Source organism: Nuphar pumila, chromosome 8 (assembly GCF_984573655.1).
Source record: "Nuphar pumila chromosome 8, dmNupPumi1.hap1.1, whole genome shotgun sequence".
NCBI lineage: Eukaryota > Viridiplantae > Streptophyta > Magnoliopsida > Nymphaeales > Nymphaeaceae > Nuphar > Nuphar pumila.
Genome location: NC_143256.1, coordinates 70,601,465 through 70,673,553, shown reverse-complemented (window position 1 = coordinate 70,673,553; position 72,089 = coordinate 70,601,465).

Below are 72,089 nucleotides of genomic sequence, written 5' to 3'. Positions count from 1 at the left end.
GTATAAACCTGAGCCGCATTTGATGAGGTATTCCATTTTCATTTCCCAATCAGGATAAGGGTATAAACCTGAGCCTCCTTTGATGAGGTATTCCATTTTCTGCCCAATTAGGTTAAGGGTATAAACCTGAGCCTCCTTTGATGAGGTATTTCATTTTCTGCCCAATCAGGTTAAGGGTATAAACCTGAGCCTCATTTGATGAGGTATTCTATTTTCTACCCAATCAGGTTAAGGGTATAAACCTGAGCCTCCTTTGATGAGGTATTCCATTTTCTGCCCGATCAGGTTAAGGGTACAAACCTGAGCCTCCTTTGATGAGGTATTCCATTTTCATTTCCCGGACAGGTTAAGGGTTAAACCTGAGCTTCGTTTCTACACGAGGTATTTTCTGTCCCATCCAGGTTAAGGGCAAAACCTGAATCTCACTTCATTTTGAAATAAAATTTTCTTCTTATTCTCCATTTCATATCTATCATCATTACTTGGATTAATTCCTTCATACCCGGTCAGATTTATCTAACTGGGGCATTTTTATGGTTCAAATTTGGTATGTTTTCTTTGCCACTAAGCTCGGCTCACAAGCAGCTTAGTAGCAAAGAGGGGCATCTGTAAACACCCCAAATTTTCACCCTCATCCAGTGTTTGTCCATTTCATAGGTCATCACAGATTATTGCATATCATTGCATGTATTCTGCATTTCATTTCATCACATCTCATTGCATTACATAGCATTGCATGTCATCCCATCTCATTTTCGAGATCCAACACTCCTATTTCAAAACATTCAATCCAGATTTGAATTTTAAAGCTTTATTTCAAAATCAATTTCAAAACCTGGGTTTTTAATCAATACAATGTCATTTTCCAACCCCAGGACTTTATATTTCGAAATATTTTCTCAAGGAAACAATCTGGATTCATTTCAAATTCAAATTTTAATCGATTTCAATTCACAGATGAGACCCATTGAGGTGGTGTCGCTTCTGAATTCCTCTATTCATCAAATTTCTCAAAATTTTGAAAGTTTCAGTCCGATCAGGACTCTGACTCAGAGTCCTGATCCGGTCAGGAGTCTGTTTTACTTCCATTTTCAATCTTTTTCGATTATTTTCAAAATTTAGGTCATTTTACATAGTCCAGTTAGTTCAGGATTCTATTTTAGAGTTCGGTTGAGTTAGGAGTCTAACCCTGACTGTGTTTTCTGACTTATTTCATCATTTCTTGATAAAATCTTTTGAAAATTCTTTCATTTGGCTTTTAAAATCTAAAATCTCAGAGTCCTAAGAGTTCAGGACTCTAACTCGGAGTTCCAGTTCGCTTGAGACCCTATTTTCAAAGATCTTGAATTTCAAATGTCGATTTTAACCCTTTTTCAAAGCCATTTTCAGTGTTTATTTCAAAATTTCTAAAACTCGATGTGGGCCCACTCAGTTGGCACCATATCCAGAGGAATTCTAATTCAGTTAGAACCCTATGCCATTTCAAAAATCCTAATTTTAAGATTATTTTTGAAAATCCTTTTTGAAAACTCCTTCAATTTCAAGTTTTAAAATCATCTTTTTGTAAAAACTCAAGTAGGGCCCACTCGGGGTGGTGCCATATTCGAGTCAGTCAGGGCTAGACTAGGGTTAGTTGATGTCTTGGTTAGTGTTAGAGGTTTAGAAGAGTCAAAACCATTTTGAAAAACTCATTTTTGAAAGTTAGTTTTTAAAACTAGTGTTTTTAAAGGTTTTTAAAGGTGTTTTAAAAAGCCAAATGTAGAAAATGCCAAGTGGCATTACATTTGGGGATTTTTTAGGAGAGTCTAGGGGTTAATTAGGTATTAAATAGGATAATTTAGGCTAGGGGTAGGATGGTAACTACACCCCAAAATTGCCCCCCCTTTAGAGTCCAAAATTTCCATTTTTTTTAAAACCTAAAAATTTTCTATAAAAAGGGGCTATAGGGGGGACAAATTTTCCAGCCACCTCCTATTGGATTCTTGGAGCTTCTCTCTCCTCTCCAGCCTTCCTCCATTGCTGCAACTCCAAGGTAAATAATTTCTTCAATTTTTAATATTTTATTTAGTGTTTTTCATGATTTAAACCTAGATCTAGGTTTGGACACCCCTCCTTATGAAGATCCAACCATGGTTTCACCTCAAGAACCATCAAGAATCAGCAAGAACGATCCAAGAAGGTGATCTAACCTTGTTTTGGATGATTTACAGGGATTTTAATCCATTAGAATTGATTTTAATATGATTCTTTACATTATTAACCAATAAAATATATGATTTACCCTTTTTAATGGGTTAAATCTATGTTTTAAAGGTGATATCAAATTCCAGCCAATGATTCCCTGTTTTTATTTTATTTTCATGGTTTATTCATGTTTGTTTTACGTTCTATAGCATAGAAATAATTTTTATTTACTGTTTTATGGTTTATTTTATTTATTTACATTAGTTAATGCATGGTTTTTCAAGTTTCTTAAATTTCTGTGTGTTTTAGGTTTAGAACAGTAAAGATAATGTTATTTTGGGTTGAAGTTCTCATTTTTTATTACTGATTTTTTTATATGTGATGCATGAATGAGTTATTGAGTTACTGTAGAAAAATCATAGGTTTTGGATCTCGGGAACCCTGTCAAAAAAATCAGACATCAAATCAAGTTTTTAAAGCTTTAAAATCGTGGTTAAAATCAAGAAGGTAACTTGCTGTGATGATATTTCTCTCATCTTATATCCAATTTTAGATCTGTAAAGTGATATGGATTCATATTGAGTAGATCTGTCTGCTGTGAAATTTTCGGATTTTTTGATCACTATTTAGTATTTTTCCCCTTTTAGAGAATCTGTTTTTAAATTTAAAACTCGTTAGGGTTTACCAAAACCCTAATCAGAATTGTGTTAGTCATAAATCCCAAACCACAGATCCGATTCATGATCTGTAAAAAGTGAGTATTGTTATTTTTCTGTCTACTGTTCACCACTAAAATTTAAGAGATTTTTGTTTAGTATTGCTATTTATGTCTGTATTTTCAATCTAGAATAGCTGTTTTAATCCCTGTTAAGAGTGATATATTTTAGCTCAGATTGCCGGAAGCGTTTCTCCCTAACCGGAGATGATTTTTCCGATCTGTAAATTGGGAAATCTTTGTTTTTATTCTTAGTTAGTTTCTGTAAAATTTCATAAATTTCCATGGGGATTTGACCCCTTGTTCAGGTCTTGGATTGAGACTGGTTGGTGAATTAGGTCAAAAATAGCATATTTTTAGGGTTTAATGCAATTTTCGGATTAATTTAATGTCAAAAAATTATTTTTATAATTCCAATTCGAAATTAGGGTTATAACAAGTGCAGGTACCAATTTTTATGGATTTTGAAATCCATTTGATGGTTGAATTAAGCAAATTGCAAAACCGGGTTCCTGAAAGATCCAAAAACACTGCTAAAATCACAGTTTTTGTGATATTATTGGATTTTCGTGCATAAGCATATATTTTTAGGGTTTAATCATGTTAATAATCATATTAGGATGCTTTAGGTTTAATTTTGTGCTCATTTGATTTCATTTAGTGCATAAAACCTAAGTTTTTACCAAAATCTATTTCAGAAAACCCTGATTTCAAGGCCATAGTCCTGCGATCGGGGGCAATTTGGTCATTTGACCTAAATTTCGAAATCCCTAACCCTAATTTCATATTTTTAATCATGTCATAGTATATTTGGTTTGAGTTTATTCCATTCAAATTTCAAAACTTGCATTTTATCAAAATATCTTTCTAAAAACCTTAATTTCAAGGCCATAGTCTTGTTATTAGGGGTATTTTGGTCATTTTGACACCAATTTCGAAATTTCATATCTTATCTTCCTTATTTATTCAATTTTATTTCATATTTTATCATTTTGATTTAAAGGAATCATGGCAAAAAGGCTTATATCTGACAAAATCCAACAATTTCTTGATATTGTTGGATAAATCTAGAAAAGCCAACATATATTCATTAACCAAGTTTTCTAGTTTTGCAGGTACATTGAAGACTTTATTTTTCATGTATTTAAATTTCAATAGTGATGTAAACTAAATTAAACTTTGGAATAAGAATTTACATTTCCTGCTTAGCTTAGGTTGCATTGCATATAGTTTATTTTTATAATTTTGATGTGTGATGGATGATGATTCATGCATATTTTTACAAATTCACCATGGTCTACACGAATGGCACATGCACTAGCTTCTATGAAGTTTATAAACTTGGTGGAATTCGTATTTATGGCCATAGTCAGAATATGAATGATACCCAGATTTATGATCTTCACATTAGCCACATTCAGCCTACACTCTTAGGCTAACTTCAAAATGCACTGCATTTCTCAAAAATACAAAAAGTATTTCTCAATTCCTCAAAATCATATTCATTCATTTCATGCATTTGCCAATTCCAATTCAAAAAAATTCATTTTCTCAAAATATCCCAAGTCTTATAGCAAAATCGATTTTCCCAAAGACATTGAATTTCAAAGTATATTTCAAGTGTTTCTCAAGTTTAAAATTTGAAATTTCAAGTTATATTTTCAAGTTCAAAGTTGGAATTCAGAAAAACCAAGTTTTCTCATAATTGATTTTCATAAAATCTCAAGATTTCCCCAGAAATCGATTTTGGCTTTCCTCAAAAATATTTTTCAAGTCCTAATTCACGATTTTCCATGTGATATCATTTCCAAGATTTACATTTTCTAAATATTTCAATCATTCAAAGCAAACATCATGTTTTCAAATGTGCATTTTCTGAAAATTCATAGCACATGCCTGATTCTTTGTGCATTTAGAAATTAGAATATGATTTAGACAAGCTGAATAGAGTAGAGCATAAGATTGATCCTTGGTTCAATTACCCCTGTTAAAGGTGGCAGGAACGGTTGAACCTCGTACCGACAGGCGAGTCCCATTCTACGGAATTTTCCCGCATTTTAAAAACGGAGGCGAGTTATTTTCAAATATCTTTTTCAAAGGTCAGTTTGATTTGCAAAAGTAAAAATTCTGCGATGATAACATAGGAGCAATAACGCTACCTATGAGGATTCTTTTATAAATACAAGTTTTGTCAATCTTTGTTGATTTTCTAGATTTATATCAATTTTCCTTCATTAAATCTCTTTAAATTCTATTCTTTTTCCCATTCAGGATAAGCGATAATCCTGAAACCCCTCGAAGGAGCAATAACGCTACCTATGAGGATTCTTTTGTAAATACAAGTTTCGTCAACCTTTATTGATTTTCTAAATTTATATCAATTTCTCTTTATTTATTTTTCCTTAAATTCTATTCTTTTTCCCATTCAGGATAAGGGATAATCCTGAGACCTCTCGTAGGGGCAACAATGCTACCTATGAGAATTCTTTTTGCAAATACAAGTTTTATCGATCTTTATTGATTTCTAAATTTATATCAATTTCTCTTCAAATTCTATTCTTTTTCCCATTCAGGATAAGGGATAACCCTGAGATCACTCATAGGGGTAACCATGCTACTTGTGAGAATTCTTTTTACAAAAATAAATCAATTTCCTCAAATGTTCTACATTTTTTTCAAAGTTCTATATCCTTTTGTCTTCTCAAAGTTTATTCTTTCTATATTCCCTGTTCAGAATAAAGGGTTTAAATCCTGAAAATTAGACCGCATACCTGGTCCATCTAAATCATAGATCATAAATTCTAAATCTTGTCATATCCCTTCTAAATTCAAGTCTCAGGTTATCTCTTCATAAAATCTTCTATTTCCCCTTCAGGATAAGGGATAATCCTGAAACCCCGACAATCATTCCTGCTTCAATCTCTAAATATCTTAAGAATGTCAGTCTCCTTCCCGACTCTCAGTTGGAAAAACTCGGTGCTCGCACTGGTTATTTTGCTAAAGTTTTTAAATCTAAAGATCAAGTTCAGTCCTCATACTGGATGTCTTTCAAAAGTTTCGAACTTAAATCAGGTCATTAAATGAAATATCCCAGCTACTTCGTTGGTCGTTAAATGATTAAATGAAATGTCTCAGCTACTTCGCTGGTCGTTAAATGATTAAATGAAATGTCCCAGCTACTTCGCTGGTCGTTAAATGATTAAATGAAATGTCCCAGCTACTTCGTTGGTCGTTAAATGATTAAATGAAATGTCCCAGCTACTTCGCTGGTCGTTAAATGATTAAATGAAATGTCCCAGCTACTTCGCTGGTCGTTAAATGATTAAATGAAATGTCCCAGCTACTTCGTTGGTCGTTAAATGATTAAATGAAATGTCACAGCTACTTCGTTGGTCGTTAAATGATTAAATGAAATGTCCCAGCTACTTCGTTGGTCGTTAAATGATCAAATGAAATGTTCCAACTCCTTCATTAGTCGTTAAATGAAATGTCCCAGCTACTTCGCTGGTCGTTAAATGAAATGCCCCAGCTACTTCATTGGTCGTTAAATGATTAAATGAAATGTTTCAACTCCTTCGTTGGTCGTTAAATGAAATGTCCCAGCTACTTCGCTGGTCGTTAAATGAAATGTCCCAGCTACTTCGCTGGTCATTAAATGATTAAATGAAATGTCCCAGTTACTTCGCTGGTCATTAAATGATTAAATGAAATGTTCCAACTCCTTCGTTGGTCGTTAAATGAAATGTCCCAGCTACTTCGCTGGTCATTAAATGAAATGTTTCAGCTCATTCGCTGGTCGTTAAATAAAAGGTCCTAGTTTTTACTGGTCGTTAAATGAAAGGTTCCAGCTCCTTCGCTGGTCGCTAAATAAAAGGTCCCAGTTTTTACTGGTCGTTAAATGAAAGGTTCCAGCTCCTTCGCTGGTCGCTAAATGAAAGGTCCTAGTTTTACTGGTCAAAATATCCAAAACCATAAATTGCAACTAAAGATCGTATCAAAATCTATATTGAGTGATTATTTACCAAAAAAAAATCATGAAAAATTTGCCAATTTGCTAAAAGTATCTGTTGAGTCCAATATTCTTACTGCACAAAAGAATTACCTCGGATTACCTCTAGTATTTTCTTCATAAAAGGTGAAACTTTTTGCGAAAAATGGGTTAAAATTCAAATCTTTTTCCTGTTGATCAACCAAAAGGATGAGAGAAATATCCTCGGTATGATAGACGAAAGAAATATTCGATGACATTGAAAAGCCAGAAGCGAATTGATATTGATCATGGCTATGATGCATGTTTAAAGATAATTTTCTGGCAATCAGACAGTGGAAATATCCTGAGCTACAAAAAGAATTCACTTAATCCATATCCTCTCATTTTAAAGCTGCAAATCAAATATCTGTAAAAGGGATCTCTCAATTGTCGTCAAGATGAAGGCGAATAGGCGAGCCGACCCCCGGGGCCAAAGAAGATTTGGATCATCTCTGAGATGAAGGAGTTTGTGAAGGATCCTTCTAGAGAAAGTTCAGATCACCGTCGAGATGAAGGCGAGTGTGATGGGACTACCGACAAACCCTAAATGATATTTGATTTCTGCTATCATCTAAAGACCTTTGAGCCAACACCATCATATATAATCCCTGAGAAAAAGAAGGATCAGAACATCTCCGAGATGAAGGAGTTTGTGACGTACCCTTCCCTGAAAAAGAGAGAAAAGTCAAGACACATCCAAAATGAAGGATGATATAAAAGCCCAAAAAGCCCAAAGACTCAAAAGGAGTGTAAAAGATCATCATGGGAAAACACCCAGATATCAAACTGCCTAAATTGCCAGAAGTTATTTTCTCTCATGCAGAATTCTTTTATTAATATCCTTTCACTACTTGCTTTTATGAAATTGAGAATATCCCTTCTCTTCTCATATCAAGGAAATGGATAACTTCTTTGAAGAAAATCATCAGCACTAAAATTTTGAATTTGACTCTTAAAACCGAGGAGTTAACCTCGTTGGAGGAAATACTCTAGGTAAAAGAGGAAATGTCTTTGCACACATGTGCACATTTTCAAGCGTTGAAGTCAACTATAAATTTATCTTATTGGCAAAATTTTCTAGATACTCTAAGAATGAAATAAATATTCAATATCCATTTTTGTTGCAACCTAGCATTGTTTATATCTTCCAGAAGAGTTACCCCATTTAGTTGAAGCATTTCTCCTGTCCCATCACGGTTTCGTGAAATCCGTATGGTTGTTCCCCTTCAGGTCAAGGGCTAAGCCTGAACCTCATGCCTCGAGGTGTTTTCCTTTTCAGGTTTCGGTTAAACCTGAGTCTCGTTTCGACGAGGTGTTTTCCTCCAGTCCTATCATGGTTCTTCCCATCGAGGAATCCATGCTTTGTATATCCATCCAGGACAGGATCCTATTTGAGCTTCATCTCACGAGGTATTTTCTCAAAAATGTCCCATCAAGGTCCTCATATATCCCTTTCCTCATCCAAATTATCTTGATATATCTTCGTCCCATCCAGGTTAAGGGCTAAACCTAAGTCATTCCAAAGGTTGATCTTGTCTCACCCACGAGACTTGATCAAAATACTTATCTTTCATCATGTCGGGATCTTCACCCAAAGTCCCGTCACAATTTTCTCATCTCTATTATTCAGTCATATCATTTTCGAGGATTTCGTCTTCCCCAAGCCATTCAAGGATAAAGTTTTAAACCTGAAAAACCATGTCTTTCAAATAAATTCTTTCACACCCAGTTCAGATTTGCTAACTGGGGCATTTTCAAAATTTGGAGTGTTATCTTTGCCACTAAGCTCGGCTTTCAACCGGCTTAGTAGCAAAGAGGGGCATCTGTGAACACCCCTAATTTTTCAAAATCTTTTAAATATTCCCTTTTTTTGCCCCTGATGTCATTTTCTGAGCAATTGAGCCACTTTTAAATCTAAATTCCAGTTCATTTCTCAAGTTTTATTGAAATTAAATTCATTTTATATGTTTAAATTGATTTCGGATCTGGATCCATTGTCCAGATCCAAATCTGAGTCTCATTGTCCAAATTTTAAAATTAAATTATAGAAAATACCAAAAATAGTTTTTTAAATAGCTCGAACAGTCCCTCTAACATCTGTTTGGATCCATCACGTTGTATTTCTCAATTCAAGTTTCAAAACTCGAAACATTTTCTCAAAACTTGGGTCCAAACCCATTCTTTTGAAGAATTTTTCCAAAAATGGCCTGAAATTCTCGGAAAAACATTTTTTGTAAATATTTCTCAGAAAAAAAATACAAAAATTTTTTTAGTGTTTAAACTTTATTTTTCATAAAATCTTAGTTTTCTATTACAAGAATACAAAAAATGGAAAAGCGATACAAGAATCCAAAAAAAATTGAGGAAAGCAAATAGTTTTAAAACTTGGAAAATTGAATTTTGCCAAAAACCTCATCTTAAACCATTTTTACAAAAATTTCTTAAAAAGAAACCATCCTTTTGAAAATTCAAAAAGTTTCCAACGACTTGTCGTTGCAAGGAATCACAGAGAGAGGCGATGGAGGGCATTGCCTCGATCCTTTTTCTCTCCCGTCCATCTCCAAACCGCCCTCTCGATCCTTCGAGGGCTTATAAAAGAAGGTATCAAGAAGGGAAAGGGGGAGGGATCCCTTCAGAAGGAAAGAGAAACGCCAACAGTGCATCCGTTGATTCCATTGCATCCTACTCGAAGCCCCTTTAGATCCCCCTGGTATCTCCCCTTTAGCAAGAGAAGAAGTCCCGAATCCTTCTCCCAAATCAAGTAAGAATCCCTTCTTCCCCTTTGTAAATTTTGGTTTCCCTTTTGATTTTGCTCTTTCACTTCCTTTTTTTTTATCTGTTTTACCCCATTGACGCACCATCGATGGTGTTGAGTTGCAAATAGCAACCTCAACCCATCTCTGTGCAACAATAATGGAATAGAATAATTCCAACATTTTTTTTTCTTGTTAATTATGCCATCTTCCCTTCTTTTCCATGTTGGACCTTGACAATGTGGTATATTATAATTCTAGTTCATATCCTGTTTTACTTTTGATCCCCTGTCTCATCACAATTCATGTGTTACATCCTATTCCCGATTTCACCTTGATAGTTAGATCTGTAGTATTCTTTATATATATATATAGCATTAGTTCCTTTTTTTTTTTGTTTACCCTTTTTTTTTGTAGCTTATATCATCTGTTTGATTTTCTTTCTGTTTGGATAGCTTTGGATACATCGAGTATGTAGATCGGATGCATTTGATCATCACAAGTCATCTTATATCCATCTTTGTTGATATTGCTATTTAGCATTTTCTGATTTCTGATGCGTGATAAAGTGTTCTTCCTCTTATTGAGCTTGCATCCTCATCCTTCAGTTCCACGATATATACTTGCGTACCACATAATGTAAATTGTATAGTTATTGTCTATTAGTATATTTCCACACCTATTTCATCCTCACAGTTATCTGAAGAAGCCCAGCATTCAAGGTTCCCCTGCATCTCATCTGCACTATCGATGGTGTGTTTTTTATTCTACAAAATTTCATTGATTATCTTTCAGTTTACTGTGGAATTCCACCTTTTATTATGTCTTGATTTTCATTTTCGTTGATTTCTAATCCATTACATTTTTGTTTGCATAATAGGCATCGCCTATCAGTAATGTCTTCTATCTGCTTGAGATCTCTCCTTCCTGTACTTTGGTCCAGATCTCATGTGTATCGATATTCACTTTTGTATTTTTGTTTAGTATGATATCCAATGTAAGGCCCCCTGTGTACTCACCTGTTAGATGTGTGGTCTATCGCCCATGCCATTGAGAATTTAGATCGAAGGTCAAAGGCCCATAGTGAATCATCAAGAAAAATACAAAGAATTCAAGAAGACATTGACGATGACACTAAAAAAAAAGAAGGGAAGATCACTGCATGGTTTGATAGACCATTATGTGGGTTTTTCGTGGTTTTCATGGTAGTTTAACTGAACATATATGATGGGATATTGATGTTCCATCATGTGTTTCAGGCAAATTCATGGATAATAATTACGTTTATCTATGGCAGTAAGATGAGATGCCCGTGATGGTGAGTTCTTTGAACTGGAAAACCTCGACAAAAGTATACAGGAAATACATGGGTGATCATGTTTTTTTTTTCCTGCAAATCTGTAATTATAAATAGTTTCCATCGGTTTTGCTTATTCTATTTCGGGAAGAAAAGCCACTACTGCCGTGACATACCCTGGAGATGCTTGCCTATGGGATCGGAGGAAAAGGGAGGGGATTCCTATAATATTTCAGTTTTACAGGCAATCAAGTGTGCCACGTCAGTTTCTGCTGGTGAAACATGCTTACAGGGAAGGATTCGACAAAGCTTATGGTAGGCTTTACAGTTACTTCAATCTCAAAATGTTTATCTCCCTTTGTGATGGGATTAAATCTGTCGTTGTCTTCAAAGGTAAGTATTGACTGTAGTCCTTTGTGTATTTTAAGAAAATAATATATTCTCAGTATTGATGATAAGTTTTATTATTTCTTTTATAAGTGTCACTATTATAATCTTTGTATTCACAAGAAATTTCTCATTAGTCAGTCTGTCTCAGTTGATATAGTTGATTTTGTCATTAGGTCACCCCAACAATTCTAATCTCTACAAACTGTGGAGTCCTATCACCTGAGCATTCTACAAAATTTGTAGCCTATGCCCATCTCTCTCATTATCACCCTTCTTTATCAGCCCCACTTACTTCATCATTAGTTGTTGCCATTATGTAACACTAATAATCATATTCCATCTGTGGTTCACTGCTTGCCACTACCTTCCCATACCCTGTTGCTCTTGTAGCACTACCCATAGTTGCCCCTATTAACCAATCGCCGTATGTTTACCTCTCCACCTGTGGTAGCTACAACAATAGGTACTCTCACACTCCTTTTTGCCAATATCCACCTGTCACACCTGCTAGACAGCAGTGCAGTGCCTGTATATCTCCAGTGTTGGTCATCTATAGACTTCCATTCATTTTAGTACATCACTTCCTCCTAAGCACTCCATATGTGTGCAGCCAACCCACACCAAACTTCTATGTTTTTCCAGTCCATTCCTGCACTGCCTTATACAACATGTTCTCCTATTATGGTAAATCCCTCTATCCACATCCATTCATCTACTGCCTTTACCACACGACACTCGTTGAGGTCGTCCATTAGCTATAGAATGACATTTGGCTGTTTCCACCTATTAATCAGCCACTTAACACCTCACAGCATGTCTCCACTACACCTTCCACAACATCACATTCACACCCACTTTTCACTCCTTCACTTTCCTGCATCAGAGTTATACCCTTTGCAATCTGGCACAACAGTAATCCTGTGGCTTGCTGCATCTTCATGACACATCAGCCTTGTGGGCTGCGGTGGTTTCACAACACAGCAACGTTGTGGCTTCCTTCACATGCCATATCCCGTCCTCACTCCCCCTGTGCACAGCAACTACCACCTCTCACCCACTTCACTTGTTGTCATTATCTCACCTGTATTTCAATTACATGTTACATTTCAGCATTTCACCTGAGTTATCACCCATTTCATTATATATGTGCATACCCTGTCATATCCCTGCGTTTTATGCTGCAAAGTGTTGTCTCATTCAGGATCAATTCCTGATTTAATATCCATTCTCCTGCTGGGAGACTGAAGTAGGCTGGAAGATAAGTAATCTGCTGAGCTAATACCAATTGCTTAGATCAACGCTAAAACAATTATGGTAAAAACTTAGATTTGTTGAAATCAATGTCTTAACTATGGCCACATCATACCATTATATATCTCCATTACATTGTATATATATTCCTCCACCAAATTTAGGTATCACATTTAGATAAAGGTGTATGAGTTCAATCCTTGCAATAGGTCTTAAATTTTGGGCATCATCATTAATTTGGGTATCTCCATCATAGAGTAAGTATGATCATGTGTCTTTTTTCATTGGGTCCAAGTCCTGTCTTTCAATACATATATCCCCTCTTTTTCATAGGCTTTCACATATATCTTAAATTCATTTAAACATTTGCTTTCTTGATCTCATGTGATATAGTCATCTTTTCTTGTGTTCGTATTAACTCATTTGTTTTCAGAAAATACGCAGGAAATACCACTTTCCATCCTAAGCTAGGGATTTTAATTCCAATTTCAATTCCAAAATTGTAATAGTTAGACTATAATGAGAATTTACATTTTCCGCACTAGATAGAATGAATGAGCATTATACACACCATGAATTGCCTGTTTTCATGCATTCTTTGCCTTTATATCTCAAATGTCTCACAAATGGCAACACGAATGGCACATGCATCATTTTATAAGAGGTAAATTAATCCTAAGTTGATGATTTACATCAATGGCCATAGTCGGGATGTAAACAAGACTTAGCATTTTTATCTTTTTATAAAATAACATTGGATCCACACTGGATCCTTTTCAAAATCCATCATATTTTCTTTAAATATTTTCCTCTTTTATCAGAGTTTAATTTAAAATTAAATCAATATATATACCAATGGCCATAGTCAGGGTATATTGAGAGTTAAATTCATTTTAAACTCTATAAAAGCATAAAAATATGTTTTATTCTTCACCTGAATTTAAATATAGATTATTATATAATACATTCAATGACCATAGTCAAGGATGTATTATATTTTTAATCTTATTTCAATTCATGTAAAGAATGAAATATGATTTTCAAAATCCAATTTCAAAATTCTTTAAATTCATTCATTATTTAGAATAGAATTGCATCATATTTTAAAAATTCTTTTTCATAAATCCAAGTGATTCTTTTCTTCATTTCTCAGATCAAATCCTATTCATAAATTCAAATTCAACTCTATTTCTCAAAAAGATTCAAGGATTCAATTTCAAAGTCCAATTTGACTTTGAAACTTCAGAATCATCTTGTATTTCAAATTCCAAATTCTATCTCAAATTCAAAGTCCAAATTAACTTTGAAATTCATTTATGTATTCAAAGTTCAAAAATTCTCAAATCAAATTTTGAAATTCCAAATCCAAAGTTAGATACTAAATCCAACTTGGATCCAGATTTCCAAAGTACAAATCTCCACTTTTTGGATCTCAGATTCAGATCCAAAAACCCATTCTAGGATCCAGGATTCAACATTCATACCGGATCTTAGATTTCAGATCCAAACCCATTTTAAGATCCAATTCTATTCTAGGGTCCAGAGTCCAACTCCACATCGGATCTCAAGTTTCAGATCCAAATTCATTCTAGAATCCAGAACCCGATTATACTCTGGATCTCAGGCTTCAGATCCACTCCATTTCAGGATCCAGAATCCAATTCTACATTGGGTCTCAGACTTCAAGATCCGAACCCATTTTCAGATCCAATTCCCCTTTAGGATCTAGAATCCAATTCTACTTTGAATCTCAGACTTCAGATCCAAACTCCATTTTAGGATCCAGAACTCAACTTCCATCTTGGATCTCAGACTTCAGATCCAAATCCCCTTTAGGATCTAGAATCCAATTTCACTTTGGATCTCAGACTTCAAATCCAAATCCATTTTAGGATCCAGAACCCAATTCTACATTGGATCTCAGATCTCTCATCTTAAATCCATTTTAAGATCCAATTCTATTTCAAAATCTAGATTTCAAATCCAAGTCCATTTTCAGATCTCATCTATTTCTATTTTTAAATACCATTTGATTTTCTCAGATCCATTTTAAGATTCAAATTCAATATCACTTCAAAATTTCATCTTCTTCTTCTCTTAAAATCCATGATTAAATTCAAAGTCCATTTCTGACTTTGAAACTTTATTTCCTTTCATTTCAAAGCTTCAAATCATTCTTTCTCAAAATCAAGATTCATTCTTCCAACTCTGATTTACTTCAAAGACTTAAAACTTCTCTGATCTATCTCAAGTTCTAAGTTAAATTCAATCATTTCTTCACTCTCTTACTAAGTTCATCTTAGAATAACTTGGAAATTTTCAAAACATCTTTCAAAAAGAGCATACATCTTTGCATTGCATAAACATGATTCTTTGTGCATTTAGATATTTAGGATAAATTCTTAGATAATATTTAGGCAAAGCAAAAGGCATAGATTCGATCCTTGGTTCGATTACCTCTGGTAAAGGCGCCAGGAACGGTCGAATCTTGTACCGACGAGCGAATCCTGTCTCTCCATTTTCCCGCAATATATTTCAAAATAGAGGCGAGTTATTTTCTAAATATTTTCAAATCAAGGTCAAGTGAAACCCCGCGAAAGAATTCCTCTCTCTTCTCTTATTTCTTTTCTCTTCTCTCTTTCTTTTCTGTCTTTTATTCTTCTCCCTTCAAAAAGGAGGAAAATAAAGGTTAGAAAGGAAAAAAGAAGAAAGAGAGCGAAACCACAAGAGAAGAAAAATTTTGCGATGATCACACTATGGTTCAATGAGACAGCCCAGCAATGTGAAGACCGAGACAATATAGGTAGGGATGTTTTCAAAAACATGTTCAACATGCAAGAAATTAGAAGGCTCTAATGCATGTCCTAAAGAGATAGATTAAAATGAAGAGAAGCACACACTTGCATACATTGTTTACATTCAATCCCTAAAATTGAGGAGAGTTGTATTTCAGACCTAAGTCTAATGTGAGCATGGAATAATCTTTTCAATATGGTCCTACCAAACCATTCTTAGATCCTATATGTAATGATGTCAGCTTAGGATAGAGTCTAGGCTCCTAAGGTTTGCATAGAAATGAAGCTGACATTTGTTAGAATAAAGACTTAGATAATATCAAAGCAAAAACAAAAAGGCATAAATTCGACCGGACGAAAACGAGTCTCATCACGGTCGCCAAACCTGTGATCATCACAAAAAATTTCCTCTGTAGGTATTCTCTCTCTTCCTTCTCTTTTCCTTTCCAACCTTTATTTCCTCCTTTTTTGAAGGGAGAAAATAAAAGACAGAAAAGAAGAGAGAAGAGGGAGAAAAAGAAGAGTGAGAGAAACTCTTTTGTGAATGTCTCACTTGACCTTAATTTTGAAAATATTTAGGAAAATAACTCGCCTCTATTTTGAAATATTTTCGAGAAAATCGGGAGACGGGATTCGCTCATCGGTACGAGGATCAACCATTCCTGGCGCCTTTATCAGGGGTAATCGAACCAAGGGTCGAATTTATGTCTCTTTGCTTTGCTAAAATATCATCTAAGAATTTATCCTAAGTCTAAATGCACAAAGAATCATGCTTGTGTAATGCAAGGACGTATGCTCTTTTTGAAAAATGATTTGGAAATCTCCAAGTGTTTCTGAGATGAATTTGATAATAGAGTGAAGAAATGGCTTCTGAATGGTTGAATCTTAACTTAGAACTTTGAGATAGATCAAGAGAGATTTTTTTTGAAATTCTAAGTCTTTGAAAATAATCAGAGTTTGGGAAAATGAATCTGGACTTTGAAAGGAATGATTTTGAAGCTAAGATAAAAGGAGAAGAAAGGAAGTTTCAAAGTCATAAATGGACTTTGAATTAGAATTTTGAACCTAGATGAATGTTTGAAATGGAATTGAATTTTAGCTTTGAAGTTTGAAATCAGAATGAGTTTTGAGAAATCCAAAAAAATAAAATTGAGAAACAGAATTGGTTTTTGGAATTTTGGGAATCTTAAAGGGATTTGGACCTGAAGTCTGAGATCCAAGAGGAAGTTGAATTCTGGATTTAGAATCCTAAATAGGAATTAGATCTGAAATTTGGGATCCAAAATGAAGTTGAATTCTGGAACCCTAAAATGGAATTGGATCCAAGATCTGGAATCTAAGATGGAATTTGGATCTGAAGTCTAAGATCCAAGATGGAATTGAATTCTGAATCTTAAATGGAATTTGGATCTGAAGTCTAAGATCCAAGATAAAGTTGAATTCTGGATCCTAAATGGAATTGGATCCAAGATCTGAGATCCAAAAGTGGAGATTGCATTTGGAAATCTGGATCCAAGTTGGGATTGGGTTCTAACTTTGGTTTTGGATTTTCTTGAAGGTCCAAATGGGACTTTTGAAGATGGGTCTGGGTTTCGAAAACCCAGATTGAATTACAAATTTAGGAAGAGTCAAATTTTGAGATTCAGAATCAATTTCAAACTTGGATTTTGAATAAGAAAATAAACTTGATTTTGAATCAGAAGATGAATCAGAAACTTCAAAGTTAAATTGAACTTTAAAGTTTGAATTTTTGATTTGGAAATTAAAGTTTTTTTAATACAACATGAATTTGAAATTTCAAAATCAATTTGGACTTTGAAATCGAATTTTGAATCTTGAAAATGAGATAGAATTTGAATTTGAAATAGAAACTTGAAGAAAGATATTCAAGATCACTTGGGTTTTTGAAAAGGAATTTTGAAAATATGATGCAAGTCTATCCTAAATGATGAATGAATTTATAGAATTTTGAAATTGGATTTGAAAAGCATATTTCATTCTTTAAGTGAATTAAAATAAGATTGAAAACATGATACATCCCTGACTATGGTCATTGAATGTATCATATAATAATCATATTTAAATTCAGATGAAGAATAAAACACGTTTTTGGTGCTTTATAGAGGTAAAAATGAAATTAACTCTCAATATATCCTGACTATGGTCATTGATATATATTCTGAGCTAATTTTAATTTTAACTCTAATAAAAGAGAAAAATATTTAAAAAAATATGATGATTTTTGAAGAGGATCCAGTGTAGATCCAGTGTTATTCTATAAAAAATGAAAATATTAAGTTTTGTTTACATCCTGACTATGGCCATTGATGTAAATCATCAACTTAGGATTAATCACCTCTTGCAAAAATGGTGCATGTGCCATTCGTGTTCCCATTTGTGAATTTTTTGAGAAATTAGATGAAAATGGTATGAAACAGATAATTTATATGCTCATACATTCTAATCTATGCTTGAAAAGATAAGATTCTCATTAATGTCTAATTATTACAAATTTGAAATTAAAGTTATAACTACTAAATTCTGAAGGAAAATAGCCTCTTCTTCATGACTCCTGCAAAATATTGAGTTAGTGGAGATGATGGGAAATATTATGTTTTAAACGCAAATGTATATATGATGTTTAAACATTATACCTGAAATGATTGGGAAAATGCAGGTACGATACCCATATGTCAGATGTAAACCCATAGGGAAGTACCTATATGACACTTATGAACTAATAGGAAAATACATCTATATACTTACCTTGATGTTTGGTTGGTAAATGAGGCAAATGTATGTTGTGCCCATTTATGAAAGCAACCAGTATAATGATATTGAGAGTAAATGGAAATGCAAGATGTATGGTACAATGATGGAACTTAGGACTGAACTAGGTGAATTGAAGTACAACGGTTAAATGCAAATGCATAGTACATGAAAAGTTGTATTAGTGAATGTGTAACCGTAGCAGTGAAGTGCGGGTGGGGTATGCAATATACAATGAACACATAGATGTTGTATGTGAAAGTGTAAATGCAATGTAGGGAAGTGAAGGAGCAGAAGATGACAGCAAAATAAGGTGAATGAAGTTCCATTGTGAGTGATAGCATACAGATAATACATAAGCATAACAGGTATTTAACAAGAAAATCTATATGCCATAAGTATGAATATGGAACATAATGAAGTGTTGTGAAGATATGCAATGAGATGGGTGTATGCTGCTATGGATGGAGGGTATATAAAGTTTACATCAGCACAGCTGTTGTAGCAGTGGAAGAAAGGGGTTTTCTAGTTGTAGCTGACCAACATGAGCCAACGCCCATGTGATGGGGACTTGTGTGAACGAGAGCACACAAAGGTTGTGGATAAGTGATGCAATGATGTGATTAAAGGGTGTAATAGGATGATATGCTGAAGGTATGCTGTGGGTGCATTGGGAAGTGAGACTTGGAAATATAGTGATTAAATGATAGTAGGAAAGGATGGGAATGTACTGTAGAGGAGGTAGAAAGGTTGTGCGACAGGTGGCTGGAGCCAAGCATGAAGTGTATCTGATGTATGCAGGATATGGTCGAATAGCTGTGATAAATGGTGGCAGCAAGTGGTAGGTGCTACGTATGGGAGTGGCAAGGGGAGGAAATGTGACTGATGGTGCCTCAGTGGTTAATGACGCAAAGACAAGGTTGTGAGTACCTAAGTGCTAGGGATATAGGTATTTGCAGGTGATTGTTGTAGCACAGGGAGTATACTTACCAAAAGAAGACATGGGTACTATATACTTTGACATGTAAAGTTTATATGACAGGTTGTGCATAGTAGTTGTTGATGTGTTTATAACAGGTATAACGATATCAAAGCTGGGACATGACGCAAGATGGGGATGCTACGCATGTACCAGAATTTGAATAGCTCATTGGTGGATGGATGTAGAGAACGATGTGGCTATGTGTAAGTGGTGTGTGACTGATACACAAATGCAGAGTATTGTGTATTGGAATGTATTGGATGAATCTACTGGCTACTGATGTGCCAGGATGATGCAATGTACAGGGAAGAGAAGCATTGAATGACAGTGGAGATACAACATCAATATTGCTAACCTAGAGCTTTCTTATTTCTAATCTCCAAAAGAATTCGACTAAGGAAAGGTAATCAAATTTTTGTTTTTGCTGACTCTTAGAAGCATAGTCAAATTTGCAAGATAGGGCATGGGTGAAGTGATACTCAAGCACATTTCAAAAGAATTGACTACTGCGATCAATCCCAATCAGCTGGAATTTCTGTAAAGTAATCTACTGTAGTCCAGCTTTGCCTTGCGGGAACCCAGATGTTAAGATTAGGCATTAGGAAAGATCATCAGCAGTAAAGGAACTTCTGCAAATTGGTTGTAGCAAATGGACACCATACCTCAAATGAAATAGCAGAGATCAACAGGAAATGACTTGATGTGTATTGCCAGGTGAAATGCAAGCTGCTATGTTATGATATTATGACGGTGTCGGGGGTTATATACATTAATATCTGGATGCCATACCTTACCTCGTCATGCAGATGTCAACACAGCAATCAGAACAGATATAAATTGTAAATAACTTTGAAAACTGATTCTTGGAACTGCCTGCTCAAGTCAATGATCCACAACACGGTGAATTGGCTTTTATCATTACCCAGATATAACAGAAACCGAGGTCGATATTCAATTTGGGCTATGCTAAAATGCATATAGCATGAGCCACGTTGTCTTCAAGCTTGCATCATCCCTTTCTTTGACATACATGACTCGCTGATCCTCTATTGACAAGATTAGTGGATATAAGAACTGGGAGGTTCAGACAGGGGCATTCAATTTCTTTACAGGTTGCCATTGTGGATTATAAGAAGTTATGACAGCTAAGCTCCTGAATGTTTACATCGAGGTTCAACCTGAGCCTCTTCCAGTCCATGAAAACATCTTTAGAAAATCTTGTGAACATATAGATCAAGAATGATGCAGTTAGTATGTACAATATTATTCTGCAACAAATAAGAGCACTGTATATGCATTATCCAGGAGATTCTCAAACTACCTATTGCATCACTATGGCTTCAAAATTGATGTGAATTTATAACATGAATATGTGAAGCTATTGATATGATGAATGGACTTATATGCAGTGAATACAATCTAGCATTGAGGTATATATCATTAATACATCAACAAAATAAAGAGGTTCATGTGTTTCTAAGAGGAATGACATGTGATGCCCCATATTATCAAAATTAAAAGGAAATTCTGATCAAAACGAAATAGGAACTCAGCAATCGATAAGGGATTAACTAAAGCCGACCATTGAGGGGTCGTAATGGAAGGCAATCGAGAAGGGAAAAGTGCTTTGCATTGATAAAATTCAGGAAGAGAAAAGAAATAAATATCAGCACCTGTAATAAAACCAGAAATTGGACATAAGTGGGCGACTGCAATAACTAAATAAATATATATACCTACAAAGATATATATATATATATATATATATATATATATATATATATATTCGTAAATATATATACATATATATGTATATATATTTACGAATATATATATATATATGTATATATATATATATATATATATATATATATATATATATATATATATATATATATATATATGTATATATATCGTGAACCATCAAATGTTAAGAAATGAAATGCTATTGAAGATTTGTTTAACAAGATAAACGAGATGCCACTAGATATTACTAGAATCAAAGAGCAGAGAAGAAAAAAATGAACAAATAATCCACCGGAGGTCTTTCAGAATTCTGAGGATTAAGTGGATCGAGCCTAACAGGATACCCATCGATCAGATTACTCCTGGGAATCTGATTGATGTCGGGAATCATTTGTTTTGTTTGCTCAAAACATGTACTGATAAACAATCGACAGATCATTACCCTATTAGTCGACCTGATTTTGAATTTTCAATTCTCGAAATTGTTAAAATGAATCAGAATGTGCCCAGCGAAACGAAATAAAATCTTAAAAACACTATGAAATGAAACAAAACGGGAGACCATAATGCCAATGAAGATCCAGACATGGTGGCCATTAATATGCATTGATGCTATTGCAGGGGAATGATATTGAAGCTTTAAGGGGTACGATATGCTGCAATTTACAAAGGACAAAAAAAATAGATCATGTAAATGTAAATGCAGTAAAAAAAATGTTTATCCATTAAAGCATTATCATACAATAGCCTGAAATCGTGGAGACATTGCATTATAAGTCAACAGTTATAAATCAAAGCAGAATTGAGAATTAATGCAAAATCTGGACCGAGATTCAGATGAATCTCATCAGATTATTAAATCTGAGCCCAAAAACTCGTAATATAAACAAACCAGAAAGCCAAAAAGATATGTTGGAACAGGAATTTGCTCCGTTAATGTCGCACAGGAGTGGACTGAAGATGCTATCAGCAACTCAGTACCACTGAGTATGCTTTTGATGAAGTAAAAAACAAATGGAGTTCAGAGAATGAAAAGAAATTTCTATGGATGATGGGAAGTAGAAACTTACCGGGATTTTGTAAGGCCAAAACAAGGGAGGATTGTGACCCTGCTCCAAAGCCCGACTTCCTTCCTCTTGTTTGCAGGAACTCTGAGGAGAGGGGAGGGGATTATGAGGAAAGCCAAATATGCAGGGATTCCGAAGGAAGAAGAAGGAGGCTTCTTCATTGGCCTTGAGGGGAAGAACTCAGAGGAAAGAGGAGGGATGGATGTTGCTCAGAAACGATCGATGGAGAGAAACTTGATGCTCAATGTGGAAAATGGATGCTTGAAGAGAAAAACGGATGGTCTGAAGGGGCTTGGAGGCTTCTTTTTAAAGGGGAGCTGGAATGCTCGAGAAGGGAAATCTGTTGAGGATTGAGGGTGGAGAGGAGAGGGGATCGTTGAGGATGGAAGGTGGAGAACGAGAGAGGGAATGCGTGGGAGAGAAGCCGTTGCATATTTCCAAATTTTCCAGAAAAAGGATCCCTTTAAAACCATTTTTCCTAAAGTGGTTTTTAAAAGGAGTTTTTAGCAAAAACAAGTTTCAAAAGGATTTTGAACTGCATATTTTCTGATTTTTTTGGGTTTTGTTGTTGTTTTTCTGTATTTTTGTATTTTTGGAGTAAAATCCTAAAATTTACGAGAAAACAAAGATTTAAAACTAATTTTTTTTGTATTTTTGAGAAATATTTACAAAAGGGGTTTTTTGAGAATTCGAGGCTATTCTTTTGAAAAAATCTTCAGAAAGAGAATTTATATATGGATTTTGAGGAAATATTCGAGGTTTAAAACCTCGAATCGAGAAATACAGAGTTGTGGATCCAATAGGATACCAAATGGGTTGTCTGAGCCTTTCAGAATTTATTTTTGGTATTTTGAAATTTTAATTTAAAAATTTAGATAACGAGGCTCAGATTTGGGTTTTGATACTGGGTCCGGATCCGAAATCGAGTTGGATATATCAACATGGAATTTAATCCAGAAAATCTGAAGAATAACTGAAATTTGGTTTTGAAATTGCTTTGATTTTCTCAGAAGATGGGGTCAGGGGCAAAAAGGATATTTTTACAAAACTTTGAAAATTTTGGGGTGTTCACACTAGGCAATATGCCAAGTCAGTCATCGAAAGAAGATTTTGAGTTAATGATTTGGTCCTTAGATCAACAGCTCATCTCAAGCACTGCCCACGCCGCAAATGGTCACCAAACTGGGAAGGTCCCAATGTGGTCAAAGAAGCATTACCACGCAATTCATATCGTCTGATTAATGCAGATGGGGTAGAATTACCCGATCCTATCAATGCTCGACATCTGAAGAAATTCTACACTTAGAAAAAACTTTCATTCTATCTTTTGTATTCTTCAAATGAATTTCTTTCAATAATGATCAATTATTCTTTTATCTGAACATCTTCCTCCCAGAATACACTGGGGCATTCTTTGTTATGAAACTCATCTTTTATTCAAAATTTTCGGTATGCAGGCAGGATCAAACAAAATCTTCCACCATTCATTTGAATTTATTTGCATCTATTTGCATTCATCTGTACTCATTTGCATTCATCTGCATTCATTTGCATTCATTTGCATCAATTTGCATCAAATGTATTTACCCATTCAGGATAAGAGACAAATTTTGAGACCCCGATAAATTGTTCAAATCATTGTAAGGGCGAAGATTGAAAATCTCCCATCACAATCAACAGGTAATTTTTCAAAATCCAGTGCTCGTACTGGTAATTTTTCAAAATCCAGTGCTTGTGTTGGTAATTTTTCAAAATTATGTGTTTATTGGTTAAACTATTCCAAGATCGAGTTTCTTATTGGTTAAACTAGTGCAAAATGTCATCTTTACACTTATCGAATTTTCTTTCCTTCAGATAATAGAATTGGTCTAGAAGATCCGAGTTCCGACTCAAATTTTCTTCCAAATCCAATTCAAATGTCAAATTGGTCTAAAAGATTTGAGTTCCGACTCGAATTTTCTTCCAAATCCAATTCGCCTAGTTTTGCTTTAAAGATTCAAATTTCTACTCAAATTTTCCTGCAAATTTAGTAATTGGTCTAGAAGATCCAAATTTCGACTCGAATTTTCTTTCAAAATCCAATTCATCTAGTTTTTCCTTGAAAATTTGAATTCTGATTCGAATCTTCTCGCCTAACCTAGTTTTACACTGGTCCGACCAAATCCAATTTCTAAATTGGTTCTTTTAAAAAATCTAACCTTGCATCGGTTCTTTCACCGACTATGGTGCTCATGCTGGTACTTTGTTTTCAAAACCCAGTGCTCATGCTAGTACTTTGTTTTTAAAACCCAGTGCTCGTGCTGGTACTTTGTTTTCAAAACCCAGTGCTCATGCTGGTACTTTGTTTTCAAAACCCAGTGCTCATACTGGTATTTTGTTTTCAAAACCCAATGCTCATGCTGGTACTTTGTTTTTAAAACCCGGTCTTCGTGTTGATACTTCTTCAAAACCCAGTGTTCATGTTGGTGCTTCTTTAAAATCTGGTTTTCATACTGGTCACAATCCAAACACTAATCTCGCATTAGGGTTCTGGCTCAATGCCAACCTTCAGATCAATGAGCCAAATGATTTTTATCAGACCCTCGGGTCACTTCTTCTAGGTCATCAATTTATATCTAGCAAACCTTTAAGTTATCAAATCTATCAAAATCAGTCACATTTTTCTGACCTTCGGGTCACATTTGTCAATCATGGTCTTTCAAGATTCGACCTCTGCGTCGAACTCGTCTGCCAATTAGCTCAAAATCATATATCAATCATTTCTCTTGTGAGGGACCCTTTTTCCAAGGAGAGTTCGAGGGAACTCGCTCCTTTCGCATGTCTTTATTGTTTGTTCATTGAACCCCTTTTAGAGAGAGTTTGAAGGGACTCGTGCTTCACAAACAGTTTGCAAAACAATCTTTATTATCACACAAGAAACCCTTTTCCAGGGAGAGTTTCGACAAAAGCTCATTCTTCTTGTGACCCCCAAATGTCTTTTGTTAGGCCATCCCATCATCAAGGACCCTTTTTTCAGGGAGAGTGTGATGGACTCGATCCTCTATGATATCCTTCCTGACCTTTGTCAGCGGCCACCTTTCCATAAGAGAAGCCTAGAGATAGAGAGTTTTGACGAAAACTTTATTTCTCTTCGAAAGTTTGTTTTGCAAACACCTCCTCTTCAGAGAAGAGAGGAGTGTCTTTTACTACCCGTTAAGGTAAGGGTCAAGCCTGAGTCTCTCCTTTGGAGGAAGGAGAAGAGAATCTAGCCACAGATATATCATTTAGACCTCAAGTGATTTCTTTCACCAGGGATTACAAGAACATTTTGCCAATTTGTCATGAAAAATAGTGGTTGATCTCAAAACCTTTATTGCATAAAAATTTACCTCATGTTACCTTCAGTATTCTCTCCAAAAGGACAAAGTTTTTGCGAAGAATGAAGAAAGTTCAAGCTTTTCTGTTGGTCAACCAAAAGGATGAAGAAAAATCCTCGATATGACCAACAAAGGAAAATTTTAATGAAGTTGAAAAGCCATAAGTGAATTGATATTGATCATAGCTATGGCACATTTTTAAAGATCATTCTTCTGGTAATAAGGCAGTAAAAATATCCTGGGAGATATAAAAAGAATTCACTCAATCTCAATATTTCTTTAATCAATCAAGCTGCAATTAACTATATGCAAAAGGGATCTCTCAATCATCGTCAAGTTGAAGACTGATGGATGAGTTTGACCCCTAGGGCCAAAGAAGACTCAGATCATCTCCAAGTTGAAGGAGTATGTGATGTGTCCTTCCAGGGAAAGTTTAAATCATTACCAAGTTAAAGGTTGATGCGATGAACCTCTCGACAATCCCCAAAAGATATTTGATCATTGCTATCATAAAGAGATTTTCAATTCAATGAGACAATTCTATCAATATAATTCTTGGGACCAAAGAAGACTCAGACCATCTTCAAGTTGAAGGAGTTTGTGACATATATTTCTAGGGAAAACCAGAACATCGTCAAGTTGAAGACTAATGTCATGAGATTCTCACCAAATCCCAAGAAAGTTCAATCCCTATCTCTCAAAAGAGTTTAAAAGATTACCAAGGGATTTCAATTAAAGAGACAACATCCTTAATATAATTCTTGAGACCAAAGAAGACTCGGACCATTTCCAAGTTGAAAGAGTTTGTGACGTGTCTTTCTAGAGAAAATTAGAACATTACCGAGTTGAAGGTTGATGTGATGAAATTCTCGCCAAAACCTAGGAAAGCTCAATTCTATGTCTCAAAAGAGTGCAAAAGGATCATCATGGATAAAAACCTCAGATATCAAACTGTCAAGAATTATCTTTATTCATGTGAAATTTTTTTATCGATATTTTTCATCAATTGCTTTTATGAAACTGAGAACAAATCCCTTTCTTTTCATATCAAGGAAATAGATAGCTTCCTTGAAGAAACTCAACAACAATAAATTTGATTTTGATTCTGGATTCTACGGAGTTAGCCCAGTTTGAGGTAATACTATAAGTAGAAGATGGAATATCTTTCAAACAAATGTGCTTACATATCAATTATCTTAAATTAACTACAATGTTTATCTTATTGATAGTATTTTCAAGTTATCCCGACATGAAGTGAGAACTTGATGTCCATTTTGATATATCCTGGCATTGTTTTTATCCCTTTTTAGGACTTGATAACGGGAGTTCTCAAGATCCTTCCCTTCTTGTTTTGATCTGAGCGCCTGGGCTCTCAGATTCGCACACTTCCCTGTTACCCCACTGTCCCACCATAGACAGTTCCCGTTCAGGATAAGGGTTAAACTTGAATTGTTTTTGCAAAAGGTCATCTGTCTTAAAAGTCATTCATTCTCCGCAATGAGACGACCAAGAACAATCTCTTTCCAAGCTTTAGGGAACCCCATTTTCTTCCTTTTGCAAACCCCTCTCTGATTTATTGTGCAAAATTTGAAGGTCCCATCATGGTTTCTTCATTTGAGGATTTCGTTTTTCCCCTTCAGGTTAAGGGTTAAGCCTGAACCTCGTTCTTTCATGAGGTATCATCCCTTTCAGGTTAAGGATTAAGCTTGAACCTCATTTTTCCATGAGGTATCGTCCCTTTCAGGTTAAGGGTTAAGCCTGAACCTTATTTTTCCATGAGGTATCGTCCCTTTTAGGTTAAGAGTTAAGCCTGAACCTCATTTTTCTATGAGGTATCGTCCCTTTCAGGTTAAGGGTTAAACCTGAACCTCATTTTCTCATGAAGTATCGTCCCTTTCAGGTTAAGGGTTAAGCCTGAACTTCATTTTTTCATAAGGTATCGTTCCTTTCAAGTTAAGGGTTAATCCTGAACCCCGTTCTTCCATGAGGTATCATCCCTTTCATTATAAGGGTCAAGCCTGAGCCTCGTTCTTCCATGAGGAATTTTTTTTGTCCCATCCAGGTTAAGGGCCAAGCCTGAGCCTCATCTCGATGAGGTGAATTTTCTTCTTCATTCTTCATTTCATATCTACCATAATCACCAGGGCCAATTCTTTCATACCCAGTCAGATTCTTTTAACTGCGGCATCTTTATAGTCCAAATTTGGTGTGTTTTTCTTTGCCACTAAGCTCGGCTTTCAACCGGCTTAGTAGCAAAGAGGGGCATCTGTAAACACCCCAAATTTTCACCCTTATTCGCAAACACTTGCCTCCTGCTACTGGGACCCACTCTCTGCAGTCTTCAGATAACCAACTGGTTGATATTTAAGCCAGGGCTATTCATAGCCTAAATTTTACAAAAAAATCAATACTCCATCCCACAATCAAGATCCAATCCTTATCTTGGTTCCATTTTAGTTGTCAGTTCTTATCCTCAGATGAGAATCTTTAAATTCTTTGTCTCTGCCAGAGGTCTAGGGTCTACATTTCATGTGTCATTGCATATTACTGCATGCATTTGGCATATCATCTCATATCATTTCATGGCATTACATGTCATCTCATCTCATTTTTGAGATCCAGCACTCCTGTTTTCAAAATCTTTTAATCCAGATTCGGTTTTAAAACTCATCTTTCGAAAGCAATTTCACAAACCTGGGTTTTTGCATCGATATTTTCCAATTGTTAACCCCCAGGATCTTATTTTCTTTAGAAAAACAATCTGGATTTGTTTTAAAACCAATTTTTAACTGATTTCAATCATCATGTGAGACCTATCTAGGTGGTGTCACTTTTGGATTCTTTAATTTATCAAGTTTCTAAAAAAAACCAGAGTCCTAGTTGGATCAGGACTCTATTTTTTCATCTTTTTAAACCTTTTTCAAAAATCTATTTTGGTTCTAAATCAAAGGTGATCTTATCCCCTGTCCTTTTTGTAAACACCCCAAATTTTTCAAGGTTTCGTAAAAATGACCCTTTTGCCCCTGACTCTATTTTTTGAGAAAATCAAAGTGATTTCAAAGCTAAATTTCAGTCTTTCTTCAGATTTCTGGATTAAAATTCCACGTTGATATATTCAAATTCAACTCCGGGTCTGAACTCAGTATTTTAAAATTCAAACCTGAGCCCCGTTGTCCGATTTCCAAAATAAAATCATAAAAATACCAAGAAATGATTTTGAAAGGCTCGGGCAGCTCATCTGGCACTGTGTTGGATCCTCGACCCTATATTTCTCAGTTCGAAGTTATAAACCTCGAATATTTCTTAAAAAAATTCAGACACGAATCCATTTTTTTGAAGAAATTTCCTCAAAATAGCTCAGAAAAATTCCCTTTTGTAAATATTTTACAAAAACACAAAAAAATTAGTTTTGAAATCTTTGATTTCTCGTAAAGCTTTAGGATTTTATTCTAAAAATACAAAAAAAATAGAAAAATAACATAAAAAACCAAAAAAAAATTTGAGAGAAGCTACAAAGAAAACGAATGATTTTCAAAGCTTTTTAAACCATTTTTACCAAAAACCTCACATTTGAACCATTTTTCAAAATTTTTTCTAAAAGAGGACCCCCCTTTTTGAAATAGGAAAAACTTGCAAACGGCCGCAGGCTCGCTCTCTCCCTCACGCAGGCCTTCTTCCAGAACCATCCACCATCGCTCAACTATCACCCCCTTTCTCAATCATCCATCGCCAACCAAATCTCCATCAGCCATTGGATCATACCCTTCATCTCCTCTCGAGCCCTCCATTCTCTCTTTAAAAAGAGGCATCCAAGCCTCTTCGGGGGATCGGACTTCATCCCGAGCAATATCGACCCCATTTCTTTTCTCTGGCATAGTGAATCGAATCAATTTCTTCCTTCCTGGCGGATCGAAAGAGTTTTCATCTTCAACCCCCAGAAGAAGCCTCCCATCCATCTTCAACCTCACCTCTTCGGCCTTTGGACTCCTGCAAGAATTTTTGCGAAACAAAGGAAATCAGACACCCTGAAGCTGCGGCTACAGGAAATATGTGGAAGATATCATTACTTGGGATTGTAAATTTGATTGTACATGTTGTAATAGCTAGATTTGAATGAAAGTTTGCATTTTCCTGCTTTAGGTAGAATGAATGAGCATTATAAATATCATGAATTGTTTGTTTTCATGTATTTTTTTCTTTATTTCTCAAAAAATTCTCACAATGGTAAAACACGAATGACACGTGCACCATTTCGTAAGAGATAATAAATACTAAGTTGATGATCCACATCAATGGCCATAGTCAGGGTGTGGACAAAATTTAGCATTTTTACCTTTTACAAAATAACACTGGATCCACACTGGATCCATTTTCAAAATTCATCATATTTTTCTAAAATATTTTCTTCTTTTATCAAAATTTAACTTAAAATTAACTCAAAATATATACCAATGGCCATAGTCAGGGTATATTGAGAGTTAATTTCATTTTAAATTCTATAAAAGCACCAAAAATGTATTTTATTCTTCACTTGAATTTAAATGTGATTATTATATAATATATCCAATGACCATAGTCAGGGATATATTATATCTTCAATCTCATTCTTAATTCATTTAAAGAATGGAATAGCTTTTCAAAATCCAATTTCAAACTCTTTGAATTCATTCATCATTTAGGATAGAACTGCATCATATTCTCAAAATTTCCTTTTCGAAATTCCAAGTGATTCTTCTTCTTCCTTTTCTTAGATCAAATCTTATTCAAATCCAATTCTATCTCATGTCAATATTCAAAAACTCAATTTTAGAGTCCAATTTGACTTTGAAATTCCAAAATCATATTCAAACTCCAAAATTCCAAATTCAATTCAAAAATTCAATTTCAAAGTTCAATTTAACTTTGAAGTTATCTTCTGATTTCAAAATCAAGTTCATCCTCTTATTTTCAATCAAGGTTTGGATTTGAATCTCGAAAACTTAAATTTAAATATGGGTTTCTAAAACCCAGATCCATCTTTAAAGGTCCTATTTGGACTTTTCATCCAAAGTTAAATCCTAATCTCAAACTTGGATCCAGATTTCCAAGTATAAACCCAATTCTACTTTGGTCTCAGATTCAGATCCAAATTCCAATTCTTAGGATCTAGAATCCAATCCTACTTTGGATCTCAGATTACAGATCCCAAATTCTATTTAGAATCCAGAACCCAATTCTACTTTGGGTCTCAGATTCAAATCCAAATTCCAATTCTTAGTATCCAGAATCCAATCCTACTTTGGATCTCAGATTACAGATCCCAAATTCTATTTAGGATCCAGAATCCAATTCTACACTAGATCTCAGATTTCAGATCCAAGTCCATTCTAGGATCTAGAACCCAATTCACTTTGGATCTCAGACTTTAGATCCAAATCCATTTTAGGATCCAGAATCCAATTATACTTTGGATCTTAGGCTTCAGATCCAATTCCATCTTAGGATCCAGAGTCCAACCCTATCTTGGATCTTAGATTTCAGATCCAAATACCATCTTGGATTCCAAATCTTGAATCCAATTGCATTCCAAATTCCAAATCCAAAATTCCATTTAAAATTCCAATCCTTAAAACCAATTCCATTTCATTTCCAAATTTCAAATCAAGTTCCCATTTCAGATTCTAAATTCAAAATTCAACTTTGAACTCTATTCAGATCCAGACCTTGGATTCGGATTTCATCTTGAAAATCTCAGCTTTTAAATAAATTCTATTTCTCAATTTTATTCAAATTTCCCAATTCTATCTTTTCTTCTGATTCAATTCCATTTTCATTTCTATCCTGATTCAAAGTCCATTTATGACTTTGAAAATTCCTTTTATCTCAAAAACTTCAAAAATCATTTTTTCAAAACCCAGATTTATTTTCCCAAGGCTCTTGATTATTATAAAAACTTAGAACTTCAATCTAAGTTCTAAGTTAGAAAAACATTTTCTTCACTCTATCAGATTCATCTCAATTTCACTTGGAAATTCTTCAAAACACTTTCAAAAAGAGCATACATCTTTGCATTCGCACAAGCATGATTCTTTGTGCATCTAGACTTAGATAATTTCTTAGCAAAACAAAAGGCATAGATTCGACCCTTGGTTCGATTACCCCTGGTAAAGGCGCTAGGAACGGTCGAACCTCGTACCGACGAGCGGATCCCGTCTCCCAGTTTTCCCGCAAATATTTCAAAAACAGAGGTGAGTTATTTCAAATATTTTCAAAATTAAGGTCAAGTGAGACCCGCAAAAATAATTCCTCTTCTTTCTCTCTTTCTTTCTTTTCTCTTCTCTCTTTCTTTTCTCTCTTTTGTTTTCCTCCCTTCAAAAAGGAGGAAAATAGAGGTTAGAAAAGGAAAAGAGAAGGAAGAGAGAGAAATACAAAAGAGAGGAAAAAATTTGCGATGATCACAGTTTTGGCGACCGTGATGGGACCCGTCTTCGTCCGGTTGAATCTATGCCTTTTCTTTTTGCTTTGATATTATCTAAGTCTTTATTCTTCAAATGTCAACTATATTCCCATGTAAACCTTAGGGAGCCTAGATTTTGTCCTAAGCTGACATCATTGCATATAGGATTTAAGTATGGTTTGGTAGGACCATATTGAGGAGATTATTCCATGCTCACATTAGACTTAGGTTTGAAATGCAACTCTCCTCAATTTTAGGGATTGAATGCAAAACAACGTATGCAAGTGTATGCTTCTCTTCATTTTAATCTATCTCTTTAGGACTTGTATTAGAACCATCTGATTTCTTGCATGTTGAGCATATTTTGAAAAACCTCCTTACCTATATTGTCCCGGTCTTCATGTTGCTGGGTTGTCTCACTGAACCATAGTTTGGGAGAGAGCCTCACAACTGGACCACTTATTTGGGTTCGCGCCCCCCTACCACGTACCTAAGGGCCATAGTCCGATGTATATCGGTAGGTTCTCAAGGATGTTGGGAAGCCATTACCTTAGAACCGGAGAAATATTTTCTATGCCACGTACTTCGAGCTTCGGCTTGGGTATATCGGCGTATCTTGATTGGAATCAGATAATTTGAACCGTAGAGTTAGGATTAAGGTCCTACAAGCCATTTCAAATATTGCATTTAGAGTCAGCCTTTAGAGAGTGTTGTGTGCGCATCCTTGTTTGTGCAGCTTTAGTTGTATGATAATTCTCTTATTTTCTTTCATATATATGTATCAAACCCTTTTTTTCAAAAACCTGGGTGTATTATTCAAAACTTACCCTTATTTTCAAAAACCCCAGGTGTATATTTCTCTCTACCTACATTTCTTTTCTCTTTTTAGATCAAATTTTCTTCAAAACCCTGGAAAATTCCTTTAAAATTTCATCAACCTTTTCAAAATTTTCAGGTTTGATTATTTAAAAAGTCTATCCGTAAGTCCTGCATTCTATCTAAAAATTCCTCACTCTTCTTTTTTCCCAGTATCATTTCAATGGTGTCAAATTCCCTCGATGTTGTTTTTCCCCGAGATCATGTCTTCTATCAGATTCAGGATGGACCCCCGGATCTATGGGTCATTCAGTCTCGACCTTTCTTCCCTCGGTGGTATTATTCTTGGTTCGCCACCTTCTCACGTATGTTCCCAGACCACTTGGATGACTGTGGGTTGGAGATGGCATCAGCAGTAGGCAAGCGAACCATCAATGGAGCTTTGATTCAGGCCATGGCAGAACGGTGGAATCCACGTACCTGCATATTCTGGTTTCCTTGGGGAGAGATGACTCTACTGATGGATGAGTTCAATGACATTATGGGATTGCCCGAACCAGCTGGTCAGCCAGATGATCCTGTCGAGCAGGAGTTTTTGATCAACATCAAAGGGGTAGATGTTCGAGAAGCCTTAGCAAGAGCAACGGGGAGCAGATCCTGGCCTCTCACTGAGATTGGTGGGAATCAGTTCATCGACCTATTCGAACTATATCAAAAGTACGGAGCCTACAAAGAGGTTGACACTCTGTCTCGAGCAGCGAAAGACAGAATCCAGCATGCCATGATCCTGTGCACAGTGGGGTTAGCTTTCTTCCAAGATGGTCAGAATTTCATAGATATCAGAGTTGCCCAGCTCTTTCGAAGATGGGGAAGCTAGCAGACCCGTCAGCTTTCAGTCTTCATGGCCGCATTAGCCTTCCTTTACAGAGGCTTGGCTCGATTTGCTCCTCGGAGAGACCATTCTGGTAGAAGGGTGCACTTACGCCTTGCAGTCGTGGTTCCTGCGACACGTTCCCTCGAAGGCCAGTTCTTTCAGGTTCAACAGTAAGCAGCCAAAGACAGTTATCCAATGCCGAGCTCTGATCGAGAAGCTGCATCAGGAGGAGATTACCTAGGACTTCTTTGACAAAAGAGAGACTGTCCCTCGATACACTTATGCTTGTGACAAGCGCTACAAGTTGATGGGCCCTTTCTTTTGTGTTGATTATCAGCCGGAACGATATCTGAGGCAGTTTTCACAGCGGCAGGTTTGTGCCAACACCCGTTTCTCGACAGGCAATGTGCCAGAATTCAACCTGCAGTCGGATCAGTGGTCTGGGGCATATCATGTCGCTAAATATACCTGGGATTCTTTTATTTCTCTGTCTATATTTCCGGGACCAAATGTATCATCTGAATATCAAGAGTGGTGGCAAACTGTCTGCCCACCCTCTCTTTGTCTTTGAATGTTAAAAATATCAAAAAAAATTTACTTTTTGGCAAAAAAATGTTGTTTTCTGTATTTTGCACAAATAGTCACAAATTTTGGGTGACGACCTCATCCCAGGTAAATGGGACATTCCTCCTACATTTTCTTCAAATATATTTTCTCATGGTTGACGACCTCGCCTAGTTAACAAGGCACATTTCTCTGTTATCATCAAATGGTAACACAATTATCATAAAATTGTGTGATGACCCAATCCCGGGTAATGGGATAATCTCTTGAAATTGTCTACCGAAATCCTCCATTCTTTTTCTTCAAAAGTTATAATTTTCAAAAAAATCTCCTCCATATTCTAACCATTCCCATATTCTACAAGAAAGCTTTGGCATCTTAAAATGGTTCAGACAAGGGCTGATAAGAGGGTCGCTCAACAGCACAGTGACAGCGAGCCAGAGGAGATAAATTCTCCTAGAGTATCCAAGAAGCATGACTCGGGAGATGAGAGCGATGTTGATCCGGCCATGTACCGGGTCTTTCAAAAGATGATGACTAAAATGATGGCCGAGCAGGCTAAGGCGGTTCCCAAGAAGGCAGCTTCAAATACCAAAGCTAAGAAGAAACCCATAAAAAAGCTAGTCAAGATCAGCAAGCAGAAAGTACAGCGTGAGAGTACTTCTGAAGGCTCCGAGTCAGCAGAAGAGATATCCGAGGAAGAAGAGCAGTTGATCTACATCCCAAAATATCTGCGGCAATCCAAGAAGCCAGTGGAAGAGCCAGTGTCTGTGAACAAACCCAAGAATGGGGCTCCCGCAGAGGATTCAATCCAAGCACTGACCAAAATTGCTAAAGACCTGCAAGTCCGGGATAAAGGATAAAGGTCATACACCAGACAAGATTTTTACCTCGGCTTAGAAGGGGACATCAATCTGGAGAATCTCCTCAGAAAATTCATTAAGTTTGATGGATCCGGGGATCCTAAGGCTCACCTTGCCATGTTCTTCGCAAACTGCGCCTGATTCAGCGAAGACAACCGTGCTCTATTTCTCTGTTTTCCCCGCAGTCTGGAGGGGATAGCTGCCAAATGGTATGTTGAGCATGTCAATCCTATCGAGCTAAGGGATTTTGACAAAGTGGTCAACATGTTCGTTGAGCGCTTCCTGTTCAACACGGAAGCTCTGCCCACCCTAAACCACCTGTGCAACCTGAAACAGGAGCCCAATGAAAAGGCCAGGGACTTCATTCACAAATGGAGGAGCCTGTGCAACAAAATGAGGAACCCTATTTCTGAGGAACATGCCCTCCAAGTCATCCTCAATAACTTCTCCCAGCCCTTAAAAAGCCTCCTCTTCCCATATCCCTCCAAATCATTTATTGAACTGACAGAGCGAGCAGAATGGCTTGAGATGGGGGTAGAAAACGGGATGTATGAAGGAGTCGCTTTGGCCAAAAATGTGCAGGATCCAAAGAAGAAAGCACACTTTACTTACTCAGCCGAGGTTCCCGAAGATAGTCATGGTAGTAGCAGCAAGCAGGGCAGCGGCAGTGGCACGAGGCCTGAGCAGAATAAAGGCAGAAAGGGGAAATTCTTCAAGAACAATGATAAACCTCTCCCGACCGGTCCTCAACAAAAAGAGGACCTTCAAGAAAAGCCCAAACATATAAACTGGAGAAGGGATCGGAAATTCACTCCCCTCGACCAGCCTTTAGAGAAAATTCTGGAATACTTGCTGTCTCATGGGATGGTGAAACTTCCCAAAGTTGCAGATCCGCCAGTACTCATGGGTAGATTTAAGGAACAGTATTGCAAGTTTCACAGGGCAATGGGCCATGACACTGAATATTGCTTCGTCCTGAAGCATCTGATCCAGGATTGCATCGATAAAAGCATCCTCATCGAGGATGAAGAAGAGGGCAAAATGGACATCTTGTCCGCCCCATTTCTGAAGCACTTGGCATCAACCATTTCGGAAGATTCTTTTCTCCCACAGAGTCACATACATCCTTGTTCCAGCGAGGAGATAAGTTTGCAGCATCAGGTGATGGTTCTACATCAGAATCAACCTGCATTTCAAAGAGGGGATATCCTCTCATTTTTAAATATTAGAAACATGTCAGTTGAGAATGGAAAAACCCAAGTTTTTCCAAGGAGATTTCTGAGAAAGGAAACCTGCACAGAGGAAGCAGAAACCTCAGAAGCAGCGGAAGAGCGGGCCAAAAGCCTTCAAAAGTCTATTACAGCGCTCTCTAATATCTCTATTTTTGAATTAACCCATGATTCTCCTAAACATCAAGAAAAACTAGATGACTTATTGAGGAAGATCAAGGTGAAGCCGGGCACCACACCCGAAGATATGGCGCAGATTGTAAATCAAGCAATGACAAATGCGCTTATTACCTTCTCTGATGAGGACTTGCCTAAGCCTCATTCATTCCACAATAATGCACTATACATTGTAGTAAGGACCCGGAGCATGACTGTCCCACATGTGCTCGTTGATGCAGGCAGCAGCCTCAACATTTGCCCAGAGATGACGACAAAAGCCCTGTGATTAAAAGAGGAAGAATATGTGTCTGACCCTATCACTATCTATGGCTTCGATAATCACGGGCAGACTGCAAAAGGCAAAGTCTTTTTAGAGATCTTCATCAACTACTCAGTGCACACGGTATTATTCCATGTTGTCAATGTGCCACCAACTTACAATCTTCTGTTGGGACGAACATGGATCCACAATGCCAATGTCGTCCCATCAACTCTCCACCAGTGCATCAAGTGGTCCAAGGGTGGAATGATTACTACCGTCTTGGGCGAAGACCCCGAAGAAAGGCTGCCACAGCCGATGATTCCTCGACCGACATTTACAGTAGTTATTCCTAGCATCCGGGAAGCAGAGGAAATCAATCTCAGTGACAGTCTAGAAATGTTAAAATTGAAAGATGTAATGGAAGAAGAGCACGTTGCAGCCACGGTCCAATGGCAGGGACCTTGTTTCTTCAAGTTAAGAGGACGCATTGATTACGCCTCCTTCAAAGATCATCCTTTATTCCCTCAGTTTTCCAAAGCCAGAAAGGGATTCGATCTATTGATAAAACATGGATACCAGCCATTCCGAGGCATGGGGAAAGATGAAGACGACATGATAGAGCCCATCGTTCCTGCTCAGCATTCAGACAGTTCAGGGTTGGGGTTCACCGGCCAGGATTCCAGCAAAAAGACAGTTTTTGTCAGAGGAAGCCAACCAGTGAAGATGATGCCTTAGTTTTCCTGCTTTCTTTTCTTATCTTTTGTTTAAATCTTGTAGGGACAATACAGTCCCATCTTTTTGTCAGTGTCTTGTAAATACTTTGCTTCAATCAATGAAAGATCAATCTTTTTCCTCATATTCGGGTGTCTCTTATTCCTTCTTATGCTTTGTCTATGTCACTGTTCTTTACTTTATACAAAAATTTGATTTGGCTCATACTTTCTCTTAAACAACCTCTCTTACATTTTCAGGACTATTAACTCCTGAATCAATGACAAGATTTGTTATTAATCCCAAGTATCTGAAATTGGCAAGGTTTCCTGAGATGAAAGACAGAGCAGAGGTCAGTCAGACAGCGGAACAGACCGAAGAGCCAGCCGAATTTGATTTCACCATTCAGGAATTGCCAGAATTTGCTCACATTCAGAAGCAGGATGAACCCTTGTCTTTGACGCAAGATCCAATTGAGCATATCGACATTGGGTCGGAAGATGATCCGAAAATTCTCAAAATCGGGTCGAGTTTAAGCGAAATTGAAAAAACTAGACTCATCCAATTCCTCGAAAAGCATCAGGAAGTATTTGCCTGGACTTATGAAGATATGCCAGGATTGGATATCAAGCTGGTTGAGCATCGACTCAAGTTGAAACCAGAAGCCAGACCAACCAAGCAGAAATTGAGGAAATTAGACCCTCGAATTGAGCAGCAAGTCAAGGAAGGACTTGAAGATTTATTGAAAGCAGGCTTCATCCGATCCATTGATTATCCAGATTGGTTGGCAAATATCGTGGCAGTCCCTAAAAAGAATAGAAAAGTTCGGATTTGCATTGATTTCAGGGATCTCAATAAGGCCACCTCAAAAGATGATTATCCGCTTCCCAATATTGACCTGTTGATCGATAGCACAGTGGGTCATGCCATGTTTTCTTTTATGGACGGATATTCAGGTTATAATCAGATCAAGCTGGTTGTTCGTGATCAGTCCAAGACTTCATTTACTACCCCATGGGGTACCTTTTGCTATACAGTCATGCCATTCGGACTCAAAAATGCCGGAGCAACCTATCAGAGGGCAATGGCCGTTATTTTCCACGATCAAATGCACAAAAATATGGATGCATATGTGGATGACATTCTGGTTAAGTCTAAAGAAGAAGAGGATCATCTTGATGCTCTTAGTCAAGTTTTTGAAAGACTTATCCTCTACAAGTTGAGACTTAACCCTTAAAAATGTGTCTTTGGAGTTGAGTCCGGCAAATTACTCGGCTTCATTATCAGCAAGAAAGGAATTGAGGTGGACCCGGCTAAAGCAAAAGCCATTATTGACATGACGCCTCCAACTAATCTCAGGGAGCTGCGAGGCCTTCAAGGGCGTATTCAGTCTATTCGCAGGTTCATCTCAAATTTGGCTATGAGATGTGAACCCTTCAATCATTTGCTAAGAAAAGGAGTTAAATTTGAATGGGAATCAGAATGTCAGCTCTCGTTTGAGCGCATCAAGCAGTATCTTCTTAATCCACCAGTTTTGAAGCCGTCAAAGTTGGGGAAGCCTCTCCTATTATACATTTCTGTCAATCAGAATGTCTGTGGTGGATTCCTCACGCAGTATGAAGAAGGCAGCCTGATAGAGCACGCCATCTACTATGTGAGCAAAACATTCATTGATTATGAAAAGAAGTATTCTCAGATGGAGAAAACTTGTCTAGCCCTGGTTTGGATGTGCCAAAAATTGAGGCATTACTTGTTGGCTTCTGAAATCAAGTTTCTATCAAAACTTAATCCTCTCAGATACATTTTGGAATAACCTTTTCTCACTGGATGAATTGCAAAGTGGCAAGTCCTTCTGATGCAATATGACTTAGAGTATGTTTCTCAAAAGTCAATTAAAGGCCAAGCGATCACAGATCAGTTGGCAGATTTTCCTTTGACAGAAGAAATCAAAGCAGAGGGTGATTTTCCTGATGAGCACACTTGCAATATCCAACAGCCTCCAGTTTGGAACCTTTTCTTCGATGGCTCTAAAAATATGTCTGGCATCGGGATCGGAGTCTTGTTAATCACTCCAGAAAAAGAAATGATCCCTTATTCCCTCAAGCTTGGTTTCCAATGCACTCATAATATGGCCGAGTATGAAGCTTTAATACAAGGCCTCAAAATTCTACAAAATTTCAATGTCAAAAGGGTGCATGCCTTCGGTGATTCGCTACTTGTTGTCAGTCAAGTTAACACTGAATGGCAAGTGAAAGATTCTAAATTGATTCTGTATCAGAAGATTGTCCTAGCTCTTGTGGACAGCTTCGAAGAATTCCAGCTCAGTCATATCAGAAGAGAGCATAATCAGATAGCTGATGGTTTAGCCAGTCTGGGCTCCATTCTATCCTTCAAAGGTGGTGAGTCATGTCGTTCTTTCAAAGTTGGCAGACTGGAGCAACCTGCTTTCGATTCAATTATGCAAGTAAACCAGGTCAATCAGAAGGAGAAGCCTTGGTATCAAAATATCAAGAATTTCATTGAGACTGGTGAATTTCCACCAGAGATGCCAAAAAGGGAGCAACGTGCAATTCAGCGTATGTCTACCCGATATTTCATTCTTGCCAATGTCCTCTACCGCCGTGGGTTCAGTTCTGAGTATTCAAGATGCTTAGACAAAGAAGAAGCTATGGAAGTTATCCAAGAGGCACATGAAGGGATTTGTGGTGGCTATGTCGGCTATCAGACTCTCGTCAAGCAGATCACTCGAGCAGGGTACTATTGGAATACCATGCAGCAGGACTGTCATCGATTTGTGAAGAAGTGCGTCAAGTGCCAATTACACGCGCCTTACATTCATGCTCCGGCCGCATATCTACAATCAGTTATTTCTCCTTGGCCATTTTCTATGTGGGCATTCGACGTCGTCGGCCCGATTACCCCTTCTGCTTCCAACGGCCACAAATACTTTCTGGCTATGACAGAGTATTTCACCAAATGGGTTGAAGTCGTTACTCTACGCACAGTAGAAGGCCGCCATGTGGTTTCTTTCATTCACAAGAACATTCTTTGTCGCTTTGGCATACCACATGATAATGTCTCAGACAATGGAACTCATTTTAAAAATGAGAGGATGAAAATGTTTTGTTCTAAATTCAGAATTTCCCATCACTTCTCAGCTCCCTATTATCCTCAAGGGAATGACCAAGCAGAAGCCAACAATAAAATCTTAATCCGTATTTTGGAAAGGACTGTGAAAACAGGTCGAGATTGGCATGAGCAAATTCATGATGCACTTTGGGCATACTGAACCACCATTCGGACCCCGACTAATGCCACTCCTTCAGAACTTGTTTACGGAACTGAAGTGGTGTTACCTCTCCATGTCCAGAAGCCCGCTCTCAAATTTGCTTCTCTCATAGAATTGCCACTTGATCAGTATCAGCAGCAGAGACTGGTGCAGCTGGATCTGCTAGATGAAAAAAGGCTCAAGGCAGCAGAGCACGCTCAAGCTTATCGATAGAGGATAGCTTGACACTATGCCAAGTCCGTCATTGAGAGAAAATTTCGAGTTAATGATTTGGTGCTCAGATCGACGACTCATCTCAAACATCGATCACGGGGCAAGTGGTCACCCAATTGGGAAGGCCCTTATGTTTTTAAGGAAGCACTTCCTCGCAATTCATATCGTCTAATCAACGCAGATGGAGTGGAAATGCCAGATCGCATCAATGCTCTGCATTTGAAGAAATTTTATACTTAGAATGTTCATTTCGAAGCTCTTGTACTCTTCAAAAGAGCCATTTCAATAAAATAATGATCTTCTATCAATTCTTACATTCTTCTCCATGATACTGGGGCATTTTATTGATCTATAATCATTTTTCTTCATCATATGCAAGCAGGATTAGACGAAAGCTCTTTTTTCTCAAATTTTGTTAATTCTCAATTGATCTTGTGATCTTCATTTTCATTTCATTTTCTTTTGGGTTTTGATCAAATTTTTATCAAGCTATTGCTCATTTATGTCAAGTTTTAACAAAATTTTCAATCTTATTAAAATTTCGTCTAACTTTATCTTTAAAATCTATCCCTTTCAGGTTAAGGGATAAACCTGATGCCTCCTTTCAATGAGGTATTCTTTTATTATTTCCCCCGTTCAGGATAAGGGGATAAATCCTGAATTATCTTCTCAAAACCCAGTTCTCGCACTGGTTATTTCTCAAACTTTTTCAATCATATATTGAGCTCATTTGGAAAACCCGGTGCTTATACCGGTAACCTTCTAAAATCAGTCTTCTGACCAAAGACCTTTCTCCTTCTAAATTTTAGTTCTGACTTAAATCTCCAAAAACATCATGTATTTTCAAAAGATCCAATATCTCGTTGGTCATGTATTTCCAAAAGATCCAACACTCGTTGGTCATGTATTTCCAAAGGATCCAGCATCTCGCCGGTCATGTATTTCCAAAGGATCCAGCATCTCGCCGGTCATGTATTTCCAAAGGATCCAGCATCTCGCTGGTCATGTATTTCCAAAAGGATCCAACACTCGTTGGTCATGTATTTCCAAAGGATCCAACATCTCGCTGGTCATGTATTTCCAAAAGATCCAGCATCTCGTTGGTCATGTATTTCCAAAGGATCCAGCATCTCGCTGGTCCTGTATTCCAAAAGATCCAGCTCTCGCTGATCGTGTATTCCAAAAGATCAAACCCTTAGGGTGTGACTCCTCAATTCTATCATTCTCCAAACCTTCAAGATCTTCAATCTTTTAAAAATTCTATCAGTTTCCCAACCTTTGGTTACAATATCTTCAAAATCTCATCATTTTCTCAACCCTCGGGTTATAACCTCCCAAATTCAATCACTTTCAAACCATCAGATTAAATCCTTCATTTTTAAATCCAGTTTTTATAACTGGTCGGGATTTTCAAATCCAGTTCTTATAACTGGTCAGGATTTTCAAATCCAGTGTTTTCACTGGTCGGGATTTTCAAATCCAGTTCTTATAACTGGTCGAGATTTTCAAATCCAGTGTTTTCACTGGTCGGGATTTTCAAATTCAGTTCTTATAACTGGTCGGGATTTTCAAATCCAGTGTTTTCACTGGTCGGGATTTTCAAATCCAGTTTTTATAACTGGTCGGGATTTTCAAATCCAAGTTTTCATAACTGGTCGGGATTTTCAAATCCAGTTCTTATAACTGGTTGGGATTTTCAAATCCAGTGTTTTCATTGGTCGGGATTTTCAAATCCAGTTCTTATAACTGGTCGGGATTTTCAAATCCAGTTCTTATAACTGGTCGGGATTTTCAAATCCAGTGTTTTCACTGGTCGAGATTTTCAAATCCAGTTTTCGTAACTGGTCGGGATTTCCAAAACCTAATGTATTTCATCAGTCCAGTTTTCTAAAGTCTGATTCTTACACCATTTCTTTAAATTACAGCTAAGGTCTCATCGAAATCTATATCGAGTGATTATCTCACAAAGAATTCGTGAAAGCTTTGCCAATTTGCTAAAAGCATTTGTTGATTCTAAATATTCTTACTGCACAAAAAAAAGAGTTTTCCTCAGATTACCTCTACTATTTCCTTCCAGAAGGTGAAACTTTTTGCGAAAAGAGGTAAAATTCAAATCTTTTCCTGTTGATCAACTAAAAGGATTTAAGAAATGTCCTCGATATGATCAATGAAAGAAATCTTCAATGATGTTGAAAAGTTAGAAGCGAACTGATATTGATCTTGGCTATGGCACATGTTTAGAAATGACTTTCTGGCAATCAGGTAGTGGAAATATCTTGAGCTATAAAAAGAATCCACTCAACCCATATCTTCTCATTTTTTTAAAAGTTGCAATCAAATATCCGCAAAAGGGATCTCTCAATTGTCGTCAAGATGAAGGCGAATTAAGCGAGTAGACCCCCGGGGCCAAAGAAGATTGGAAACATCTCCAAGATGACGGAGTTTGTGACGGATTCTTCCAGGGAAAGTTCAGATCACCGTCGAGATGAAGGCGAGTGTGATGAACCTACCGACAAACCCTAAAAGACATTTGATTTCTGCTATCTAAAACCCCTTTTGAGCCAACATCATCATTAGAATCCCTAAGATAAAAGAAGGATCGGAGCATCTCCAAGATGAAGGAGTTTGTGACGTACCCTTCCCTGAAAAAAAGAGAGAAAAGTGAGGACATCCAAATAAAGGATGATATGAAAAACCGAGAAAGCCCAATGATTCAAAAAGAGTGCAAAAAGATCATCGTGGGAAAACACCCAGATATCAAACTACCGAAGTTGCCAAAAGTCATCTTTTCTCATGCAAAATTCTTTTATCAATATCTCTTCATTTCCTGCTTTTATGAAATTAAGAATATTTCTTCTACTTCTCATATCAGGGAAATGGATAGCTTCCTTGAAGAAAATCATCAGCGCTAAAATTTTGAATTTAACTCTTAAAACTGAGGAGTTAACCTCATTGGAGGAAATACTCTAGGTAAAAGAGGGAATATCTTTTGCACATACGTGCACATTTTCAAGCATTTGAATCAGCTATAATTTTATCTTATTGGCAAAATTTTCTAGCTATTCCAAAAATGAAATAAACATTCAATATCTATTTTTGATGCAACTTAGCATTTTCTATATCTTCCAGAAGAGTTGCCTCATTCAGTTGAAGTATCTCTTCCTGTCCCATCGCGGTTTCTTCAGTCAAGAATTCCGTATGGTTTTCTCACTCAGGATAAGGGGCAAACCTGAACCATTTGCGAAAGATCATTTAATTTCAAAATCTATTTTAGTCTTAGCAATGAGACGCCCAATTTCTTCCCATTTTCAAAAGCTTTAGGGACCCTATATTTCCTCCTTTCGCAAAAACTCCCTCGGATTTGTTCGTCCAAATTTCGAAGGTCCCATTATGGTTTCTCCATTTGAAAAACCCGTATGGTGGATTTCCTATTTAAGAGTTAACCCGGAACCTCGCTTCGCGAGATATCTTCTTTTCAGGTTTGGGTTAAACCTGAGACTCGTTCCAATGAGATTCCTTGTTCTAACGAGATGTTTCCTTCCAATCCCATCACGGCTCTTCCCATTGAGGAATCCATGCTTCGTATATTCATCCAAGAAAGGATCATACTCGAGCTTCATTCCATGAGGCATTTTCCAAAATGTCCCATTAAGGTCCTCATGTATTCCTTTCCTCGTTTCAAAATTCATCTTGACATATTTTCATCCCATCCAGGTTAAGGGCTAAACCTGAATCATTCCGATAAGAGTATCTTGTCTCACCCACGAGACCTGATCAAAATTCTCATTTCCCACCATTTTGGAATTTCCATCTAAAAGTCCCATCACAATTTCCTTATCTTTTACTCAATCATATCATTTCGAGGATTTCGTCTCCCCAAAACCATTCAGGACAAGGTTCTAAGCCTGAAAAAGCCATATTTTCAAAATAATTCTTCCACACCCAGTTCAGATCTGCTAACTGGGGCATTTTCAAAATTTGAAGTGTTATCTTTGCCACTAAGCTCGGCTTCCAGCCGGCTTAGTAGCAAAGAGGGGCATCTGTAAACACCCCAAATTTTTCAAGGTTTCGTAAAAATGACCCTTTTGCCTCTGACTCTATTTTTTGAGAAAATCAAAGTGATTCAAAGCTAAATTTCAGTCTTTCTTCAGATTTCTGGATTAAAATTTCACGTTGATATATTCAAATTCAACTCCGGGTCTGAACTCAGTATTTTAAAATTCAAACCTGAGCCCCGTTGTCCGATTTCCAAAATAAAATCACAAAAATACCAAGAAATGATTTTAAAAGGCTCGGGCAGCTCATCTGGCACTCTGTTGGATCCTCGACCCTATATTTCTCAGTTCGAAGTTATAAACCTCGAATATTTCTCAAAAAAATTCGGACACGAATCCATTTTTTTGAAGAAATTTCCTCAAAATAGCTCAGAAAAATTCCCTTTTGTAAATATTTTACAAAAACACAAAAAAATTAGTTTTAAAATCTTTGATTTCTGGTAAAGTATTAGGATTTTATTCTAAAAATACACAAAATTGGAAAATAACATTAAAAACCAAAAAAAAAAAATGAGAGAAGTTACAAAGAAAACGGATGATTTTCAAAGCTTTTTAAACCATTTTTACCAAAAACCTCACATTTGAACCATTTTTCAAAAAATTTTCTAAAAGAGGAGCGCCCTTTTTGAAATAGGAAAAACTTGCAAACAGCCGCAGGCTCGCTCTCTCCCTCACGCAGGCCTTCTTCCAGAACCATCCACCATCGCTCAACCGACACCCCCTTTCACAATCATCCATCGCCAACCAAATCTCCATCAGCCATTGGATCATACCCTTCATCTCCTCTCGAGCCCTCCATTCCCTCTTTAAAAAGAGGCATCCAAGCCTCTTCGGGGGATCGGACTTCATCCCGAGCAATATCGACCCCATTTCTTTTCTCTGGCATAGTGAATCGAATCAATTTCTTCCTTCCTGGCGGATCGAAAGAGTTTTCATCTTCAACCCCCAGAAGAAGCCTCCCATCCATCTTCAACCTCACCTCTTCGGCCTTTGGACTCCTGCAAGAATTTTTGCGAAACAAAGGAAATCAGACACCCTGAAGCTGCGGCTACAGGAAATATATGGAAGATATCATTACTTGGGATTATAAATTTGATTGTACATGTTGTAATAGCTAGATTTGAATGAAAGTTTGCATTTTCCTGCTTTAGGTAGAATGAATGAGCATTATAAATATCATGAATTGTTTGTTTTCATGCATTTTTTTCTTTATTTCTCAAAAAATTCTCGCAATGGTAAAACACGAATGGCACGTGCACCATTTCGTAAGAGATAATAAATACTAAGTTGATGATCCACATCAATGGCCATAGTCAGGGTGTGGACAAAATTTAGCATTTTTACCTTTTACAAAATAACACTGGATCCACACTGGATCCATTTTTAAAATTCATCATATTTTTCTAAAATATTTTCTTCTTTTATCAAAATTTAACTTAAAATTAACTCAAAATATATACCAATGGCCATAGTCAGGGTATATTGAGAGTTAATTTCATTTTAAATTCTATAAAAGCACCAAAAATGTATTTTATTCTTCACTTGAATTTAAATGTGATTATTATATAATATATCCAATGACCATAGTCAGGGATATATTATATCTTCAATCTCATTCTTAATTCATTTAAAGAATGGAATAGCTTTTCAAAATCCAATTTCAAACTCTTTGAATTCATTCATCATTTAGGATAGAACTGCATCATATTCTCAAAATTTCCTTTTCGAAATTCCAAGTGATTCTTCTTCTTCCTTTTCTCAGATCAAATCTTATTCAAATCCAATTCTATCTCATGTCAATATTCAAAAACTCAATTTTAGAGTCCAATTTGACTTTGAAATTTCAAAATCATATTCAAACTCCAAAATTCCAAATTCAATTCAAAAATTCAATTTCAAAGTTCAATTTAACTTTGAAGTTATCTTCTGATTTCAAAATCAAGTTCATCCTCTTATTTTCAATCAAGGTTTGGATTTGAATCTCGAAAACTTAAATTTAAATATGGGTTTCTAAAACCCAGATCCATCTTTAAAGGTCCTATTTGGACTTTTCATCCAAAGTTAAATCCTAATCTCAAACTTGGATCCAGATTTCCAAGTATAAACCCAATTCTACTTTGGGTCCCAGATTCAGATCCAAATTCCAATTCTTAGGATCCAGAATCCAATCCTACTTTGGATCTCAGATTACAGATCCCAAATTCTATTTAGAATACAGAACCCAATTCTACTTTGGGTCTCAGATTCAGATCCAAATTCCAATTCTTAGGATCCAGAATCCAATCCTACTTTGGATCTCATATTACAGATCCCAAATTCTATTTAGGATCAAGAACCCAATTCTACACCGGATCTCAGATTTCAGATCCAAGTCCATTCTAGGATCTAGAACCCAGTTCACTTTGGATCTCAGACTTTAGATCCAAATCCATTTTAGGATTCATAATCCAATTATACTTTGGATCTTAGGCTTCAGATCCAATTCCATCTTAGGATCCAGAGTTCAACCCTATCTTGGATCTTAGATTTCAGATCCAAATACCATCTTGGATTCCAAATCTTGAATCCAATTCCATTCCAAATTCCAAATCCAAAATTCCATTTCAAATTCCAATCCTTAAAACCAATTCCATTTCAATTCCAGATTTCAAATCAAGTTCCCATTTCAGATCCTAAATTCAAAATTCAACTTTGAAGTCTATTCAGATCCAGACCTTGGATTCGGATTTCATCTTGAAAATCCCAGCTTTTAAATAAATTCCATTTCTCAATTTTATTCAAATTTCCCAATTCTATCTTTTCTTCTGATTCAATTCCATTTTCATTTCTATCCTGATTCAAAGTCCATTTATGACTTTGAAAATTCCTTTTATCTCAAAAACTTTAAAAATCATTTTTTCAAAACCCAGATTTATTTTCCCAAGGCTCTTGATTATTCTAAAAAATTAGAACTTCAATCTAAGTTCTAAGTTAGAAAAACATTTTCTTCACTCTATCAGATTCATCTCAATTTCACTTGGAAATTCTTCAAAACACTTTCAAAAAGAGCATACATCTTTGCATTCGCACAAGCATGATTCTTTGTGCATCTAGACTTAGATAATTTCTTAGCAAAACAAAAGGCATAGATTCGACCCTTGGTTCGATTACCCCTGGTAAAGGCGTCAGGAACGGTCGAACCTCGTACCGACGATCGGATCCCGTCTCCCAGTTTTCCCGCAAATATTTCAAAAACGGAGGCGAGTTATTTCAAATATTTTCAAAATTAAGGTCAAGTGAGACCCGCAAAAATAATTCCTCTTCTTTCTCTCTTTCTTTCTTTTCTCTTCTCTCTTTCTTTTCTCTCTTTTGTTTTCCTCCCTTCAAAAAGGAGGAAAATAGAGGTTAGAAAAGGAAAAGAGAAGGAAGAGAGAGAAATACACAAGAGAGGAAAAATTTTGCGATGATCACAATTTTTGCGACCGTGATGGGACTCGTCTTCGTCCGGTTGAATCTATGCCTTTTCTTTTTGCTTTGATATTATCTAAGTCTTTATTCTTCAAATGCCAGCTATATTCTCATGCAAACCTTAGGGAGCCTAGATTTTGTCCTAAGCTGACATCATTGCATATAGGATTTAAGTATGGTTTGGTAGGACCATATTGAGGAGATTATTCCATGCTCACATTAGACTTAGGTTTGAAATGCAACTCTTCTCAATTTTAGGGATTGAATGCAAAACAATGTATGCAAGTGTATGCTTCTCTTCATTTTAATCTATCTCTTTAGGACTTGCATTAGAACCATCTGATTTCTTGCATGTTAAGCATATTTTGAAAAACCTCCTTACGTATATTGTCCCGGTCTTCACGTTGCTGGGCTGTCTCACTAAACCATAGTTCGGGAGAGAGCCTCACAACTAGACCACTTATTTGGGTTTGCGCCCCCCTACCACGTACCTAAGGGCCATAGTCCGAGGTATATCGGTAGGTGCTCAAGGATGTTGGGAAGCCATTACCTTAGAACCGGAGAAATATTTTCTATGCCACGTACTTCGAGCTTTGGCTTGGGTATATCAGCGTATCTTGATTGGAATAAGATAATTTGAATCCTAGAGTTAAGATTAAGGTCCTACAAGCCATTTCAAATATTGCATTTAGAGTCAACCTTTAGAGAGTGTTGTGTGCGCATCCTTGTTTGTGCAACTTTAGTTGTATGATAATTCTCTTATTTTCTTTCATATATATGTATCAAACCCTTTTTTTCAAAAACCTGGGTGTATTATTCAAAACTTACCCTTATTTTCAAAAACCCCAGGTGTATATTTCTCTCTACCTACATTTCTTTTCTCTTTTTAGATCAAATTTTCTTCAAAACCCTGGAAAATTCCTTTAAAATTTCATCAACCTTTTCAAAATTTTCAGGTTTGATTGTTTAAAAAGTCTATCCGTAAGTCCTGCATTCTATCTAAAAATTCCTCACTCTTCTTTTTTCCCAGTATCATTTCAATGGCGTCAAATTCCCTTGATGCTGTCTTTCCCCGAGATCATGTCTTCTATCAGATTCAGGATGGACCCCAGGATCTGTGGGTCATTCAGTCTCGACCTTTCTTCCCTCGGTGGTATTATTCTTGGTTCGCCACCTTCTCACGTATGTTCCCAGACCACTTGGATAACTGTGGGTTGGAGATGGCATCAGCAGTAGGCAAGCGAACCATCAATGGAGCTTTGATTCAGGCTATGGCAGAACGGTGGAATCCACGTACCTGCACATTCTGGTTTCCTTGGGGAGAGATGACTTTACTGATGGATGAGTTCAATGACATTATGGGATTGCCCGAACCAGCTGGTCAGCCAGATGATCCTGTCGAGCAGGAGTTTTTGATCAACATCAAAGGGGTAGATGTTCGAGAAGCCTTAGCAAGAGCAACGGGGAGCAGATCCTGGCCTCTCACTGAGATTGGTGGGAATCAGTTCATCGACCTATTCGAACTATATCAAAAGTACGGAGCCTACAAAGAGGTTGACACTCTGTCTCGAGCAGCAAAAGACAGAATCTAGCATGCCATGATCCTGTGCACAGTGGGGTTAGCTTTCTTCCAAGATGGTCAGAATTTCATAGATATCAGAGTTGCCTAGCTCTTTCGAAGATGGGGAAGCGAGCAGACCCGTCAGCTTTCAGTCTCCATGGCCGCATTAGCCTTCCTTTACAGAGGCTTGGCTCGATTTGCCCTCGGAGAGACCATTCTGGTAGAAGGGTGCACTTACGCCTTGCTGTCGTGGTTCCTGCGACACGTTCCCTCGAAGGCCAGTTCTTTCAGGTTCAACAGTAAGCAGCCAAAGACAGTCATCCAATGCCGAGCTCTGATCGAGAAGCTGCATCAGGAGGAGATTACCTGGGACTTCTTTGACAGAAGAGAGACTGTCCCTCGATACACTTATGCCTGTGACAAGCGCTACAAGTTGATGGGCCCTTTCTTATGTGTTGATTATCAGCCGGAACGATGTCTGAGGCAGTTTTCACAGCGGCAGGTTCGTGCCAACACCCGTTTCCCGACAGGCAATGTGCCAGAATTCAACCTGCAGTCGGATCAGTGGTCTGGGGCATATCATGTCGCTAAATATACCTGGGATTCCTTTATTTCTCTATCTATATTTCCGGGACCAAATGTATCATCTGAATATCAAGAGTGGTGGCAAACTGTCTGCCCACCCTCTCTTTGTCTTTGAATGTTAAAAATATCAATAAAAATTTACTTTTTGGCAAAAAAATGTTGTTTTCTGTATTTTGCACAAATAGTCACAAATTTTGGGTGACGACCTCATCCCAGGTAAATGGGACATTCCTCCTACATTTTCTTCAAATATATTTTCTCATGGTTGACGACCTCGCCAAGGTAACAAGGCACATTTCTCTGTTATGATCAAATGGTAACACAATTATCACAAAATCGTGTGATGACCCAATCCCGGGTAATGGGATAATCTCTTGAAATTGTCTACCGAAATCCTCTATTCTTTTTCTTCAAAAGTTATAATTTTCAAAAAAATCTCCTCCATATTCTAACCATTCCCATATTCTACAGGAAAGCTTTGGCATCTTAAAATGGTTCAGACAAGGGATGATAAGAGGGCCGCTCAACAGCACAGTGACAGCGAGCCAGAGGAGATAAATTCTCCTAGAGTATCCAAGAAGCATGACTCGGGAGATGAGAGCGATGTTGATCCGGCCATATACCGGGTCTTTCAAAAGATGATGACTAAAATGATGGTCGAGTAGGCTAAGGTGGTTCCCAAGAAGGCAGCTTCCAAGACCAAAGCTAAGAAGAAACCCATAAAAAAGCTAGTCAAGATCAGCAAGCAAAAAGTACAGCGTGAGAGTACTTCTGAAGGCTCCGAGTCAGCAGAAGAGATCTCCGAGGAAGAAGAGCAGTTGATCTACATCCCGAAATATCTGCGGCAATCCAAGAAGCCAGTGGAAGAGCCAGTGTCAGTGAACAAACCCAAGAATGGGGCTCCCGCAGAGGATTCAATCCAAGCCCTGACCAAAATTGTTAAAGACCTGCAAGTCTGGGATAAAGGATAAAGGTCATACACCAGACAAGATTTTTACCTCGGCTTAGAAGAGGACATCAATCTGGAGAATCTCCCCAGAAAATTCATTAAGTTTGACGGATCCGGGGATCCTAAGGCTCACCTTGCCATGTTCTTTGCAAAATGCGCCTGATTCAGCGAAGACAACCGTGCCCTATTTCTCTGTTTTCCCCGCAGTCTGGAGGGGATAGCTGCCAAATGGTATGTTGAGCATGTCAATCCCATCGAGCTAAGGGATTTTGACAAAGTGGTCAACATGTTCGTTGAGCGCTTCCTGTTCAACACGGAAGCTCTGCCCACCCTAAACCACCTGTGCAACCTGAAACAGGAGCCCAATGAAAAGGCCAGGGACTTCATTCACAAATGGAGGAGACTGTGCAACAAAATGAGGAACCCTATTTCTGAGGAACATGCCCTCCAAGTCATCCTCAATAACTTCTCCCAGCCCTTAAAAAGCCTCCTCTTCCCATATCTGTAAACACCCCAAATTTTCACATTCATCCAGTGTTTGTCCATTTCATATGTAATTGCATATCACTGCATACATTTTTGCATATCATTTCATCGCATTGCATGTCATTACATCTCATTTTCGAGATCCAGCACTCCTGTTTTCAAAACATTCAATCCAGATTTGAGTTTTAAAACTTTTCTTTCAAAAACAATTTTAAAACTTGGGTTTTTATTCAACTTTCTGTCATTTTCCAACCCCCAGGACCTTATATTTTGAAATACTTCCTTAGAAAACGATCTGGATTCATTTCAAACTCAATTTCAATTGATTTTAATTCCCAGATGAGGCCCATTTAGGTGGTGTCGCTTCTGGATTCCTTCAAAAATCTCAAAAATCTTAGAGTCCTAATTGGATCAGGACTCTTTTTCCAGAGTCCTAGTCGGATCACAACTCTAATTTTCACTACCTTTTTACCTATCTTTGAAGAAAACCTTTTAAAATCTTTTGTTTTGGCCAAAATCTCAGAGTCTTGGTTGGATCAGGACTCTTCTTCAACAGTCCAGTCGGATCAGGACTCTTTTTCGGAGTTTCAATTGGATTGGGACTCTAATCTTTTACAGCTATTTTATCCATTTTCAATCAAATCTTTTAAAATCTTTCAAAATGATTCAGAAACTCAGAGTTTTAGTCAGAACAGTACTCTGTTCAGAGAGTCCTAGTTGGATCAGGACTCTGATCCTAATTTCAATTTTGAGAGAATCTTTCAGAAATCTTTCAATCTACCAAAACTATTACACTTTTATCAAAGAATTTCAAAATTCTGAGGTTTTATCTCAGAGTCCTGATCAAATCAGGACTCTACCCCAGAGTCCTGATCGAAGTAGGACTCTATCCAAAATTGATGTTCTCGCTTCATTTTCACTGGTTTTCAAAAAGCTTTGCTTAAATTTCATCATTTGCTTACCAGGAAAACTGAATTTTTAGAGTTTTGATCGAATCAAGACTCTTTCTCAGAGTCCTAATCAGATCAGGACTCTGAACCAAACTTCAATTTCATCCTGTTTTTAACTGTTTTTCAAAATTCTCTCATTTGTTTTTCAGAAAATACCAAAAAATCTAGAGTTTCAGTCTGATCAGGACTCTGTCCCAGAGTCCTAGTCCAATCAGGAGTCTGTTTTGAAGTTTGTTTTTACTCCATTTTTTATTTATTTCCATTTGTTTTCAAAAATTAGGCCATTTTGTAGAGTTCAGTTAATCCAAGACTCTATTTTAGAGTCCTGATTGAGTTAGGAGTCTAACCCTGACAGTATTTTCTGACTTATTTTATCATTTTTGATAAAATATTTTCAGAAACTCCTTCATTTGGCTTTTAAAACCCAAAATCTCAGAGTCCTATAAATCCAGGACTCTAGCCCAGAGTTCCAGTTCGCTTAGAACTCTATTTTCAAAACTTTGAATTTCAACTCTTGATTTTAACCCTTTTTTAAAGCCATTTTTTGTATTTATTTCAAGTTTTTCAAAACTTCGATATGGGGCCCATCCCGTTGGCACCGTTTTAGAGGAGTTCTGACTCAATCAAGACTCTGTACCATTTCAAAACTTTCAATCTCAAAGTCTACTTTTGAATCTCTTTTGAAAAACCTCTCATTTTCAAGTTTTAAAATCATTTTTGAAAATTCAAGTGGGGCCCACTCGGGGTGGCGCCACATTTGAAGAAGTCAAGGTTAGACTAGGGTTAGTCATTGTCTTAGTTAGGTTAGGGGTTTAGAGGAGTCAAAATCAATTTTGAAAATCCATTTTATTTAAGTTTTAAACCATTGGTTTTTAAAGGTTTTAAATTCAGGTTTTAAAAACCAAATGTGGGTCCATACTAGGTGGTGTCACATTTGGACTTTTTAGGGTTTAATTAGGTATTAATTAGAGTTTAATTAGAGTTCATTTAGGGTTAGGAAACCACAAAAAATCGTTGCCCTTAGAGGATTTATTAGAAAGAGTCCTAAAAAAATGAAAAACCTCTTAATTAACCCTAATTAAGTGACTTTTTGAAAAACTATAAAAAGGGACCTAAGGGGGGTCAAAAGAGAGCTCCTTTTCTCTCAAATTTTCGTGGCTTCTCTCTCCTCTCCAGCACCTCCACCTTCCTCCATTGCAGCTGCAGCCCCAAGGTGAGTTTATTCAATATTATTTTATTATTATTTTATTAGTTTTTATGATTTTTCAATAGATTTCACCATGGAAACTCTTGTGTTCATGGATTTAACCATGGATTTCATCCAAGAACCCCAAAATCGACCCAAGAAGATGATCTAACTCAGTTTGAGGGTGATTTCAAGGATTCTAATCCATTAAAATCGATGAGAGGTACGTTTTTCATGTTCTTAACCGACGAAACGTGAGATTTACCCGTTAAATGGGTTAAATCCATGATTTCAAAGGTGAAAGCAAATTCCAGCCATTGATTCCTGAGTTTTTATTTATTTATCTGTTTATTCATGTTTATTTTACGTTCTATAGCATAGAAATAATTTTTATTTACTGTTTTATGGTTTATTTTATTGTTTTCATTAGTTAATGCATATTTTCTCAAGTTTCTTAGATTTCTGTGTGTTTTTTAGTTTAGAACAGAAAAGAGCATGCTATTTTGGATTGAAATATGTGCTGTTAATTTCTGATTTTTTTATATGTGATGCATGCATATGTTATTAATTTACTTTAAAAAAATCAGAGTTTTTGGACTTCGGGAACCCTGTCAGAAAAATCAGACATCAAATCGGGTTTTTAAAACTTTAAAATCGTTGTTAAAATCAAGAGGGTAAATTGCTGTGATGATATTTTTCTCATCTTATATCCGATTTTAAATATGTAAAGTGCCATGGATTCATATTGATTAGATCTAGCTACTGTGAAATTTTCAGAATTTTTGATTGCTGTTTAGTATTTTTCCTCTGTCAGAGATTCTGATTTTCAATTTAAAACTCGTTAGGGTTTACCAAAACCCTAATCAGACTTGTGTTATTCATAAATCCCAAACCACAGATTCGATTCATGATCTGTAAAACGTGAGTATTATTATTTTTCTGTCCAATGTTCACTGTTAAAATTTCAGATATTTTGAATGAGTTCTTTTATTTATCCCAGAATTTTCAATTGAAAGTGTCAGTTAGGACCAAAGTTAAAATCAATATATTCAAGTCGGGATTGTCGGATGGGTATCTCCCTGGTTTTAAAGGCTTTTTCAGATCTGTAAAAAGGAAAAGTTCTGTTTTTCTGTCTATTTCTTCTTTGTAAAATTTTATATATTTCCCTGGTTTGGGTCCTGGACTGAGACTGGTTGGTGAACTAGGTCAAAAATAGCATATTTTTAGGGTTTGATGCAATTTTCGGGTTAATTTAATGTCAAAAAAATATTTTTATAATTCTAATTCAAAATTAGGGTTATAACAAGTGTAGGTACCAAATTTGATGAATTTTAGAATCTGATTGATGGCTGAATTAAGCAAATTGCAAAACCGGGTTCTTGAAAGATCCAAAAACACTGCCAAAATCACAGTTTTTGTGATATTCTTGGATTTTCGTGTATAAGCATATATTTTTAGGGTTTAATCATGTTCATAATCATATTAGGATGCTTTAGGTTTAATTTGATGCTTATTTGATTTCATTTAGTGCATAAAACCTAAGTTTTACCAAAATATTTTCTGAAAACCCTGATTTCAAGGCCATAGTCTTGCTATTGGGGGCAATTTGGTCATTTCGCCTCAATTTCGAAATCTCTAACCCTAGTTTTCATATTTTTAATCATGTCACATCATATTTAGTTTGATTTATTTTCATTTGAATTTCAAAACTTGCATTTTATCAAAATATCTTTCTAAAAACCCTAATTTCAAGGCCATAGTCTTGTTATTAGGGGTATTTTGGTCATTTTGACCCCAATTTCGAAATTTCAAATTCCATTTTCATATTTATTCCATTTTATTTCATATTTTATCAATTTTGATTTAAGGGAATCATGGAAAAGGCTTATATCTAGCAAAATCCAGTAATTTCTAGATATTACTGGATAAACCTAGAAAAGCCAACATATATTCACTAACCAAGCTTTCTAGTTTTGCAGGTACATTGAAGATTTTATTTTTCATGTATTTAAATTTCAATAGTGATGTAAATTAAATGTAAACTTTGGAATAAGAATTTAAATTCCTGCATAGATTAGGATTGCATATAGTTTATCTTTTTTAAATAATGTTAATGTGTGATGGATGATGATTCATGCATATTCAAACTCACTATGGTCTACACGAATGGCACATACACTACCTTTTATGAAGTTTATAAACTTGGTGGAATTCGTATTTATGGCCATAGTCAGAATATGAATGATATCTAGATTTATGATCTTCACATTAGTCACATTCAACCTACACTCTTAGGCTAATTTCAAAATGCACTGCATTTCTCAAAAATACAAAGAGTTTTTCCCAATTCCTCAAAATCATATTCATTCATTTCATGAATTTTCCAATTCCAATTCCAATTCCAATTCCAATTCCAATTCAAATTCCAAGTCAAAGGAATCAAATTCTTCAAAATTTCCTAAGTCTTATTCAAAATCGATTTTCTCAAAATATGGATTTGCCAATGATATTTTAAGTATTTCCCAAGTTCCAAATTCGATTTTCTAAGTTAGATTTTCAATTTCAAAGTTTGAATTCAAAGAAATCGATTTTTTCAAAGTTATTTCACATTTCTCAAAATCGATTTTCACAAAATCCTTATATTTCTTCAGAAATCGATTTTCACTTTCTCAAATACAGCATCTCAAAAATAATTCACAATTTTCAAAGAGTTTATTTTCCAAGAATCTTCCAAATTTTCAATCTTTGAAGCAAACATCATGTTTACAAATGTGCATTTTTAGAAATTCATAGCACATGCCTGATTCTTTGTGCATTTAGGAATTAGAATATGGTTTAGACAAGTTGAACAAAGCAAAGCATTTGATTGATCCTTGGTTCAATTACCCCTGGTAAAGGCGCCAGGAACGGTTGAATCTCGTACCGACAGGCGAGTCCCATTCTTCAGAATCATCCCGCATTTTAAAACGAAGGCGAGTTATTTTCAAAATCTTTTTCAAAGGTCAGTTTGACTCGCAAAAGTTAAAAATTTTACGATGATAACAATATCCCTCCAAATCATTTATTGAACTGACGGAGCGAGCAGAATGGCTCGAGATGGGGGTAGAAAACGGGATGTATGAAGGAGTCGCCCTGGCCAAAAATGTGCAGCATCCAAAGAAGAAAGCACACTTTACTTACTCAGCCGAGGTTCCTGAAGATAGTCATGGCAGTAGCAGCAAGCAGGGCAGCGGCAGTGGCACGAGGCCTGAGCAGAATAAAGGCAGAAAGGGGAAATTCTTCAAGAACAATGATAAACCTCTCTCGACCGGTCCTCAACAAAAAGGGGACCTTCAAGAAAAGCCCAAACATATAAATTGGAGTAGAGATCGGAAATTCACTCCCCTCGACCAGCCTTTAGAGAAAATTCTGGAATACTTGCTGTCTCATGGGATGGTGAAACTTCCCAAAGTTGCAGATCCGCCAGTACTCATGGGTAGATTTAAGGAACAGTATTGCAAGTTCCACAGGGCAATGGGCCATGACACTGAATATTGCTTCGTCCTGAAGCATCTGATCCAGGATTGCATCGATAAAAGCATCCTCATCGAGGATGAAGAAGAGGGCAAAATGGACATCTTGTCCACCCCATTTCCGAAGCACTCGGCATCAACCATTTCGGAAGATTCTTTTCTCCCACAGAGTCACATACATCCTTGTTCCAGCGAGGAGATAAGTTTGCAGCATCAGGTGATGGTTCTACATCAGAATCAACCTGCATTTCAGAGAGGGGATATCCTCTTATTTTTAAATATTAGAAACATGTCAGTTGAGAATCGAAAAACCCAAGTTTTTCCAAGGAGATTTCTGAGAAAGGAAACCTGCACAAAGGAAGCAGAAACCTCAGAAGCAGCGGAAGAGCGGGCCAAAAGCCTTCAAAAGCCTATTAAAGCGCTCTCCAATATCTCTATTTTTGAATTAACCCATGATTCTCCTAAACATCAAGAAAAACTAGATAACTTATTGAGGAAGATCAAGGTGAAGTCGGGCACCACACCCAAAGATATGGCGCAGATTGTAAATCAAGCAATGACAAATGCGCCTATTACCTTCTCTGATGAGGACTTGCCTAAGCCTCATTCATTCCACAATAATGCACTATACATTGTAGTAAGGACCCGGGGCATGACTGTCCCACATGTGCTCGTTGATGGAGGCAGCAGCCTCAACATTTGCCCAGAGATGACGACAAAAGCCCTGGGATTAAAAGAGGAAGAATATGTGCCTGACCCTATCACTATCTATGGCTTCGATAATCATGGGCAGACTGCAAAAGGCAAAGTCTTTTTAGAGATCTTCATCAACTACTCAGTGCACACGGTATTATTCCATGTTGTCAATGTGCCACCAACTTACAATCTTCTGTTGGGACGAACATGGATCCACAATGCCAATGTCTTCCCATCAACTCTCCACCAGTGCATCAAGTGGTCCAAGGGTGGAATGATTACTACCGTTTTGAGCGAAGACCCCGAAGAAAGGCTGCCACAGCCGATGATTCCTCGACCGACATTTACAGCAGATATTCCTAGCATCCGGGAAGCAGAGGAAATCAATCTCAGTGACAGTCTAGAAATGTTAAAATTGAAAGATGTCATGGAAGAAGAGAACGTTGCAGCCACGGTCTAATGGCAGGGACCTTGTTTCTTCAAGTTAGGAGGACGCATTGATTACGCCTCCTTCAAAGATCATCCTTTATTCCCTCAGTTTTCCAAAGCCAGAAAGGGATTCGATCTATTGATAAAACATGGATACCAGCCATTCCGAGGCATGGGGAAAGATGAAGACGACATGATAGAGCCCATCGTTCCTGCTCAGCATTCAGACAGTTCAGGGTTGGGGTTCACTAGCCAGGATTCCAGCAAAAAGACAGTTTTTGTCAGAGGAAGCCAACAAGTGAAGATGATGCCTTAGTTTTCCTGCTTTCTTTTCTTATCTTTTGTTTAAATCTTGTAGGGACAATACAGTCCCATCTTTTTGTCAGTGTCTTGTAAATACTTTGCTTCAATCAATGAAAGATCAATCTTTTTCCTCATATTCGGGCGTCTCTCATTCCTTCTTATGCTTTGTCTATGTCACTGTTCTTTACTTTATACAAAAATTTGATTTGGCTCGTACTTTCTCTTAAACAACCTCTCTTACATTTTCAGGACTATTAACTCCTGAATCAATGACAAGATTTGTTATCAATCCCAAGTATCTGAAATTGGCAAGGTTTCCTGAGATGAAAGACAGAGCAGAGGTCAGTCAGACAGCGGAACAGACCGAAGAGCCAGCCGAATTTGATTCCACCATTCAGAAATTGCCAGAATTTGCTCACATTCAGAAGCAGGATGAACCCTCATCTTTGGTGCAAGATCCAACTGAGGATATCAACATTGGGTCGGAAGATGATCCGGAAATTCTCAAAATCGGGTCGAGTTTAAGCGAAATTGAAAAAGCTAGACTCATCCAATTCCTCGAAAAGCATCAGGAAGTATTTGCCTGGACTTATGAAGATATGCCAGGATTGGATATCAAGCTGGTTGAGCATCGACTCAAGTTGAAACTAGAAGCCAGACCAACCAAGCAGAAATTGAGGAAATTAGACCCTCGAATTGAGCAGCAAGTCAAGGAAGGACTTGAAGATTTATTGAAAGCAGGCTTCATCCGAGCCATTGATTATCCAGATTGGTTGGCAAATATCGTGGCAGTCCCTAAAAAGAACAGAAAAGTTCAGATTTGCATTGATTTCAGGGATCTCAATAAGGCCACCCCGAAAGATGATTATCTGCTTCCCAATATTGACCTGTTGATCGATAGCACAGTGGGTCATGCCATGTTTTCTTTCATGGACGGATATTCAGGTTATAATCAGATCAAGCTGGTTGTTCGTGATCAGTCCAAGACTTCATTTACTACCCCATGGGGTACCTTTTGCTATACAGTCATGCCATTCGGACTCAAAAATGCCGGGGCAACCTATCAGAGGGCAATGGCCGTTATTTTCCACGATCAAATGCACAAAAATATGGATGCATATGTGGATGACATTTTGGTTAAGTCTAAAGAAGAAGAGGATCATCTTGATGCTCTTAGTCAAGTTTTTGAAAGACTTATCCTCTACAAGTTGTGACTTAACCCTTAAAAATGTGTCTTTGGAGTTGAGTCCGGCAAATTATTCGGCTTCATTATCAGCAAGAAAGGAATCGAGGTGGACCCGGCTAAAGCAAAAGCCATTATTGACATGCCGCCTCCAACTAATCTCAGGGAGCTGTGAGGCCTTCAAGGGCGTATTCAGTCTATTCGCAGGTTCATCTCAAATTTGGCTATGAGATGTGAACCCTTCAATCATTTTCTAAGAAAAGGAGTTAAATTTGAATGGGAATCAGAATGTCAGCTCTTGTTTGAGCGCATCAAGCAGTATCTTCTTAATCCACCAGTTTTGAAGCTGCCAAAGTTGGGGAAGCCTCTCCTATTATACATTTCTGTCAATCAGAATGTCTGTGGTGGATTCCTCGCGCAGTTTGAAGAAGGCAGCCTGATAGAGCACGCCATCTACTATGTGAGCAAAACATGCATTGATTATGAAAAGAAGTATTCTCAGATGGAGAAAACTTGTCTAGCCCTGGTTTGGATGTGCCAAAAATTGAGGCATTACTTGTTGGCTTCTGAAATCAAGTTTCTATTCAAACTTAATCCTCTCAGATACATTTTGGAACAACCTTTTCTCACTGGACGAATTGCAAAGTGGCAAGTCCTTCTGATGCAATATGACTTAGAGTATGTTTCTCAAAAGTCAATTAAAGGCCAAGCGATCGCAGATCAGTTGGCAGATTTTTCTTTGACAGAAGAAATCAAAGCAGAGGATGATTTTCCTGATGAGCACATCTGTAATATCCAACAGCCTCCAGTTTGGAACCTTTTCTTTGATGGCTCTAAAAATATGTCTGGCATCGGGATCGGAGTCTTGTTAATCACTCCAGAAAAAGAAATGATCCCTTATTCCCTCAAGCTTGGTTTCTAATGCACTCATAATATGGCCGAGTATGAAGCTTTAATACAAGGCCTCAAAATTCTGCAAAATTTCAATGTCAAAAGGGTGCATGCCTTCGGTGATTCGCTACTTGTTGTCAGTCAAGTTAACACTAAATGACAAGTGAAAGATTCTAAATTGATTCCGTATCAGAAGATCGTCCTAGCTCTTGTGGACAGCTTCGAAGAATTTCAGCTCAGTCACATCAGAAGAGAGCATAATCAGATTGCTGATGGTTTAGCCAGTCTGGGCTCCATTCTATCCTTCAAAGGTGGTGAGTCATGTCGTTCTTTCGAAGTTGGCAGACTGGAGCAACCTTCTTTCGATTCAATTATGCAAGTAAACCAGGTCAATCAGAAGGAGAAGCCTTGGTATCAAAATATCAAGAATTTCATTGAGACTGGTGAATTTCCACCAGAGATGCCAAAAAGGGAGCAACGTGCAATTCAGCGTATGTCTACCCGATATTTCATTCTTGCCAATGTCCTCTACCGCCGTGGGTTCAGTTCTGAGTATTCAAGATGCTTAGACAAAGAAGAAGCTATGGAAGTTATCCAAGAGGCACATGAAGGGATTTGTGGTGGCCATGTCGGCTATCAGACTCTCGTCAAGCAGATCATTCGAGCAGGGTACTATTGGAATACCATGCAGCAGGACTGTCATCGATTTGTGAAGAAGTGCGTCAAGTGCCAATTACACGCGCCTTACATTCATGCTCCGGCCGCATATCTACAATCAGTTATTTCTCCTTGGCCATTTTCGATGTGGGCATTAGACGTCGTCGGCCCGATTACCCCTTCTGCTTCCAACGACCACAAATACTTTCTGGCTATGACAGAGTATTTCACCAAATGGGTTGAAGTCGTTACTCTACGCACAGTAGAAGGCCGCCATGTGGTTTCTTTCATTCACAAGAACATTCTTTGCCGCTTTGGCATACCACATAATATTGTCTCAGACAATGGAACTCATTTTAAAAATGAGAGGATGAAAATGTTTTGTTCTAAATTCAGAATTTCTCATCACTTCTCAGCTCCCTATTATCCTCAAGGGAATGGCCAAGCAGAAGCCACCAATAAAATCTTAATCCGTATTTTGAAAAGGACTGTGAAAACAGGTCGAGATTGGCATGAGCAAATTCATGACGCACTTTGGGCATACCGAACCACCATTCGGACCCCGACTAATGCCACTCCTTCAGAACTTGTTTACGGAACTGAAGTGGTGTTACCTCTCCATGTCCAGAAGCCCGCTCTCAAATTTGCTTCTCTCATAGAATTGCCACTTGATCAGTATCAGCAGCAGAGACTGGTGCAGGTGGATCTGCTAGATGAAAAAAGGCTCAAGGCAGCAGAGCACGCTCAAGCTTATCGACAGAGGATAGCTTGACACTATGCCAAGTCCGTCATTGAGAGAAAATTTCGAGTTAATGATTTGGTGCTCAGATCGACGGCTCATTTCAAACATCGACCACGGGGCAAGTGGTCACCCAATTGGGAAGGCCCTTATGTGGTTAAGGAAGCACTTCCTCGCAATTCATATCGTCTAATCAACGCAGATGGAGTGGAAATGCCAGATCCTATCAATGCTCTGCATTTGAAAAAATTTTATACTTAGAATGTTCATTTTGAAGCCCTTGTACTCTTCAAAAGAGCCATTTCAATAAAATAATGATCTTCTATCAATTCTTACATTCTTCTCCATGATACTGGGGCATTTTATTGATCTATAATCATTTTTTCTTCATCATATGCAAGCAAGATTAGACGAAAGCTCTTTTTTCTCAAATTTTGTTAATTCTCAATTGATCTTGTGATCTTCATTTTCATTTCATTTTCTTTTGGGTTTTGATCAAATTTTTATCAAGCTATTGCTCATTTATGTCAAGTTTTAACAAAATTTTCAATCTTATTAAAATTTCATCTAACTTTATCTTTAAAATCTATCCCTTTCAGGTTAAGGGATAAACCTGATGCCTCCTTTCAATGAGGTATTCTTTTATTATTTCCCCCGTTCAGGATAAGGGGATAAATCCTGAATTATCTTCTAAAAACCCAGTTCTCGCACTGGTTATTTCTCAAACTTTTTCAATCATATATTGAGCTCATTTGGAAAATCCGGTGCTCATACCGGTAACCTTCTAAAATCAGACTTCTGACCAAAGACCTTTCTCCTTCTAAATTTTAGTTCTGACTTAAATCTCCAAAAACATCATGTATTTTCAAAAGATCCAATATCCCGTTGGTCATGTATTTCCAAAAGATCCAACACTCGTTGGTCATGTATTTCCAAAGGATCCAGCATCTCGCCGGTCATGTATTTCCAAAGGATCCAGCATCTCGCTGGTCATGTATTTCCAAAAGGATCCAACACTCGTTGGTCATGTATTTCCAAAGGATCCAGCATCTCGCTGGTCATGTATTTCCAAAAGATCCAGCATCTCGCTGGTCATGTATTTCCAAAGGATCCAGCATCTCGCTGGTCCTGTATTCCAAAAGATCCAGCTCTCGCTGATCGTGTATTCCAAAAGATCAAACCCTTAGGGTGCGACTCCTCAATTCTATCATTCTCCAAACCTTCAAGATCTTCAATCTTTTAAAAAAAAATTCAGTTTCCCAACCTTTGGTTACAATATCTTCAAAATCTCATCATTTTCTCAACCCTCGGGTTATAACCTCCCAAATTCAATCACTTTCAAACCATCAGATTAAATCCTTCATTTTTAAATCCAGTTTTTATAACTGGTCGGGATTTTCAAATCCAGTTCTTATAACTGGTCGGGATTTTTAAATCCAGTGTTTTCACTGGTCGGGATTTTCAAATCCAGTTCTTATAACTGGTCGGGATTTTCAAATCCAGTTCTTATAACTGGTCGGGATTTTCAAATCCAGTGTTTTCACTGGTCGGGATTTTCAAATCCAGTTCTTATAACTGGTCGGGATTTTCAAATCAAGTTCTTATAACTGGTCGGGATTTTCAAATTCAGTGTTTTCACTGATCGGGATTTTCAAATCCAGTTTTTATAACTGGTCGGGATTTTCAAATCCAGTTTTCATAACTGGTCGGGATTTTCAAATCCAGTTCTTATAACTGGTCGGGATTTTCAAATCCAGTGTTTTCACTAGTCGCGATTTTCAAATCCAGTTCTTATAACTGGTCTTGATTTTCAAATCCAGTTCTTATAACTGGTCAGGATTTTCAAATCCAGTGTTTTCACTGGTCGGGATTTTCAAATCTAGTTTTCGTAACTGGTCGGGACTTCCAAAACCTAATGTATTTCATCAGTCCAGTTTTCTAAAGTCTGATTCTTACACCATTTCTTTAAATTACAGCTAAGGTATCATCGAAATCTATATTGAGTGATTATCTCACAAAGAATTCGTGAAAGCTTTGTCAATTTGCTAAAAGCATTTGTTGATTCTAAATATTCTTACTGCACAAAAAAAAGAGTTTTCCTCAGATTACCTCTACTATTTCCTTCCAGAAGGTGAAACTTTTTGCGAAAAGAGGTAAAATTCAAATCTTTTCCTGTTGATCAACCAAAAGGATGTAAGAAATGTCCTCGATATGATCAATGAAAGAAATCTTCAATGATTTTGAAAAGCCAGAAGCGAACTGATATTGATCTTGGCTATGGCACATGTTTAGAAATGACTTTCTGGCAATCAGGTAGTAGAAATATCTTCAGCTATAAAAAGAATCCACTCAACCCATATCTTCTCATGTTTTTAAAAGTTGCAATCAAATATCCGCAAAAGGGATCTCTCAATTGTCGTCAAGATGAAGGCGAATTAAGCGAGTAGACCCCCGGGGCCAAAGAAAATTGGAAACATCTCCAAGATGACGGAGTTTGTGACGGATTCTTCCAGGGAAAGTTCAGATCACCATCGAGATGAAGGCGAGTGTGATGAACCTACCGACAAACCCTAAAAGACATTTGATTTCTACTATCTAAAACTCCTTTTGAGCCAACATCATCAATAGAATCCCTGAGATAAAAGAAGGATCGGAGCATCTCCAAGATGAAGGAGTTTGTGACGTACCCTTCCCTGAAAAAAAGAGAGAAAAGTGAGGACATTCAAATGAAGGATGATGTGAAAAACCGAGAAAGCCCAATGATTCAAAAAGAGTGCAAAAAGATCATCATGGGAAAACACCCAAATATCAAACTGCCGAAGTTGCCAAAAGTCATCTTTTCTCATGCAAAATTCTTTTATCAATATCTCTTAATTTCCTGCTTTTATGAAATTAAGAATATTTCTTCTACTTCTCATATCAGGGAAATGGATAGCTTCCTTGAAGAAAATCATCAGCGCTAAAATTTTGAGTTTAACTCTTAAAACTGAGGAGTTAATCTCATTGGAGGAAATACTCTAGGTAAAAGAGGGAATATCTTTTGCACATACGTGCACATTTTCAAGCATTTGAATCAGCTATAATTTTATCTTATTGGCAAAATTTTCTAGCTATTCCAAAAATGAAATAAACATTCAATATCTATTTTTGATGCAACTTAGCATTTTCTATATCTTCTAGAAGAGTTGCCTCATTCAGTTGAAGTATCTCTTCCTGTCCCATCGCGGTTTCTTCAGTCAAGAATTCCGTATGGTTTTCCCACTCAGGATAAGGGGCAAACCTGAACCATTTGCGAAAGATCATTTAATTTCAAAAGCTATTTCAGTCTCAGCAATGAGACGCCCAATTTCTTCCCATTTTCAAAAGCTTTAGGGACCCTATATTTCCTCCTTTCGCAAAAACCCCCTCGGATTTGTTCGTCCAAATTTCGAAGGTCCCATTATGGTTTCTCCATTTGAGAAACCCGTATGGTGGATTTCCTATTTAAGAGTTAACCCGGAACCTTGCTTCGCGAGATATCTTCCTTTCAGGTTTGGGTTAAACCTGAGACTCGTTCCAATGAGATTCCTTGTTCTAACGAGATGTTTCCTTCCAATCCCATCACGGCTCTTCCCATTGAGGAATCCATGCTTCGTATATTCATCCAAGAAAGGATCATACTCGAGCTTCATTCCACGAGGCATTTTCCAAAATGTCCCATCAAGGTCCTCATGTATTCCTTTCCTCATTTCAAAATTCATCTTGACATATTTTCGTCCCATCCAGGTTAAGGGCTAAACCTGAATCATTCTGATAAGAGTATCTTGTCTCACCCACGAGACATGATCAAAATTCTCATTTCCCACCATTTTGGAATTTTCATCTAAAAGTCCCATCACAATTTCCTCATCTTTTACTCAATCATATCATTTCGAGGATTTCGCCTCCCCAAAACCATTCAGGACAAGGTTCTAAGCCTGAAAAAGCCATATTTTCAAAATAATTCTTCCACACCCAGTTCAGATCTGCTAACTGGGGCATTTTCAAAATTTGGAGTGTTATCTTTGCCACTAAGCTCGGCTTCTAGCCGACTTAGTAGCAAAGAGGGGCATCTGTAAACACCCCAAATTTTTCAAGGTTTCGTAAAAATGACCCTTTTGCCCCTGACTCTATTTTTTGAGAAAATCAAAGTGATTTCAAAGCTAAATTTCAGTCTTTCTTCAGATTTCTGGATTTAAATTCCACGTTGATATATTCAAATTCAACTCCGGGTCTGAACTCAGTATTTTCAAATTCAAACCTGAGCCCAGTTGTCCGATTTCCAAAATAAAATCACAAAATACCAAGAAATGATTTTGAAAGGCTCGGGCAGCTCATCCGGCACTCTGTTGGATCCTCGACCCTATATTTCTTAGTTCGAAGTTATAAACCTCGAATATTTCTCAAAAAAATTTGGACACGAATCCATTTTTTTGAAGAAATTTCCTCAAAATAGCTCAGAAAAATTCCCTTTTGTAAATATTTTACAAAAACACAAAAAAAATAGTTTTAAAATCTTTGATTTCTCGTAAAGCTTTAGGATTTTATTCTAAAAATAGAAAAATAACATAAAAAACCAAAAAAAAAAAATTGAGAGAAGCTACAAAGAAAACGGATGATTTTCAAAGCTTTTTAAACCATTTTTACCAACAACCTCACATTTGAACCATTTTTCAAAAATTTTTCTAAAAGAGGACCCCCCTTTTTGAAATAGGAAAAACTTGCAAACAGCCGCAGGATCGCTCTCTCCCTCACGCAGGCCTTCTTCCAGAACCATCCACCATCGCTCAATTGTCACCCCCTTTCTCAATCATTCATCGCCAACCAAATCTCCATCAGCTATTGGATCATACCCTTCATCTCCTCTCGAGCCCTCCATTCCCTCTTTAAAAAGAGGCATCCAAGCCTCTTCGGGGGATCGGACTTCATCCCGAGCAATATCGACCCCATTTCTTTTCTCTGGCATAGTGAAGCGAATCAATTTCTTCCTTCCTGGCGGATCAAAAGAGTTTTCATCTTCAACCCCCAGAAGAAGCCTCCCATCCATCTTCAACCTCACCTCTTCGGCCTTTGGACTCCTGCAAGAATTTTTGCGAAACAAAGGAAATCAGACACCCTGAAGCTGCGGCTACAGGAAATATATGGAAGATATCATTACTTGGGATTGTAAATTTGATTGTACATGTTGTAATAGCTAGATTTGAATGAAAGTTTGCATTTTCCTGCTTTAGGTAGAATGAATGAGCATTATAAATATCATGAATTGTTTGTTTTCATGCATTTTTTTCTTTATTTCTCAAAAAATTCTCGCAATGGTAAAACACGAATGGCACGTGCACCATTTCGTAAGAGATAATAAATACTAAGTTGATGATCCACATCAATGGCCATAGTCAGGGTGTGGACAAAATTTAGCATTTTTACCTTTTACAAAATAACACTGGATCCATTTTCAAAATTCATCATATTTTTCTAAAATATTTTCTTCTTTTATCAGAATTTAACTTAAAATTAACTCAAAATATATACCAATGGTCATAGTCAGGGTATATTGAGAGTTAATTTCATTTTAAATTCTATAAAAGCACCAAAAATGTATTTTATTCTTCACTTGAATTTAAATGTGATTATTATATAATATATCCAATGACCATAGTCAGGGATATATTATATCTTCAATCTCATTCTTAATTCATTTAAAGAATGGAATAGCTTTTCAAAATCCAATTTCAAACTCTTTGAATTCATTCATCATTTAGGATAGAACTGCATCATATTCTCAAAATTTCCTTTTCAAAATTTCAAGTGATTCTTCTTCTTCCTTTTCTCAGATCAAATCTTATTCAAATCCAATTTTATCTCATGTCAATATTCAAAAACTCAATTTTAGAGTCCAATTTGACTTTGAAATTCCAAAATCATATTCAAACTCCAAAATTCCAAATTGAATTCAAAAATTCAATTTCAAAGCTCAATTTAACTTTGAAGTTATCTTCTGATTTCAAAATCAAGTTCATCCTCTTATTTTCAATCAAGGTTTGGATTTGAATCTCGAAAACTTAAATTTAAATATGGGTTTCTAAAATCCAGATCCATCTTTAAAGGTCCTATTTGGACTTTTCATCCAAAGTTAAATCCTAATCTCAAACTTGGATCCAGATTTCCAAGTATAAACCCAATTCTACTTTGGGTCTCAGATTCAGATCCAAATTCCAATTCTTAGGATCCAGAATCCAATCCTACTTTGGATCTCAGATTACAGATCCCAAATTCTATTTAGAATCCAGAACCCAATTCTACTTTGGGTCTCAGATTCAAATCCAAATTCCAATTCTTAGTATCCAGAATCCAATCCTACTTTGGATCTCAGATTACAGATCCTAAATTCTATTTAGGATCCAGAACCCAATTCTACACCAGATCTTAGATTTCAGATCCAATTCCATTCTAGGATCTAAAACCCAATTCACTTTGGATCTCAGACTTTAGATCCAAATCCATTTTAGGATCCAGAATCCAATTATACTTTGGATCTTAGGCTTCAGATCCAATTCCATCTTAGGATCTAGAGTCCAACCCTATCTTGGATCTTAGATTTCATATCCAAATACCATCTTGGATTCCAAATCTTGAATCCAATTCCATTCCAAATTCCAAATCCAAAATTCCATTTCAAATTCCAATCCTTAAAACCAATTCCATTTCATTTCCTGATTTCAAATCAAGTTCCCATTTCAGATCCTAAATTCAAAATTCAACTTTGAACTCTATTCAGATCCAGACCTTGGATTCAGATTTCATCTTGAAAATCCCAGCTTTTAAATAAATTCCATTTCTCAATTTTATTCAAATTTCCCAATTCTATCTTTTCTTCTGATTCAATTCCATTTTCATTTCTATCCTGATTCAAAGTCCATTTATGACTTTGAAAATTCCTTTTATCTCAAAAACTTCAAAAATCATTTTTTCAAAACCCAGATTTATTTTCCCAAGGCTCTTGATTATTCTAAAAACTTAGAACTTCAATCTAAGTTCTAAGTTAGAAATTTCTTCACTCTATCAGATTCATCTCAATTTCACTTGGAAATTCTTCAAAACACTTTCAAAAAGAGCATACATCTTTGCATTCGCACAAGCATGATTCTTTGTGCATCTAGACTTAGATAATTTCTTAGCAAAACAAAAGGCATAGATTCAACCCTTGGTTTGATTACCCCTGGTAAAGGCATCAGGAACGGTCGAACCTCGTACCGACGAGCGGATCCCGTCTCCCAGTTTTCCCGTAAATATTTCAAAAACGGAGGTGAGTTATTTCAAATATTTTCAAAATTAAGGTCAAGTGAGACCCACAAAAATAATTCCTCTTCTTTCTCTCTTTCTTTCTTTTCTCTTCTCTCTTTCTTTTCTCTCTTTTGTTTTCCTCCCTTCAAAAAGGAGGAAAATAGAGGTTAGAAAAGGAAAAGAGAAGGAAGAGAGAGAAATACACAAGAGAGGAAAAATTTTGCGATAATCACACTTTTCTATCATTTTGGCCAAAATCTTAGAGTCTCAGTCGAATTAGGACTCTTTCCCAGAGTCCTAATTGGATCCGAACTCTTTTTTTTAGAGTCTCAGTAAGATCAGGACACTACCTTTTACTTCTAGTTTTATCTGTTTTTTAGAAAACCTTTCAAGGCCTTTCATTTTAGCCAAAATTCTAGAGTTCTGGTTGGATCAAGACTCTTCTTCAGAGTTTTAGTCGGACTAGGACTCTATCCCGATTTCATCCTTTGCTTTCGTTCTTCACTTGTTTTCAAAAACCTTCTCATCTGACTTTCAAAAGAGACAAAATCTTAGAGTCCCAGTAGGATTATGACTCTTTCGGAATTTCAGTCGGATCAGGACTCTATGTTTTACTGTCATTTCTATCTGTTTTGATAAAACATTTTCAAACACTTTCATTTTGGCTCAAAAATACAAAGTCTCAGTCAGATTAGGGCTCTTTTTTAGAGTTTTGATCGGATTAGGACTCTATCTTTCGTTGCCATTTTTACTTGTTTTCAACCAAATCTTTCAAAATCTTTCGGAAAAAGTCAGAAACTCAGAGTTTTAGTTAAATTAGGACTCTATCCAAAGAGTCCCGGTTGGATTAAGACTCTGACCCTGACTTCAATTTTCAGAGAATCTTTCAAAAGTCTCTTCATTTATCTCTTTAGAAACCAAAATTGTTATACTTCTATCACAGAGTTTCAAAATTCTGGGACTCTATTCCAGAGTCCTGATCAAATCAGGACTCTATCCTGAGTTCATTTTCTCACTTCATTTTCACTGATTTTCAAAAGTTTTTTTTTTAAATCTCATCGTTTGCTTTTTAGAAAATCAAAAATTTTCAGAGTTAAAGTCGAATTAGGACTCTTCTTCAGAGTCCTAGTCAGGTCAGGACTGTGAACCTGACTTCAATTTCTACCTTATTTTCACCTGTTTTCTAAAATCTTCTCGTTAGTTTTATTAGAAAATCCAAAATTTTAAGAGTCCTAGTCGAATTAGGACTTTGTCCCCAAAGTCCCAGTTGGATCAGAACTATGTTCTGATTTCATTGCTCGTTGTTGTTTTCACAGGTTTTTAAAAAAAAAAATCATGTCTTTCAGAAAATACCAAAAAAAAATCTAGAGTTTCGGTCCGATCAGAACTCTGTCCCAGAGACCTAATTCGATCAGGATTCCATCCTAATTATTGTTTCTATCCTCATCCTCATCTTCTTCGCCTGTTTTTCAAAAATTAGTTCATTTTGCAGAGTTCCAGTTGATTCAGGACTCTATTTCAGAGTTTCGGTTGAGCTAGGACACTAACCCTGACTGTATTTTCCAACTTATTTTCATTAGTTCTGAGAAAATCCTTCAAAAACCTAAATCTCAAAGTTCTAGTTGGTTCAGGATTCTGGTCTAGAGTTTTAGTTCGCTTAGAACTCTATTTTCAAAATCTTTAAATTTCATCAGTTGATTTTAACTCCATTTTAAAACCATTTACAGTCTTTATTCTAACTTTTTCAAAACCCTAATGTGGGGTTGTTATCATCGCAAATTTTTTCCCCTCCATCTGCGAGAATGAGAGAAACGATTCTGCAAGTCAAACTCGACCAAAGTTTTGAAAATTACTGGCCTCTATTTTGAAAATTTGTAGGAAAATTCCGTGGAATGGGATCCGCCTATCGGTACGAGGTTCAACCGTTCCTGACGCCTTTACCAAGGGTAATTGAACCAAGGATCAAATGTGTGCTTTGATCAAGTTAAATTATCTAAATTATGCTATGTTTTTTCTAGAATGCACAGAGAATCAGGCATGTGCTATGAAATTTTGAAAAAGATGTAATTTTGAGAAATATGATGTTTGCTTTGGAGAATTGAGATATTCTTGAAAAATGATTGGAAAAGTGCTTTGAAAATGGAATTCCTGGGAAAATCATTGAATTTCATTGGAAATCAGATATTTGCATTCGAAAATGAATTCTCAGGAAAACTAGAACTTTGGAAAAATCGATTTTGAGATTTGGATTGCTTTTCTAAGGAAATGGATTTGAGAATTATGAGAAAATCAGGAAGTTCATTGAAAAATGGTTTTTGAAATGGAAAATGGATTCTCAGAAAAACTTGAACTTTTGGAAAATCGATTTTGGGATTTGAAAATGAAATTGAGAATGTGGAAATCTTAAGAA